The sequence below is a fragment of the Hemitrygon akajei genome, chromosome 26 (assembly GCF_048418815.1).
Source record: "Hemitrygon akajei chromosome 26, sHemAka1.3, whole genome shotgun sequence".
NCBI lineage: Eukaryota > Metazoa > Chordata > Chondrichthyes > Myliobatiformes > Dasyatidae > Hemitrygon > Hemitrygon akajei.
The window spans coordinates 41,625,713-41,684,106 of NC_133149.1; the positions used below are offsets into that span (position 1 = coordinate 41,625,713).

Genomic DNA, 58,394 nt, shown 5'->3' on the forward strand with positions numbered 1-58,394 from the left:
ACAATCTCCATCAGCAATGGTACACCACAAGGCTGTGTGTTTAGCCCCCTGCTCTACTCACTTTACACTTATGACTGTCTGGCTAAGTACATCTCCAATGCCATATTGAAGTTTGCTGATGAAACCGCTGTTCTTGGCTGAATCAAAGGTGGTGATAAATCAGCATACAGGAGGGAGAGTGAAAATCTGGCTGAGTGGTGCCATAATAACAACTTCTCACTCAATGTTAGCAAGACCAAGGACTTGACTTCAGGTGGAAGAAACTGGAGGTCCACAAGCCAGTGTTCATCAGGGGATCAGAGGCAGAGAGGGTCAACAACTTTAAATTCCTTAGTGTTATCATTTCAGAGAAACCTGTTCTGGGCCCAGCACATAAGTGCAATTATGCAAAAAAAAACATGGCGGTTCCTCTACTTCCTTAAGAGTTTGCAAAGATTTGGCATGACATCTAAAACTTTGACAAGCTTCTATAGATGGGCGGTGGAGAGTATGTTGACTGGCTGCATCATGGCCTGGTATGGAAACACCAATGCCCTTGAACAGAAAATCCTACAGAATGTAGTGTATGCGGCCTTGTGCATCACGGGTAAAGCCTTCCCAACCATTGAGCACATCAACATGGAGCCTTGTCACAGGAAAACAGCATCCATCATCAGGGATTCCCACCAACCAGGTCATTCTCTCTTCTCATTGCTGCCATCAGGAAGAAGGTACAGGAGCCTCAGGACTCACACCACGAGGTTCAGGAACAGTTATTACCCCTCACCTATCAAGCTCCTGAACCAGTATGGATAATTTCACTTGCCCCATCACTGAAATATTCCCACAACCCATGGACTCACTTTCAAGGACTCTTCATCTCACATTCTTGATATTTACTGCTTATCTATTAATTGTCATTATTTCTTTCTTTTTGTATTTGCTCTTTTTGTTGTCTTTGGCATACTGGTTGTACGCCTAGTCGGTGTGGTTTTTTATTGACTATTGTGGTTATAGGATTTATTGAGTATGCCTGCAAGAAAATGAATTTCAGGGTTGTACAGTATATAGTGACATACATCTAGTTTGATAATAAATTTACTTTGAGTTTTCAACTTTGATTGATTGTCCTTGCAGGTATCCTTCCTTCCATACATACAATTCATTATGGATTGGATAGTGACAGCTTTATCAAGAGTTCCCCAGCTTTTTACTATGCAGCTTCCACCATTAGCTTCTGGGTTGTAGCACCTCATCTTGGCTGTGACCTGATCTAGCTTTACTGCCTGTTATGTTCTCCAACAACCAGCTCTGGTGTTGGTCCTGTGTTGACCCCATCCATCTTTCTGTCAGTGGCTTCCTTTCTGCCTTCCTCACTGGGTTATATACATGTCATTGACTCCTGAAACGGTTGCTTTTTAATGAGCCACTGTGCCAACAAGACCATCCTGGGTGATGAAAATGTGTGTTTTGACTGAGCTCTTTTCCTCAGAGTGACCTGGAGTGGTTGAATCAAGTAGAAGCCAAAGCCCCATCAGTACGAAACAACACACACAAAATGCTGGAAGAACTCAGCAGGTCAGGCAGCATCTATGGAGAGGAATAAACAGTTGACGCTTCAGGCTGAGACCCTTCATCAGGACTGTAAAGGAAGGTGACAGAAGCCAGAATAGGAAGATGGGAGGAGGGGAAGGAGTAACTACAAGCTGGCAGGTGAGGGGGAAGGTGGGTGGGGGAGAGAAGATGAAGTAAGAATCTGGGAAATGATGGGTGGAAGAGCTGAAAAGTCAGTATAGAACTTGGAGATCAAAAAGCACACAGCGTGGCAAAGAATAGACAGCAGACTTCAAACTTTCCTTAGTGGTAGTATCTTTTTATATGGTTAGTTATTCATTGCTATACAATTTATCTCCTCTTGCATTCAACAAGATGTTTTAATTCATTAATTCATGTGATAGAAACATAGAAAACCTAGAGCACAATACAGGCCCTTCGGCCCACAAAGTTGTGTCGAACATGTTCCTACCTCAGAAATTACTAGGCTTACCTTTAGCCCTCTATTTTACTAAACTCCATGTACCTAACCATAAGTCTCTTAAAATACCCTATCGTATCCGCCTCCACCACCATTGCTGGCAGTCCATTCCACGCACTCACCACTCTCTGAGTAAAAAACTTATCCCTGACATCTCCTCTGTACCTACTCCCCAGCACCTTAAACCTGTGTCCTCTTGTGGCAACCATTTCAGCCCTGGGAAAAAGCATCTGACTATCCACACGATCAATGCCTCTCATCACCTCTATCATGTGGATGTCATTGACAAAACTTACATTTATTTTCTATCCCTAATTACAATAGATTAAATAGATTAGTAGATTATTCTACATGTGTTTGGGAAGAACAATTTGGAAAACATCATTAAGCTCTTACTGGTGATGTTTTATCTCTTTCATGATGTTTTACCATCCAGAGGGGACCCAGATTCAACCTCTGATCTTCTTCCCTAATTTGCCTGGAGACATTCAATTTCCCTTGTCCAGTGGAGGGGAAGGGAGTGTGTGGGAGTGAAGTGGTTAACTTCAATAGCAGTTCCTGCTTTTGATTGTTATAAAGTATTTTCTAGTAGATCGTCTGAATTTGTAAACTCTGGGTGAGGCACCTTTACGTAGCTAGTGACAAGTTATTCAGCTCTGGCATTTTAAAAATCAAGTTTTAATATTGAAGTCTGATTTTTTTAATGAATGGGACAGAAAAGGAATCGTTGTAAGATTTCCATTATTGGTTCCATTTTGCAATATGGGGAGCACATTCTTTATTCCCTGAGTCTCAAAATGTCTATTCTTTAAGCAAATGATCCTATTTGACATTATATTTAATTCCAAATCTTCAATCTCTCTTATTGTTTCAGTGCTTTCTACACCCACCCTCAGATCATGTTTTTGAGCCCTTATTTGCTATAGTGACTTTATTGCATGATAAAATACTGTACTTGTTTCTACTTGGAGTCTGTTTTCATTTTAACTCATTGCTTTCTGAGGGTTGAAAATAACACTTCACATATTTTGCCTTAATAGATTTGATTATATTTCTTGAAGTTAATTAAAATCAGCAACTGATATATTTTATGAACATTGGCTGGTTCATAAAATATCTTGAAAGTAAACAATAAGCCAGGCAACAAATCATAACCTTGAAAGAAGCAAGAGATTTTTAATGCCTTCCTGATGGGGGATAGAAGTGTATAACAAATGAACATCCTGTGCTACACTGATGCTGCTTCATGCACCCATTACATCAACTTCCACCCTGCCCTCAGATTTACTTGGACCATGTCTGATACCTCTCCTCTTTCTCAATCTCTCTTTTTCCATCTCTGGAGGCAGATTATCCACAGATATTTTTATAAACCTATTGACTCTCACACCTGTCTTGACTAGACCTCTTTCCACCCTGTCACTTGAAAAATACTATTGCCATTTCTCAGTTCCTGCATCGCTGCTGCATCTGATCTCAGGATGAGGCTTTCCAGTCCAGAATATCTGAGATATCTTCTTCTTCAAAGAATGAGGTGTCCCTTCTCTACTGTAAAGAGTAGGCAACCCATCTTCCCACCACCGCAACGGGGAGAGTCCTTAAGTCCTTAACTACAACACCACCCCACGAACCTCTGCATCCAGCACATCAGGCTCTGTTACTTCCATCATCTTCAATGGGATTTGACCATGAAACACATCTTTCCCTCCACCACCCAAACTCTCCATTTTCTCCAGGGACCGCTCTCTCAGTGCCTTCCTTCTACATTTGTCCCTTCTCACTGATCTCGCTCCTGGCACCGATCCCTGCAAGCAGGACTGTTGTTCCTCCAAGGCAAAAGTGACCTCCAAGTTGAGAAGGCCACGGGAATAGGAAGTAGAATTAAAATGGGTGGCCACTGGGAAATCATGCCTGTTGTGGCGGACAGAGTGAATGTGCTCAATTAAATAGTTCCCCAATCTGCATCAGGTTTTACTAGTATAGAGATGGCTGCATCAAGGGCACCGGACACAGTAGGTGATCCAGATAAACTTGCAGGTGAAGTGTTGCCTGACCTGGAAGGACTGTTGCTCCAAACTATCACCGATGGCACTGTTACCAACCTTATTGATTCTGGAGATCTCCCATCCACTGCCGGCAAGCTCATAGTTCCCTTACCCCACACTGCTCGTTTGTATCTCCTACCCAAGATCCATAAAACTGACTGTTCAGGTAGCCCATTGTCTCTGCTTGTTCCTGCCCCACTAAACTCATGTCCACATATCTCGACTCCATTTTATCCCCATTGGTTCAGTCCCTTCCCATCTACATTCACGACACTTTACATGCTTTTAATCTCCTCACTAACTTTCAATTCCTTGGCCATGATCATCTCATTTTCATCATGGATGTCCAGTCCCTATATACTTCTAAGTCCCATCAAGAAAGCCTAAGAGCTCAACACTTTTTTTGTTGACAACAGACCCAACCATCCTCCCCACCCCCCCATTACCCTCCTCCATCTGGGGAAGCTGCTTCTCAAACTCAACAATTTCTCATTCGGCCCCTCCCAATTTCTCCAGCTCAAGGTGTAGCCATAGGCCCCAACTATGCCTGCCTTTCCATTGGCTATGTAGTCTTCCCTAGTATTGCTCTCCATGCTTTTTGCACTTCATTGATGACTGCATTGGTGCTGCTTCATGCACCCATGCTGAGCTCGTCAATTTCATCAACTTTGTCTCCAACTTCCACCCTGACCTTAAATTCACTTGGTCCATTTCTAACACTACCCTCCCCATATTTGATCTCTCTGTCTCCATCTCTGGAGATAAACTATCTACCAATATCGTTTATAAACCTACTGATTCTCATGGCTATCTTGACTCTACCTCTTTCACCCGGTTCCCTGTAAAAAAAAAAGCCACTCCCTTTTCCTAGTTCCTTCATCTCTGCTGCATCTGTACCCAGGATGAGACTTTCCTTTCTAGGACATCAGAGATGTCCTCCTCCTTCAAAGAATGGGGCTTCCCTTCCTCCACCATTGATGCTGCTCTCACTTGCATCTCCTCCATTTCCCAGACATCTACCGTCACTCCATATTTCTGATGTCTTAACAAAAGTACCTACTACCCCATTAGCCTCTGTATCTGGCACATTGTTCACTGAAACTTCTGCCATCGTCAACTGGACTCTAGCACCAAACACATCTTTACCTTCCAGCCTTTCTCTGCTTTCCACAGGGATTGCACTCACTGTGATTCCCTTGCCCATTCATCCCTCCCCACTAATCTCCCTCTGCAAGCGGAAAAAGTGGTACACCTGCCATTCACCTCCTCCCTTAACTCCATTCAGTTAACCAAACAAGGACCCAAACAATCCTTCCAGGTGAGGCAACACTTCACTTACAAATCTGTTGTAGTCATCTGCTGCATCAAGTGTTCCCAATGCAGCCTCCTCTACATTGGCGAGACCCGACGTAGATTGGGGGACTGCATTGTTCAGTACCTTTGCTCCATCCACAAAAAGTGGAATTTCTCATTGGCCAAACATTTGAATTCTGATTGCCATTCCCGTTCTGATATGTTGGCCCATGGCGTTCTGCATAGGTATGCTCCAATGAGACAGGAAAGGATGGTAGGGTACAGGAACCGTGGTGTACAAAGGCTGTAATAAATCTAGTCAAGAAGAAAAGAAAAGCTTACAAAAGGCTCAAAAAACTAGGTAATGATAGAGATCTGGAAGATTATAAGGCTAGCAGGAAGGAGCTTTAGAATGAAATTAGGAATGGGAAAGAAGTACAGAGACTCCTCACAGAATGCTGCCAGAATTGAACTCTAAACTCTGGAACAACCCAATCTGTAATAGCGTTGTGCTAACCACAATGCAACTATGGTACCCAGTAGTATAAACCTTTAATAAAATTCTTTGAAACCAAAGCTTAAACCCTTAACTAATTAGACAGCACCTGTGGAGAAACAAAGAAAAATATAACAAGGCTATTTATATAACATTTAGGGCTAAACCTGGAAAATTTTATTTTTTCATCAGTTCTGAAGGATTAACACTAGTTTGTTTCTTCATAGGTGCTGTCTAAGCTGCTGAGGGTTTACAGCATTTAAGCTTTTATTTGAAAGTATTTTGTTGTTGTCCTTTTCTGTGCCCCCTCCCCTCTGGTTGCAGAAAGTTGTAAAATTTGTCAGCTCCATCATGAGATTATCCAGTACATCTTTAGGGAGTGGTGCCTCAGAAAGGTAGCATCCGCTATTAGGGACTTCCAGCACTCAGGACATGCCTGTTTCTCACTGTTACCATCAGGAGAGAGGTACAGAAGCCTGAAGGCACACACTCAGTGATTCAGGAACAGCTTCTTCCCCTCTGCCATCCGATTCCTAAATGGACTTTGAACCCTTGGACACTACCTCATTTAAAAAAAAATTTTTGCACTACTTATTTTAACTTAACTATTTAAATATATATGGAAATATCTGGTTCATTGGGACTTGGGGAGAGCAGGCAGCGGCCCAACACCTGGGGGTAACCAGGAGTAATAGCGTGCCCGTTGCTTAGTGACTGCATGCCCAATAGGCGCTGGAAGAACTCCGCGGTGCGCAACAACGACACGGGCTATTGGCTGACTAGCAGAAGGAGTTCGTTAGAAGCGTTGGGAAGCATGGCTGGGAAAGTGGACCCGGAGTTGGAGCAGTTTTTGCAGAAAGTGGATGAAATCAGTAAGTGAGATCTCCGAGTGGTTAACTATTGGCACAGGTTACACGTTCCCAGTTATAAAGCCGCATAAGCGGCTGACATAACCTGAAACATCGATTTTACCCCCCGTTTGTAAAGGGTGGGTACATCTAATTCAATAGAATTTAGATAGGGAAGCGTACATTGATTCTAAATTTAGACCAGGGATCACAGGATAAATTCTGTGGTTTATATTGGGGAACATATATCTAATTATGGAGCTTATATAAGAGGGTGCAGCTCTAATTTTAAGAAGTTTAAACAAGAAGCACACATTTAATTCTAAAGAGTTTATATAGGGCAGAACTCACCTGATTTTAAGGAGTTTAGAAAAGGTTAATTTTAACTTAATTTTAAGGAATTTATATAAGGGGTCACACTTAATCCTATGGTTTATATAGGGAAGTGTTTACCTAATTATCTGTATATATGGGAGTTCATGCCTAATGCAATGGAATTTGTATTGGGAAGTGCTCGCCATTCAAATTCATCACCAGTCTTCGAGACCTGGGCCTCTTTACCTCCCTCTGCAATTGGCAACCTGAGTTATTGGTAGACATCAACCATTCAGGATTAATATGAAGATCTCCTTGCTGACCATCAATACAGGTGCACCCTGGTTGTATGCTTAGCCCTCTGCTCTACATTATATTCATGCATGACTGTGTGACTAAGTGCACGCTCCACTGCTAGGTACAAATCTACCAATGATGCAACTGTTATTAGATGAATTACAGGTGGTGATGAGTTAGATACTCTGTTGCGATACCAGCCAACTCGGACACCTGGTTGATTGGTGTCGCAATGCTGTCCTCCCTCAACGTCAGTGAACTGGAGAGTAACATATCAGATGATCTGTCCTGGGCCCAGTCCATGATGCAATGGCTATGAAAGTGTACCGACATCTACTTTCTTAAGAGGTTAAAGGGGGTGCAGAGTTAAGAAGGTAACATGCACTGTCATAGATCCCCACCATCTGGGCTGTACCAGCTTCTTGCAACTGACAGTTGTCATGGTGAGAGCTAGCAATGACTGAGCCCAGGTGCGGAGGAACAGTAGACTCCCATGTAGAGATGGAAACAATAAGTTATATCTAGGGATTCCAACAGAACATCAGTCACATGACCTAGCAACACCATGAAACAAATCATTCTCAACACAAGGACCCCACAATCCACACTAATCAGGAGTCCGCATTAAATAATCATAGAAAGTGATGGAAATCATAGAAACTCTGTGACAGTCAGAGTTAACTTGACAAGATTAAACTGAAAGCACAAGGGCTTAATGACTGTAGTTAAGAAAACGATGAATAAATCCAGGTGTTCGAGAAATCTAGCAGACAATGCTCTACGGCAGGACTCATGACAACAGTGGGCAGAAGGTAGAGAAGCCTGAAGTCCCATATCCGCCGGGTTCAAGAATAGTTACTGCCCTTTAACTATTTGGTTCTTGAACCAACTAACAACACTCAAATCACCAGAGTTTAGCAACACAATGACTAGTTTGATCACTTCCACTGACTTTTTTGTTCTAATTGTGTTCATTCTTGTAAAAGTATGCTTGTGTTTATGTTTTTCCTTGTGAATACTGCTTATATGATGCTCAGTGCCTGTGATGCTCTTGAAAGTAAGTTTTTCATTACACATATGTATCCATGTACTTGTGCATATGATAATAAAATTGATTTTGATAAGAGTTTATAAAGGGAAGTGCACACTTAGTTCTATGGAATATATAAAGGGAGGCACACACTTTATTCTGAGGAGTTTATATAGGGAGCATACATTTGATTTTATAGAACTTATGGGGGAACGTAACCTAATTCTAATAAGTTTATATAGGGGAGCAAGTTGATGTTAGAGCAAATAATTTTATTTTTATAAAGGGGCTCCATACCTAATTTTATCCAGTTTATTTAGAGGTTGTGTACCTACTTTGCTGGTGATTATATTGGGGATTGGATGCCTTTGTGTATACTCTACCTTTATGTTGGGTTTTGCATGACTAATTTTATACATTTCCTTAGGAGGAATGCATGTAGCTAATTCTGTAGAGTTTAAAATATCTATTTACAGTATATAGGATTTATATATTGTGCACATACAGTATAATTCTGTGAGATTTATATTTATCATGCACATATTGATATCAAGATTTATAATTTGCTATGCAAACCCCTTTCTTTACTAGGACTTGGAAATAATGAACATTTTTAATGTAAAAAAATGTTATTTCCAATTTAATTCCATAAGAAGTGTGTCATCTTGCTCCCTTTTAGAGCCATAAAGGCATAGAACATTGTAGCACAGAAAGAAGCACTTCAGCCCACCTGCTGTGCTGAACTGTTACTCTGCCTTGTCCCATTGACCTGCATCTGAACTGTAGCTCTCCCTACCCCTCCCATCCATGTATCAAATTTCTCTTAAATGTTGCAATCAAACCACTGGCAGCTGTTTCACACTCTCACCACCCTCTGAGTGAAGAAGCTCCCCCTCAGGTTTCCCTTAAATATTTCACCTTTCACCATTAACCTTTCACAGGGAGGGAGAGCAGGCAGATGTCCTGGTACATGTTGGCACCAATGACATAGGAAGGAAAAGCAAAGAGGTCCTGAAAAGAGAATTTAACGAGCTAGGTAGAAAGCTGAGAAGCAGGACCTCCCGGGTAGTAATTTCTGGATTGCTGCCTGGGCCATGCACCAGTGAGAGTAGAAACAGGATGGTTTGGCAGATGTACACGTGGCTGAGAAGCTGGTCCAGGGGACAGTGCTCAGGCTCTTGCATCATTGGGATCTCTTCTGGGGGAGGTGTGACCTGCTCAAAAGTGACAGGTTGTATCTGAACCCGAGGGGGACCAGTAATCTCATGGGCAGGTTTGTTAGAGCTGTTGGGGAGAGTTTAAACTAATTTGGCAGGGGGGTGAGAACCGGAATGATGGGACTCAGGATAGGACGGATGGTAAAAAAGCAAAGATAGCATGCAGTCAGACTGTCAGGAAGGACAGGCAGGTGATGGGGCAAAAATGCAGCCAGCAGGGTGAGTATCAGTGCATTCGGGATGCAGAATCAAAAAGGGTAGCAAACACCTTACTCAAAGTGTTACATCCCAATGCACGGAGTTGCATTATTACAGACTGTCAGGTATGACGTTGTGGCCATCACTGAATCATGGCTGAAGGATGGTTGTTGTTGGGAGCTGAATGTCCAAGGTTATACGTTATATCAGAGGGATAGGAAGGTAGGCAGAGGGGGTGGTGTGGGTTGGCTAGTAAAGAACGGCATCAAATTACCGTTTGTAGTAGAAAGATGTGACATAGGATCGGAAGATGTTGAATCCTTGTGGGTTGAGTTAAGAAACTGCAAGGGTAAAAGGACCCTGATGGTTATATACAGGCCTCCCAACAGCAGCTGGGATGTGGACCACAACGGGAAATAGAAAAAGCATGTCAAAAGGGCAATGTTATGGTAGTCATGGGAGATTTCAACATGCAGGTCAATTGGGAAAATCAGGTTGGTAATGGATCTCAAGAGAGTGAGTTTGTTGAATGACTATGAGATGGCTTTTCAGAGCAGTTTGTCGTTGAGCCTACTAGGGGATCAGCTATACTGGATTAGGTGTGGCAAATTAAATACAATGTTGGAAAATGCATGATCATGCACTTTGGTAGAAGAAATAAATTTTCAAAATGGGGGGAAAATCCAAAGATCTGAGATGCAAAGGGACTTGGGAGTCCTTGTGCAGAATATCCTGCAGGTTAACTTGCAGATAGAGTCAGTGGTGAGGAAGGCAAATGCCATGTTAGCATTCATTTCAAGAGGTCTAGAATACAAGAGCAGGGATGTGATGCTGAGGCTTTATAAGGCACTGGTGAGGTCTTGCCTTGAGTATTGTGAACAGTTTTGGGCTCCTCATCTTAGAAGAGATGTGCTGGCATTGGAGAGGGTTCTGAGGAGGTTCACAAGGATGATTCTGGGAATGAAAGGGTTACCATATGAGGAATGTTTGATGGCTCTGGGTCTGTACTCACTGGAGTTCAGAAGGATGAGGGGGGATCTCATTAAAACCTTTCAAATGTTGAAAGGTTTAAATAGGGTAAATGTGGAAAGGATGTTTCCCATGGTGGGGGAGTCTAGGACAAGAGGGCACAGCCTCAGGATAGAGGGGTGTCCATTTAAAACAGAGATGCGGAGAAATTTCTTTAGCCAGAGGGTGGTAAATTTGTGGAATTTGTTACCACAGGCAGCTGTGGATGTCAGGTCATTGGGTGTATTTAAGGCAAAACTTGATAGGTTCTTGATTGGGCATGGCAACAAAGGTTATGGGGAGAAGGCTGGGGAGTGGGGCTGAGGAGGAAAAAAAAAGATCAGCCATGACTCAATGGGCCAAATGGCTTAACTCTACTCCTATGTCTTAGGGTCTTAACCTATTTATGCCCCTCAAGATATTCTCTACCTCTATCAAATTTTCCCTTTCTCCTACGCTCCAGAGAACAAAGTATTAACCTATTTTGCCTGTTGGAGATTGTTTGGCTGTTTCAGCGCTCTGCAGTTTCTGAGGGGATTCTGGGAGGCAGAGGCAGCGGCAGCGGCAGCGTGCGGGGACCTTGTGGAGAGAAAGCTGTGAGCCGATGTTCAGTTCCATTTTGCTGATTACAGCTTCTGTTGTTTGCCATTATGCCATTCATGTGTATGTCCTATACTGGTTTGTCCACCCAAAGTGCAACACCCCACACTTGTCTGCATCAAATTCCATCTTTCATTTTTCCAGTTGATATAGATCCCGCTTCAAGCTTTGAGAGCCTTCCTCGCTGTCACTACGTGGTACAACAAAGTTGCTCTATTACTCAGTTTCTCTACTTGCTCCTTTACATTTAGCGGATCTAGTTGAAGGAATTAGGTCTGATGATCCTGCAATAAGAGACGAGGCTTTTCAGAAAGCAGACGAGAAGTTGATGGAACAGTCTGAAGAATCTGAGATCATGGATGGGTGCAGAGTAACGACTAACCGGACACTGATTAACAAAAACCCTTCCTCCAGTGCACCACCCAGATATTCTAATCTGCCAGGAAAATATGTGAGTCTTCAGTTAGTTTTGTCATTTGAAATGTTGTTAAATGCTTGTTCTCTTGTGGCACAGTGATTCAAAGAGTATAAGTCCCTGATATTCGACTATTGGATTATATTACCGCTTGCCTCACTTTAAACATTATAGATATGAGATCAGTATCAGTGTAAAAATACAGTACATTTTGTGAAGTTTAGGGCATAAGATGTCACAAATTGTTATCTTTATGGATGCTGAACAGCATGTATTGTGTTTTGTTATTTTTGAATTTTGTAGCTCTGTTTTAAAGTAAGGGACACTTGTGAAGAATTCATTATGTAGGACATTATGTAAGTTGAATATATATATATCCATATACTGTATGTGTGTTAAGTCAAGAAGACATAGGTGCAGATATAGGTCATTAGGCCCATTGAATCTGCTCCACCATTCCATCATGGTTGATTTACTATCCCTCTCAACCCCATTCTCCCCTCTTTTCCCCATAACCTTTAACACCCTGACTGATCAGGAACCTATCAACTTCTGATTTAGATATACCCAATCACTTTGACTTCACATCCATCTGTCACAATTAATTCCACAGATTCACCATCCTCTGGTTCAATGCATTTCCCCTCATCTCTGTTTTAAATGGATATTCTTCTACTCTAAGGTTGTGCCCTCTGGTCCTAGACTCCCCCAATATAGGTAATCTTGGCCTTTCATTATTTGATAGGTATCAGTGAAATCGCCCTTCCCTTTATTCTTCTAAAGTCCAGCAAGTACAGGCTCAAAGCCGTCAAACACTCCTCATATGTAAACCTTTTCGTTCCCGGAATTTTTCTCGTGAACCTCCTTTGGACCCTCTCCAATGCCAGCATATCTTTTCTTAGACAAGGTGGCCAAAACTGCTCACAATATTCTTAAGTGCAGTCTGATCAATGCATTATAAAGCCTTAGTCCATGTTTTTGCCTGTTTTCGAGTAATCTTGGACATGTATATTGTTGGACAAAGACCTCAAACTACCCATATTGTGGAAGCTACCATGCAATAGCCATCCCACATTCAAAGAATTTTCACACAGCCTCCTGGCCTATGAAAAAACAGGTCATATTTGACTTTGAGAGACTGTCTAATAAGGGAATATATGAAATAGTTTGAGGTTTCAGGTTGCTTTAGGGAAAGGTAAACTGGACAAGTATTACATAACAGAAAGTCTGTATTCATATTAAATCTAAAAATCGCCATGAGGACAGTGGTAATACCTGGGAACATTTTCAATGTTCTATTAAAACTAAGCAAGATATTATTTTAAACCAAGTGTCGTTATGCATTCCTGGATGCTGATTTCAGCAATATCTTTGGTCCATTATGGTTGAATTGAAGCAAATGAGTGACCGGCTACAGTCTAGTTTATCTAAATAGTAGCTATGTTACTGGGTTTCAGTTATCTGGCATCTCTTAATTATTCTACTGATCCTTGTCTGTTCATGACAGCTAACTTCAAAATCTGTTTCTCATAGGGAATGCAAGGGAATGCAAGAATGAGCCAAGGTAAGATGTATTTTTGTTAAATATAGTTTCTGACAAGTTTTTGTGTAGCTCCAAGGTGGCCTTTTATTATATGCAAATAAGTAGAGTGGTCTGTACTCTATAAGGAACTAACCCTAGAATCTAGATTGTATAGCACTGTTCGTTTGTTATGTATAATGTGATTTTGGTCAAAATTTTGGTTGTAATTTGCAATTACAGTAATGTAGCATGCATTATACTGTTTCTATGTTGGCACCATATGCCTTGCATATTGAAAATGTGGTAAATCAGCATTGAGGAAACTATTGTTCACAACTATGGGCCAGCTATACCACAGCAGATACTGTTTTCTGAGTTAGGCAATTGGGGATTTATTGATCCCAGTGTAGTTGGCACTGCGCCCAAATAGAAAATGCTCATTCATTAATATTAATACTTCAGTTTGTCATAAAATCTTGATGTAACCCTGTAAAAGGAAGCTTAAAGTTTTTTTTTCATTGCTGAATATCTTTTTGTGGCATTTCAGAGAATTTCTTATCAGTTCTTGAGAGGGACGCAGAGGAGAGAGCAAAAAAAAGAAAGGAAAATCAAATGCTAGCCAATGGTAAGCAATTTATCCATAAACCCTTGTAGGAGCCATTTATTCTGTGTTGTGAGTTTATTGTGTTTATTATGGTAACTAGCGTTGGAAAAATGAAGGGAATAAGTTACGTATTCTTGCTTATTTCATGGCAGTTTATGCCTTGGGACCAGAGGAGGTCGTATCTTTTGCTGACTGTTGAGATTACGCTCAACAATGCTAAATATTGTATAGAAAATACTTGGGTATGCTTCAAGATTGTATGTTTGGTAATTGCTAATAAAGGATTGAATAAAGGATTTGACTCAATGGAATAGTTATTTCATTGGAGCTGAGGGCAGTCATGCAAATATAACAGAATGGATTCCAGAAGATAAGTCATAGCATAGATGTATTTTTCTCTCTGTTTTCACATTCATCTTTTTTTATGTTTCTATTCTCACTGTAATCTTCTGCAGCATTAAAAGAGAAGGGGAATGCAGCATTCAAAAATGAGGACTACGTTACTGCTGTACAATGCTACACAGAAGGCCTGGAAAAAATTCGAGATTTTCAAGCCCTGTACACCAATCGAGCACAGGTATGCATAACCACTTAACTATCTCCTTCCCCGATATCTCAGCCAGCTCCTCTCCAACATGCCAGCTGGCCCCTTCGACAGCTCGGCTGATTCTGCCGCCGACACCAGTCCAGCTGCTCTGATCAATGAACAGCTCACTGATGGAGTAGCCCTGTAGAATCCAAAGTTCTTGGAGTAGAATTGTCTTTGGATCGTAAAAAAACAAATTTTACAAAGAAGAAAGCTCCTTTGGGTGGCCTCCAAGAAGCCTCTGAGTTGCATCTGCCGCCATCTTACTGGAAGTTTCAGTTGGCCAGGATATGTTCACGAAATAATTTCAAGGATCTTTAAGATAGATCAAAATTGTCAAAAGAAGTAGATGGGCATTAACATCAAAGAATAATTTATGGATAGAATTTATATTGTGCAGTACTGTATATTCTAGTATTGGAATATCTGCAGACATTGCAGTAATTTAACAGTTCAAATTCCTAGTTCTGGCCTTGGCAACTGACTGAACCAAACAGACTAATGTGTACATATTGTGGTAGCTGTCAACCATGATAAAAATGCTCCCTTAGAGTCAGAGTCATACAACATGGAAGTTAGCTCTACAGTCTATTTGGTCCATGCTAATCAAGATTCCCATTTGCCTATATTTAGCTCATATTCCTCTAAATGTTTCCTATCCATGTATTGATCAGAGTAACTTTTAAATGTTGTCAATATTCCTCCTTCAACCATATCCTCTGGCAGTCATATACTGACTACTCTCTGGGTGAAAAAGTTAACCATTGGGTTCTGATTTAAATCATTCCCCTTGCACCTTAAATTCATGCTCATTAGTTCTTGATTCTCCAGCCTTGTGGAAAAAGGCAGTGTGCATTGGCTCTGCCTATGCACCACATGATTTTATACACCTATATAAACTCACCCTTTATTCTCCTACTCTCCAGTGAAAAATGTACCAACCTGCTCAAACTTCCTTCACAACTCAGTCCCTCAAGTCCTGGGAACATCCTCATAAATCTTTCTACTCTTTTCAGCATAATGACATCTTTCCTATAGCAGAGTGTTCAAAACTGAATGCAATATTTCAAATGTGGCCTCACTAGTATTTTGTACAACTGCTATGTAAGTTCCCTACTTCTATACAAATGCCTTGACTGATGAAGGCCAATGTGGCAAAGGTCTTCTTCAATTGCCACCTTTTCAACTTGTAATGCCATTTTAAGGAACCTTGTACCTGCACTCCATGGTCTCTTTAATCTACAATATCTTCTTGAAAGTTCTACCTTCACTTATCTTCCCAAATTGCAACACTTCACACTTATCCAAATTCAGCTCCATTTGCCGTTCTTTAGATCACTTACCCAGTTGATCAAGATCCTTCTATAAATCCTAAAAAACATGATTACTCTCAATGACATCACCTCTTTTAGTGTCATCTACAAAATTACTCCCCGTGCCTTATACATTCTCATCAGAATCATTGTTACAGATGACAAATAGCAATGGGTCTGGCACCAAGTCCTGGGGATACACCAGAAGTCATGGGCCTCAATCTGAGAAACAACCTTCCATGTTCACCTTCAGCTTTCTATCATTTATTTAGCTAACTCTCCCTGGATCCTACACAACCTGTCATGTGGAACCTTATCAGGGATCTTACTGAAATCCAAAAAGACTTATGTGTGCCACCCTACTCTCATTGACCTTCTTGTTTACTTCAAAAAAACAAATTTGTGAGATATGATTTCCCATGCACAAAGCCATAGCAACTATCTGCAATCAATCCCAGTCTTTCCAAATGTATGGATATCTTAACCATCATAATCCCCTCTATTAACTTAACACAAATATTAGACTTACTTGCCAATAATTCCCAGTGTTCCAAATACTCCCTTATGCAGCTGGAATTTAGGGTCAAAGCATATTTTGCAGACAGAGTAGAGAAACTGGATGCAAAAAAAATAGAAAATGTTAAAATGCCTAACAAAACTCAGGCTCAATAAACTAATTCAGGCAAAACATTAAAAAATTCAGCTTTTGTAAAGATAAAAGGTTGCAGCATGAATTACAAAGGTTAATGGTTTGAGGATTGTTTTCTCTACAGCATCACTGTTTACTGGAAATTGTGGAAGAATATATTATCCATTGTCATTAGTATGTAATGATTTTCTTCTAAAATAGCCTGAGGTGAGTGGTGGTACAGAATACAGATTATCTGGAAAGTAAGAATGTTTTCAAATGGAAAATAGAACCCACTATGTCTTTGCTTTGTTTATCTTACTTCTCTATCAAAAAAGTACTATTTAATTTGTTTCATTATCTGTTTTATTGGCTTTCCTGGTGATGTATTTCAGAGCTTTATTTATTTGAATGAAAATGTCTGTCTAGCTTTACTACTGTTGATTTGCCTAATTTCTGATTTTCTGTGGTACATTTATGGCTACCAGCATTGTGTTTTCTATTTTCAGGCTTACAATAAACTAGGAAAATATGAAGAGGCAATCACTGATTGTAAATGGGCCTTAAAGGTGAGGATAATTACATATAAGGGCATGAACATGACTGCATTTCTTCTGTCAAAGTATTGGTCAACTGTATCAATTTCAGCCTCTTCCATATCTTTTTTCCCTTAATATATTAGGTCTAAATCCAGGATCTTTTCCCCTTTAAGTCCTTTGAGTATGAAAGGTAACAATTAGAAATCCAAGAAACTGCTGATTCTGAAACTGATAAAGCAAAAAAAACTGTTGGAGGAATTCAGTGTGTTAATTAGTAGGAATGTCAACATTTCAAGTTAAGATCCTGCATGAGGACAGAGTGGAGAGGGAGGATAGCTGGTATATAGAAGAGAGGGTAAGGGATGAGATAACAGCTGCTGGGACCAAGAGGGTTGAATGATAATAGGCAGAGGGATCCAGATGGGAGAGTGGGGAAATGTGGAATTGGGAGACAGACAGCTGGGTGATAGGTGGAAGCAGACAAGGAGAACAACAGGCAAATGTAATCAGGTGGGGGGGGGGATGATGAGCTGGAACACAAGCTAACAATGCTTATGTGTAATGTAAAGAAAGTGATAATGGAAGCTGTTAGAGGAGAAAGGAAGAGCTGCTAGAAACCAGATGGGTGAGGGAATCCAGTGGGTGAAATGTGTTGATGGTAGGTGGATGAATCTAGGTGGGGAAGGGGGAGCAAATGGGTGATGGGCTGGAGGGAGTTACAGGAAAGGGAGGACTGAAGATATTGCTCAGTCTACTAAGTGCCTCCATCAGCTTGTGTTTTTCATCTGCAGGCTCTTGTGTCTCAATTACAAATGAAACATAGCATGCTGTAGGCATGAGCATAGAATGCCCATAGGAATGTACTCTTCAGTTTACAATGTCTGTGCTAAACATGACACTGAATTAAACTAAGTCTCTTATACTTGTACTTGTTCTATATCCTTGCATACCTACATATTCATGGATATCTAACAGCTTTTTATCTACAACGTTGTTGTATCTGCCTTCACTACTACCACTCGCACTCTGTAAAAAAGCATGTCTCGCAGATCTTGAAACTCTTCCCTCCTCTCACTTTAAATATATGTCCTCTAGTACTTTCCTACCCTGGGAGAAAGATTGTGATGTTTACCACATCCAGGCCTCTCAATTTTTTAAGCTTTTATCAGGTTTCCCCTCAGCCTTTGACAGTTCAGTGAAAACCACACAATTTTGTCTAACCGCTCCTCATAGCTTTAATACAGGCAGCATCCTGGTAAATCTTATCTGCACTCTTAACAAAACCACCACATCCTCCCTGTAATGGGGTGATCCGAATTGCATACAATATTCCCAAAGATTTCTACAGCTGTAAGATAACTTCCTTACACTTAAACTCAATGTTGTCTGTAAAATAAAATAATACAGACACATAAAATGAATGTACATTTTCAAGTTACATGTCAGAATTTATTAAGGCAGGACATTCATTTCAGGATTTTAATATTATTTTGAAAGTAAGTGCTAATAATTTGGAATGGGCTTGAGTCCATTAATTATCAATGGTTGGAATCATTAATATTTTGTATATTAGTCTTCCAGTCAAGATAGCGCCAAGCTGTGGTTTCCATCGAGGTTGTGGCTCAGATTTAGTTGTTTCTTTGGCTTGTAGGAATGGTTTTGACAGAGAGTGGTTAAGGTCAGGTTAGGGTTTAGGGATAGGGATATGGGGGACTTCGAGGTCAAGTTGAGGCCTCTACCTCATGTTCAAAGGCCAGCAATGTGGACTTGTGATGAAGGCCATCCATGGATGGATATTGGACTGGCAACTGCTGTGGAAGAAAACCAGTGAGGATGCAGGCTGGTAGCTTCCCAGGTCAGTGGGTACTGGGATCAGATGTCCATGTGTGCGAGGTGCACAAGGGCCAGTGACCCTCCAAGTATGCGAGTTGGCAAATACGGAGTTCAAGGTCTGGCTTTCAGGGTCCCACCATCAGCGAATCCTGGGGTCGATACCAAAGGTCAAACCCTGAAAGTCCATTGGAAGTCTGGAGGTTGAGGTCTGATGTTCAAAGCCCTGGGTCTAAGAGTCCACTGGAGGCCCGGAGGTGGCCTGTCCAGGAGTTGGAGGACTGTCTGCATTTATCTGTGTGAGTGGATGGGTAGGAGGGTGGAAAGGGGTTGTGTTGCTTTTGTTGCTGTTGTTCTGTTGTTGTTGCTTGTATTGTTCTGTTGAGCATTGTGGGCATGCAATGCTAATGCCGGAATATGGGGCAACACCTACAGGGCTGCCCAAGCACATTATCAGGTTGTGTTGGTTGTTACACAAACAACGCATTTCACTGTATGTTTTGATGTACGTGTAATGAATAAATGAATTGAATTTGAATCAAGGGTAAAAGGTTACATAATAATGTTCACTGTGTATCAGAAATATCTTGATGCGGCTTCTGCACAATAATTACTGCAAATTGTAATTGCTAATGTTTAGCTAAATGAGGCACTCAGATTTCACAGAGTCCGACAAGCAGTCAAGATGAACAATCACTACATCTGTTTTTACGTGGTGTTGTTTGAGGGTGGAATGCTGAAATCATACTTAAGTATCTAGAAATCAGATCACGTCTAGACATTAGCCTTTCATTCAGGTGCCATTTATATGGAATTGGGTTTTACCTGGAGTTGCTCACATTCACAAATTTCTAGGCAGAATCTTGCCAATTGAGAAGTTGGATTGGCCAGTTCCATACTTACGATCTTTATCCAGTAACTCATGTAGCACCTTTTTTCACCTGCACCGACAAAGAAAATTGATGCTCAGTGTTCAAATCCGCTACTCTGTTGGCATTGGCAGAGTTGCAAGGCCAGTTTCAGACTGATTGCAGGCTGCTGAGACACCTGCCAAAGGTCCCATTGTGTCCATCAAATAACAGGGAGTAGAACAAGATTTACAGTATGTGCTGACGTAGTTATTCTACAGGTTCCTCAGTGTGACACGTTTGGCAGTACTCCACTACTGGCCTTAGCTGTCAGATTGGATTGGGACACTTGGGTCAGGAAGCATAGATATGCCCATTAACAGAGAACCTATTCTTACAGTCCTCAGAGATACTGCATCCCGTCTAGAGCACTCTGATTAATGAACAATGTGTTTTCAAGCTTGTGTTTTCAAAGTCTGTTGTCATTGAGAAATGGGACTGTTATACTCGTGCCTGAACTCTCTATGAAAGTTAAAGATACGCTAATTCACAGCTTCTTTACAATAACTTTTTTTTTGCAAGCAGCCACATCAGCAGAGAAATAATTTGTCTACTTTGGTTTTAGTTAGGGACAGGTGGCACCTGGGACATGAGGAACTGCAGCTGCCTATATTGCTGCTGTCCTATGAACACTGATAGGCTTGACTGTAGTTTAGGCTATCTGTATTCATAGGAAAGCAACAATATGATTGAAATCATCTCTCATCCCTCAGTGTGAAGATCACTGTACATAAGAAAGCTACCCACTAATGAATGCCTTATTTTCAGCAATTACGCATGAATCTTCCATCTGGAGGAAGATCACACTGCTAGGTATTTTCCATGAGGAATGGATCCAGGAAGACAAAGGCCACTTTCTCTTCTTCGGATGTGAATACTCCAACATGGCAGCTGAATGTAAATGCAATGTTATAGAAACACCAGAATAGGATCGGGAAACAACTCTTGAAGTATATGCCTTTAGATTCTCAGTCTTCATAATTATATGCAACATCTTAACAGCCTAGCAAATATCAAGCTCAAAGAAACCTATACCCTGAGAACCATGAGGTGTATCCTAAAGAGCAGCAGGATCAAGCAGGTATAGAGACTGAAGTGTTATTGCAAAGATTTCAGCATCCTTAGCCTCAACAATTATTAGAATGGAGATGCATTGTTGCCATGAGCTATGATATACTCTCTGATAAAGAGGTACTTCTAGGGAACTTGAAATATCATATTTCCCAATGCAAACTAAGTGACTCACTCTACACTCCATTTGTTTATCATTTATTACATGAAGAATTGTAAAAGGCACCCAAAAATTAATTGAATGTTGTTTTGCAAGTTTAGATGCACTGATTGCTATATATGAATTCCTTTTCTCTTGCCTTGCGTGGCTAGTTAGCAACATTTTCTGACAGGTAGCACCTTACTTTAAGAACTCGTATCTTAGCATGTAATGTACTTTTCATGAGGATCTTTGCTCTGCACATAAAACATTGGTGTGAAGGTCATGGCATATTTTGTGAAGATATGAATTTTTTTTAGTATTGCTCTGATTTGCAGAGATTGTCATTCTTGGGGGAGCCTACTGTTCTCATATTGAACATGACAAGTCTTCTGTTCCTTCCTATTGCACGGGTTCTTCTTTGTATGTGTTTCATTGACCCTTTGAATATATGGTTTATGATTCTGTTTCAGTAATTGCGTCTAACTGCTGTTTCATTGCTTTTATTTAATCTGTTTTGCAAGGGAACCAGTTTGGGAATTAATGCTAAATTGAACAAAACAAAATGTGCAATGCAATTTCTAAGCAAGGCAAGGAAGAATTATTTTATCTTTTTTCTATATTACTGTGAACTTTAATATTTGCTACTATCCTGACAAGTGAATGGGACCTAATTTGATTGAACCACTGATGGTGCAGCGCATCCTTTATGCTGTACTATATATCAGTCTAATATTTGTACTTGGATCCTAAAATTTGCTGCAACCTACAATTTATTGGATAACTAGTAATCAGGCATGTTTATTTAGAGTACAGTTACATTAGTTTTGGTCATTTAATTTACTACTCTTTATTTTATGATTTCAGTGCAATGAAAATTGTGTAAAAGCTTATATTCATATGGCAAAAGCCAACATAGGTTTAAAGAAGTATGAGGAGGTAAGATTTTTTTTAGATATTTAATCTGAAGAGTCTGGTTTCAAAAGCTGATTACTTTAAACTGCTGAAATGTCATATATTACAGTTGGCTGAATAAGTTGTTGAACTAATTAAATGTAAATCATTGCAGATAATGCTAATAATTTGCTACTGCTCTTCCCATTTTCTTCACCTGGTCATGTAGAGTTTGGGTTTGGATAGATTAAAGCTAATTAGCCATTCATTCATATTCATTTCCACTTCTGGGTTCCCATGCAATCATCATACTTTGCAGAAGTTTAAATCCTGAATCAAAGAGGTAAAACACAAAAGATTCTGCTGATGCTGGATATCTTGAGCAATATATAAGATGCTGGAGGAACCCAGCAGGTCAGGTGTTATCTATAGAGGGGAATAAACAGTCAACATTTTGGGCTGAGACCTGATATGTCGACCTAGATGCTGCCTGACTTGCTGAGTTGCTCCAGCATTTTATGTCTGTTGCTCAAAGGGATGAAAGTTAGTTTTTAAACTGAGTTATAAATGAAATCAGGCTTGTAGGACAAATAAAGTTTTAATTAAAATTATAGATTATTAAAATCTTGTAAAGGTTCCAGACCTGATTGATGAATTTGGTGAATGTCTTTATCTTTTTACATCATAATGTGAGTAACCTTTAATGTCACAACTTAAAAAAAAAATGACAGGGAAGGATTTGTGATTGAAAAGCAACCGAATTCAAATGCAAGCACGAGGAAATCTGCAGATACTGGAAATTCAAGCAACACACTCAAATTGCTGGTGGAACGCAGCAGGCCAGCAGTATCTATAGGAAGAAGTACAGTCGACGTTTCAGGCCGAGACCCTTCGTCAGGACTAACTGCCTGGCCTGCTGCATTCCACCAGCATTTTGTGTGTGTTCAAACGCAAGCAGTGTTTATGTAACAACAGATAGACTTTGCAGTACTTAAGTGTAACTTCATCTTAATAGCAGAATAGTATATTGTCTACAACATGATATATTATTTCTGCTGTTATAAAGCAGAATATTATTTTGTTTGAGAAGCGCCTGTTTGTTTTGCTAATTTTCATACGTGTAAAGATGTATTCAGGGTCACGTGTGATTTTTGAGGTTTGGACAACTGCGTTATCCTTGCTATCTCAGTTGCTGATTCTCATTAAGCTCTTCCACTGGAGTGATCAATGAAGTCATCAGGATAATTAAGTCTGTTTTGCTGAAGTGGGAAAGCAGAAACTTTAAATGTTTATGTTCTCTACCAGGCTCGACGATGTTACCAGAAGATAATAACGATCGATCCAAGCCAAGCAAAGCTGGCTAAAGGTAGGAGAAATATTGGGTTTAAGAAGCACCAAACAATCCAGTGTAAAGAATTATACATGTGTGCTTAGTTGTGTTCTAATTAACCTGTTTTTATTTAAATTCTGCTTTTGAGTTTCCAGTTAGGGTTTTTCCATGAGTATGACTTCTAAAACCTGAAGTACTGAACACAGTTTTATTCCATTTAGTTAAAATAGAAATTGGGCCTGGCATTTTTTTAGTCTTTCTAAGCTGATGTTGCAATGTGGGAAATGACAGACACAACTATCATTGCAGTTATAATAAGATTCTAATAATGTTTATAATTTATTATACTTTTGTTTCTAATGCTGACAAATATGTAATTTATATTTAGAGTATATAAAATTACTGGATCTAGACCAAAAAAAGGAACAGCAAGAGAAAAGAGTCACGGAAGTACTTGAACTGGGGAATGTGACTACAAAAGCTGTCCGTGAAGCACTAAAGAAATTATCCAGTCCCGATAAGATCCCCTTTTTCTATCTTGGTGGTGTGAAGTTTCTGACTGAACTTATGAATGAGTGTAAGTAAATTTAAAAAAAAAGTGCTTTTAATCAGAGCTATCAAGAGGTATGAATTTTTGAGATGATACTTTATCACAGTTGTGCTAGTGTTAGATCAATGGTACGTCTGTGTGTCTAAGTTGAAATAGAAATTTGTTTAAGCAGGAATGCCTAATATACACAACAGACTTAACAGAACTGGACCCTCGTGTTAAAAGAAGTTTGGGGTCCAATCTCTCATTGTGCTAATAGGAATACTAGAATCAGCATCTGGTGAACGAGATGCCAAACTATTCAATTTATGAATAGTTGAAATGACCAGAACTTTATTGTATTACGTAGAGGCATACAGAAAATAGGAATAAGCTTTTTGGCCCTTTGACTTTACTCCATAATGATTCCATCTCATTAATGTATTCTCACATCTTCCACACTCCTAGATGCCATATATGTCTAAAAGTATTTCCCTCTTAAGCATATGCAGTGGCTTGGCTTCTAAACCCTTTTTCGATATTGGACTCAATAGATTCACTATTCTTATAGGCTGGACGTTAGGGTCCATCAGTATGTGGACTTTGCAACGAGAGGGGAGAACGCGTTGGACCTCGTTTACACAAACATCCCCGACGCGTACTGGGCAGAGCCCCGCCCCCACCTCGGTTACTCAGACCACATCTCTGTTATGCTAATCCCAGCATACAGACCGCTCATCAGGCGCTCCAGACCAGTTCAGAAGCAGGTGAAAACCTGGCCAGCAGGAGCCATCTCTGCTCTTCAAGACTGCTTTGAGCACACTGACTGGCACATGTTCAGGGAGGCTGCAACCGATGGCAACTCCACCAACTTCGAGGAGTACACGGCATCAATGACTGGCTACGTCAGTGACCAGCTACATCAGCAAGTGCATCAATGACGTCACTGTGTAAAAGACCATCACTACATGTGCTAACCAGAAGCCATGGATGACTGGAGGTGCGTGCACTGCTGACGACCCGTGACTCCGCCTTCAGATCAGGCAACGAGGCAGCCCTAACAACAGTGAGGGCCAAACTGTCCCGAGCCATCAGAAGGGCAAAGCGTGCATGCGCTCAGTGAATCCACAGCCATTTCCAGGACAGCGGCGACACGCAGTGCATGTGAAAGGGCATTCAGGACAACATCACCTGACTGTGTGGGTGATGCCTCCCTCCCAGATGTGCTGAACAACTTCTACACTCGTTTTGAGGCGGAAAATGAGGTGGCAGCGAGGAAGTCCACCCCTCCTGCAAATGACCAGGTGCTGTGTCTCACCGTGGCCGATGTGAGGAGAACCCTGTGCAGGGTCAACCCACAGAAGGCTGCTGGACCAGACAATATTCCTGGCAGAGTGCTTAGAGGATGTGCAGACCAGCTAACAGATGTTCTCACTGACATCTTCAACATCTCCCTGAGCAGTGCCGTTGTTCCAACGTGCTTCAAGGCCACCACCATCATCCCTGTGCCGAAGAAGTCTTCAGTGTCCTGCCTCAATGACTACTGTCCTGTTGCACTCACATCCATCATCATGAAGTGTTTCGAGAGGCTCATCATGAGGCACATCAAGACACTGCTGCCCCCCTCACTGGACCCCCTGCAGTTCGCGTACTGTCCCAACCATTCAACGGTTCAACATTGCCATCACCCTCCACCTGGACAAAAAAGACATGTACGTTCGACTGCTGTTCATAGACTTCAGTTCAGCATTCAATACAATCATCCCTCAGAAACTGATTGGAAAGCTGAGCCTACTGGGCCTGAACATCTCCCTCTGCAACTGGATCCTAGACTTCCTGACTGGGAGACCTCAGTCAGTCCGGATCAGGAGCAGCATCTCCAACACCATCACACTGAGCACAGGGGCCCCCCCAGGGCTGTGTGCTCAGTCCACTGCTGTTCACTCTGCTGACCCACGACTGTGCTGCAACACACAGCTCGAACCACATCATCAAGTTCGCCGATGACACGACTGTGGTGGGTCTCATCAGCAAGAACAACGAGTCAGCATACAGAGAGGAGGTGTAGCTGCTAACGGACTGGTGCAGAGCCAGCAACCTGTCTCTGAATGTGAACAAAACAAAAGAGATGGTTGTTGACTTCAGGAAAGCACGGAGCGACCAGTCTTCGCTGAACATCAACGGCTCCTTGGTAGAGATCATTAAGAGCACCAAATTTCTTGGTGTTCACCTGGCGGAGAATCTCACCTGGTCCCTCAATACCAGCTCCATAGCAAAGAAAGCCCAGCAGTGTCTCTACTTTCTGCGAAGGCTGAGGAAAATCCATCTCCCACCCTCCATCCTCATCACATTCTACAGGGGTTGTATTGAGAGCATCCTGAGCAGCTGCATCACTGCCTGGTTCGGAAATTGCACCATCTCGGATCGCAAGACCCTGCAGCAGATAGTGAGGTCAGCTGAGAAGATCATCATGATCTCTCTTCCCGCCATTACAGACGTTTACACTACACGCTGCATCCGCAAAGCAAACGGCATTGTGAAGTACCCCACACATCCCTCATACAAACTCTTCTTCCTGCCATCTGGGAAAAGGCATTCGGGCTCTCATGACCAGACTATGTAACAGTTTCTTCCCCCAAGCCATCAGACTCCTCAATACCCAGAGTCTGCACTGACACCAACTTACTGCCCTCCACTGTGCCTATTGTCTTGTTTATTATTTATTGTAAAGCCTGCACTGTTTTGTGCACTTTATACAGTCCTGGGTAGTTCTGTAGTGTAGTTTTTCTCTGTGTTGTTTTTATGTAGTTCAGTGTAGATTTTGTACTGTTTCATGTGGCACCATGGTCCTGAAAAACGTCTTGTTTTTACTGTGTACTGTACCAGCAGTTATGGTCGAAATGACAATAAAAAGTGACTTGATTTGACTTGACATTGGCCTGGAGAAGAATATTTGTATCTGTTTTTTTGTGTACATCTAGCATATCAGGTACAGTTTTAGGAATGTTGATATTTATGATCTTTCCTTATGAAGCCCTTTCCTACTAAATCAGGAAATTACACTGGGTAAGTACTTCTTCCCATAGTCCGTATTAATGCTAATGAATCGGAATCAAGTCTAATATCACCGACAAATGTTGTGAAACGTGTTGTTTTGCCATAGCAGTGCAGTGCAATTCATAAAATATTATAAATTACAATAAGAAATATGCTTAAAGTATAAAATTAAATAAGTACTACAAGAAGAGAGCAAAAATAGTGAGGTAGTGTTCATGGGTTGGTTTATTGTCCATTCAGAAATCTGATGGCCAAGGAAAGAAACTATTCCTAAAATGTTGTTGAGTGTGTATCTGCAGGCTCCTGTACCTCCCCTGTAATGGTAGTAATAAGAAGAGAGCATGTCCTGGGTGATGGGGGTCCTTAATGATAGTTGCTGCCTTTTTCAGGCATCGCCTTTTGAAGGTGTCCTCAATTTTGGGAAGGCTAGTGTCCATGATGAAGCTGGCTGAGTTTACAGCTTTCTGCAGCTTTTTCCGATCCTGTGCAGTAACCCTTCCATATCAGATAGTGATGCAATTAGAATGCTCTCCACAGAGGATTGGAGGGAGGCGAATGTTGTCCCCTTGTTCAAAAATGGCAGTAGGGATAATCTGGGTAATTATAGACCAGTGAGCCTTACACCTGTGGTGGGAAAGCTGTTGGAAAAGATTCTTAGAGATAAGATCTATGGGCATTTAGAGAATCATGATCTGATCAGGGACAGTCAGCATGGCTTTGTGAAGGGCACATCGTGTCTAACAAGCCTGATAGAGTTCTTTGAGGAGGTGACCAGGCATATAGATGAAGGTAGTGCAGTGGATGTGATCTACATGGATTTTAGTAAGGCATTTGACAAAGTTCCACATGGTAGGCTTATTCAGAAAGTCAGAAGGCATGGGATCCAGGGAAGTTTGGCCAGGTGGATTCAGAATTGGCTTGCCTGCAGAAGGCAGAAGGTTGTGGTGGAGGGAGTACATTCAGATTGGAGGGTTGTGACTAGTGGTGTCCCACAAGGATCAGTTCTGGGACCTCTACTTTTTGTGATTTTTATTAACGACCTGGATGTGAGGGTAGAAGGGTGGGTTGGCAAGTTTGCAGATGACACAAAGGTTGGTGGTGTTGTGGATAGTGTTGAGGATTGTCGAAGATTGCAGAGAGACATTGATAGGATTCAGAAGTGGGCTGAGAAGTGGCAGATGGAGTTCAACCCGGAGAAGAGTGAGGTGGTACACTTTGAAATGACATACTCCAAGGTAGAGTACAAAATAAATGGCAGGATCCTTGGTAGTGAGGAGTAGAGGGATCTGGGGGTACATGTCCACAGATCCCTGAAAGTTCTCTCACAGATAGATAGGGTAATTAAGAAAGCTTATGGTGTGTTAGCTTTCATAAGTCGAGGAATAGAGTTTAAGAGTCGCGAAGTAATGATGCAGCTGTATAATACTCTGGTTAGGCCACACTTGGAGTACTGTGTCCATTTCTGGTCGCCTCACTATAGGAAAGATGTGGAAGCATTGGAAATGGTACAGAGGAGATTTACCAGGATGCTGCCTGGTTTAGAGAGTATGGATTATGATCAGAGATTAAGGGAGCTAGGGCTTTACTCTTTGGAGAGAAGGAGGATGAGAGGAGACATGATCGAGGTGTACAAGATATTAAGAGGAATAGACAGAGTGGACAGCCAGCGCCGCTTCCCCAGGGCACCACTGCTCAGTACAAGAGGACAAGGTAAGGGGTGGGAAGTTCAAGGGAGATATTAGAGGAAGGTTTTTTACTCAGAGAGTAGTTGGTGCGTGGAATGCACTGCCTGAGTCAGTGGTGGAGGCAGATACGCTAGTGAAATTTAAGAGACAACTAGACGGGTATATGGAGGAATTTAAGGTGGGGGGTTATACGGGAGGCAAGGTTTGAGGGTCAGCACAACATTGTGGGCTGAAGGGCCTGGACTGTGCTGTACTATTCTGTGTTGTTCTATGTTTTATATCTGTAAAATTCACAAGAAATGCAAAATTCACAGGAAATTGCATATCTGATGACATCAACAGCGTGCATGGCACCCCCTTAACACTGAGAAAATAGATCAAAAGGTCATGACAAATGACCTTCAATATCAACACTTAGTTCAGCAAGCCATATCACATTTGAGAGTAATCAGACTTGAATGATTTAAACTGTCTGCAAGGACATGTTCTTGTGTGATAAAAACCATCCACTACAATTTGTATATATCTGGAAACTTCTTGGTGTCAGTCTTTTATGTATATTGAAGCTTCTTTGAACTGATAACAACAGTTCATCGTTGTCTCGGTCTTGACCCAGGTGCTACCGCTGACCAAGGGAATTTGGCATCACCTGCAGCTATAGGGTCATTAATGTTGGGACTCTGAGGAGTTCTACTCAAGTGAGATTATTAATTGATGTAAAAATCAAAAAATGCTGGGGAAAAAACTCAGCAAGACAGGCAGCATCTGCTGAAAATGAGATACTTAATTTTCTAAGTATGAGACCTTTCATTAGAACAGAGAAAGAGAGATTTTAGTTTAAGTTGCAGAGAAGATTCTCTGCTCCGGTGAAATTATATGGCTGTTAAAAGGCAGCTCATGTAATGTGTTACTAATGTTGTGAAGTTTGTGTAATGTTACTTACGAACAGAGAGTATGTCTCTGTCTCTTGCACGTGCTCAGATGGTGACAATTCACACAAAGGCCTCTGAAATTTCACTCTTCTTTATCCATGGCTTTCTCTTTGCACGGATGCTGCCTGACCTGTGAAGTTTTTACAGCATTTTATGTTTTTATTTCAGATTTCTAGCATTTGCAGTTTTATTTTAAATTTTATTTATTAAATAACGGTTTAATTTAGTGGATTAACAACACCCTCACTACTGAATCTGAAGATTGAGGTTTTAAGTCACCTGAGACTTTATATCTTCCTGAAAACTATTCAGAATTTTTGTTTTTTGTCAGCCTAATTGAAGTAGTTTGCTGGTCTCGTTGTTTCTGGTGGTGATAAATTTGAAACATTAATTCAACTTTCATTTATGAGCATTGTTATTTTTATATGGTATTTCTTTATTGATTTGTTATGTTATCATCTGTAGTAAAAGCTGATGAGCTGAATATATTTACAAACTTCAACATAATTGACGTTTGCTTATTGTTGCAGGTACTGAGCAGACATTATTTAGAATAAATGATGGATTCAGTGTTATCAATAACAATGAGATTATAAGAAGGTAAGGTTGTTTGATTCAGATGATTCTGATTTTGAGACCAGCTGAAGGTTTGGAAAACAAGGATAACATGTATTGATGTATTGAAATGTATCTTGTATCCTTTAACCTTTGTGGCAGATACTTGAGTAGACATAATAATACCTGGACAGCTGCTGTTTCATCCAGGAGTAAATAAATGACAGCTCAAATATACCTGGGTAGTAGTCTGTATTTTGAGTTGCACTGGCAAGGTAAGTATTTATTTGACACAGGGTCACATTCTGGAAGACATAATAGGCTATCTTGAGAGGTATCCATATGCTTCACAGCAGCCACAGTATAATTGCTACAGGAACTTTCCATCTCCAGCAGTCATTGCATCAGAGATATGGACAGATTAGATTCGGTTTCCACTAATGGATAGACTAACTATAAACTACCTGACATGGACAAAAAATATTTCATTACCTATATGTACTTTACAAGTAAATGCTTATTGACTATCTACAAAAGTTTATTTATAATGTGGAACTGTTGATATAGATTTTGTAAATACAAGAGGTTCTGCAGATGCAGGAAATCATGAGCGATGCACACAAAATGATAGAGAAGTCAGCAGATTGGGCAGCACCTCTGGAGTGGAATAAACAGTCACTATTTTGAGTTGAGACCTTTCATCAGGACTGTTAATATACATTTCAAGCATCTATTTCTTTAATTAAAAGAGTACATTGTTGGATCCTTCATGGAACTATTCTTTTCTGTTTGGATAACCACACTTTTCACAAGGGTGTTTATAATAATTTGTATAATTTTGTAAGAACCAACAATATTTTATTGACGGGCATATCTTTAACAGGAGTCTTGTCAGTTCAGTGAAGGAACCGTGTGAGGTGGAACTTTGTGTCTCTGTCCTTGCGCTATGGAAGGCCGCCTGCCAGGAAAACGGTAGATAGATATATTCCACTTTTTGGTCATTCTTTTAGTACTGTTCATTTTAGTTCTTTAATTTGTCTAGTGTGCATGGCAGAGAAGAGAAAATGAAGAAAAACTTTTTCAGTTGCAACTATTGGGTAATGTTCTGTGGATGGGCAACCAATTAGTACGAATAAAGTAGGGCTAGAGAATTAAATTAAAAAGTAGGAATAAATTTAAACCTAATGAAACAAATAAATAGGTTTGTGGACAATGCTTTAAATTAATTAGTATGGAGAGGGGGATAGTACTCTAGTGACAAAATATCAAAAATAAATGAGGATGGTGGGGGAGGGAGGAATAAGACTGAAAGTAGTAGAAAATATAAGCAGAAGTATGGTGCAGAAATTGAATCCGCAGTAAGAATTGCAAATAATAATTCAAAGCTTAAGACTTTGAATACATATTAGCATTTGTAATAAGTAGGTGATTTGAGAAGTTGACGGCACAAGTAGTAATAACGAGTATAGTCTAATAGTTCTTCTGGTGACATGGTTGCAGAATGCCCAGGACCACATGCTCAGTGTTGTAGGTTGTACAATGTTCCAAAAGGATTAGCAGGTGGGACAATGTTGTTTATCAAGGAGGATTCAGAACATTGAGTCTATGATGTCCAATATTAACCTGAACTGTTAACTCTGTTTTTCTGTCCACAGGTCCTGCCTTACCTGCTGAATATCTTTAGCGTTTTCCATTTTATTTCATATTTTGATTTTTTGCAGGGTTTGTTTTGCTTTTCAGTTCCTTCCCATGGAAGCTGTTTAATATTTGGAATGATGTGCTTGATGATGATATAGAAGTTAATGTATTTAGCAAGTAATTGGATACATGACCAGCTGAGTTACGATATGAAATAAATGTTAATAACATTTCAACTCCTTCGTTGGTTTCATATTATGTAATAAACAGCATATTTAAATTGCAGGCCTCTCTGAGGACAAGGTATGATTAGAAATTGATTATTCCAGTAAACAGTGTATGAAAATAAAACCTAGTGCCAATCCTTTATGCAAAAAGGGATCTTGAGTAATTCATCTCAGAAATTTCTATTTGGATCAATAAAATGTCTAATTAATTTGTTTATTTCTTTAAACTTTTCTGTTTATAGAGGAAAATCAGCGAACTCTTATCACTTCTTCTGATACAAGTGAACTATTACTGAATCTGTTGTCAAGCAAGCAGAGTGAGATCTATAAGGGGTGTCTAGCTCTACTGTCTGTTTTCCTTTTGACTGAATATGGGAGTGATCTTGTGCTACGTAATCTCAATTTAACCAGGTAATCTCTCTATCACACATATAATAATGTAAATAGGAGTCTTACTTTGTGCTAACATTTGAAATAGAGTTCAAAATATCTATATGCAAGCCCAGTTCAGATAAAACTTAGTGAGAAAACATTGCACTGGAATTAATCAGAAGAATATAATTTACATAAACATCTATTGTATGGCAAAGCAGATAGATTGGTGTTTTCATTTGTCCTCGAATCTTCAGAGCATCACAATTAAAGTATTGTGTTGATAAAGTTAGCTGAGCTGCTTTCATTCTGATTGAAGTCAAGTCAAGTCTATTGTCATTTTGACCATAAACTGCTGATACAGTACACAGTAAAAATGAAACAACGTTCCTCCAGGACCCTGGTGCTACATGAAACAACACAAAACTACACTAGACTATGTGAGACAGCACAAGGCTACACTAGACTACGTAAAACAACATAAAAACTGCACTAGATTACAGACCTGCACAAGACTACATAAAGTGCACAAAACAGTGCAGGGCAGTACAATAATTAATAAACAAGACAATAGGCACAGTAGAGGACAAATTTCAATATAATAATAAATGATGTAGATGTCAGTCTAGACTCTGGGTATTGAGGAGTCTGATGGCTTGGGGGAAGAAACTGTTGCACAGTCTGGTCGTGAGAGCCCGAATGCTTTGGTGCCTTTTTCCAGATGACAGGAGGGAGAAGAGTTTGTATGAGGGGTGCGTGGGGTCTTTCATAATGCTGTTTGCTTTGCGGATGCAGCGTGTAGTGTAAATGTCTGTAATGGCGGGAAGAGAGACCCCGATGATCTTCTCAGCTGACCTCACTGTCCGCTGCAGGGTCTTGCGATCCGAGATGGTGCAATTCCCGAACCAGGCAGTGATGCAGCTGCTCAGGATGTTCTCGATACATCCTCTGTAGAATGTGGTGAGGATGGTGGGTGGGAGATAGACTTTTCTCAGCCTTCACAGAAAGTAGAGACGCTGCTGGGCTTTCTTGGCTATGGAGCTGGTGTTAAGGGACCGGATGAGATTCTCCACCAGGTGAACACCAAGGAACTTGGTGCTCTTAACGATCTCAAAGGAGGAGCCGTCAGTGTTCAGCGGAGAGTGGTCGCACCGTGCTCTCCTGAAGTCAACAACCATCTCTTTTTGTTCACATTCAGAGACAGGTTGTTGGCTGCACCAGTCCGTTAGCCACTGCACCTCCTCTCTGTATGCTGACTCGTCGTTCTTGCTGATGAGACCCACCGTGGTCATGTCATCGGCAAACTTGATGATGTAATTCGAGCTGTGTATTGCTGCACAGTCGTGGGTCAGCAGAGTGAACAGCAGTGGACTGAGCACACAGCCCTGGCAGGCCCCCGTGCTCAGTGTGATGGTGTTGGAGCTGCTGCTCCCGATCCGGACTGACTGAGGTCTCCCAGTCAGGAAGTCTAGGATCCAGTTGCAGAGGGAGGTGTTCAGGCCCAGTAGGCTCAGCTTTCCAATCAGTTTCTGAGGGATGATTGTATTGAATGCTGAACTGAAGTCTATGAACAGCAGTCGAATGTATGTGTCATTGAAGATTTTTATGGAACTTATTGATATAATTCTTTTTACTACTACTGAAAAGAATTATTAATTTAGCATGCCTTGCAGCAGATATCAAAAATGTTGAATGTGGGGATGTGGCCATAGCACATTAATTTGCCAGATGCTCTTATGAGATAATTTTGTTGACTTAGAGGGCGTAGAAAGCACAGGAGATAATTTGCCTCATCAGCTTCTTATTTGCTTTATAATAACAGATTCTCTGTCAGTTGTCTTTCCTGTCAAGGCTTTTAGATGCTGCAATTATATTTTACCTGGTATCCAGTACTGCACTGCGATCTGACCAGTGTTTTAAAAAGATTCATTAGGATTTCTCTGGGACTTTACTCCCGTTGTCAAGCTCATGGATCTTTATGATTTTCTTAACTATGTACAGTCACTTCTATAAGCAATAAATAACATTTTAAAATTGCCTGTAGATCCTGAGATCTCCATCTTGTACATTTTATTTAGAATCAGGTCCTCTTGTTGATACTTTACTCATTTCCCTTGCAAAGTGGAAATCTTAACATTTCTTTAAATCTGCCATCTAATTATCTATCCTACCTTCACCACCTCATATCGATGTCAACTGCTGCCTTCCTCATGGTTCATCTTTAGTGTCATTGGTAACTTTGGAAATCATGCCCAGTCTATTAAGAAAAGCAATAGTTATGCATCAATTCCTGTAAGATCTCCACTGTGTCGTGCCTTTCAGGCCAAGAATATTCTCCGTTCATGAGTATTCTTCGTTCCTATTACTTAACCAATTTTATATCCTTGTCACTATAGTCTCTTATTCTATGGCCTTTAATCCTGATGACATACCTATCATTTGACACTTTATCAGAACTATTTTGGAAGTTTTATAGACACAACACCGATTGCATTTTCATCATTAATTTACTCTATTATCAGTTAGATGTAATTTGCCTTTATCATTTCTATGCATGCTTTCTAATCTACAGTTAATTCTTAAGTAACTGCTAATTCTGCCTTTGACTATTAACTTAGAATTTTTCCTACCACCAAGGTTAGACTGATTGGCCTAAAGTACAGGTGGCCCCCGTTTTTCGAACGTTCGCTTTACGACAGTACCTGTTTTTGCTAACCAAAGAGGATTTTCGCTTTTATGAAAAAAAGATGCCCGCTTTATACGTGTGTTTACCCCAAGAAAAACTACAATGACCGTGAAGCCTTATGCGGGCAGTTGTTTGCGCATGCGTGTACGTGCCGATTTTTTTCTCCAAATTGATTTTGGCTTACTGTCTTCCCGAGTTTGATAAGTGAAACTACACCGTACATACAATATTTCTACTTTAATAGGGTGTATATTCATCATATCATTCCTGCTTTTACTATATGTTTGTGTTATTTTAGGTTTTATGTGTTATTTGGTATGAGTTGGTAGGTTATTTTTTGGGTCTCAAAAATCTTTCCCATATAAATTAATGGTAATTGCTTCTTTGCTTTACAACATTTCGGCTAACAAACGGTTTCAAAGGAGCGCTGTACCTTCGAAAAGCGGGGGAAACCTGTACTGGATTTATTTCCACAGCCTGTTTTGAACAAGGTTATAATTTCATTTTTCCAGTTCTCTGCTACCATCTCTGAATATGTTTGATATTAAGAAGATGGTGGCCATTCCTTTTGCTCTTTCCTCCTTCAATTATCTCCGAAATCCATGATGAATCCCACCTGGACCAGGTGATTTAATAACGTTATCCGCAAGTGGCCTTATTAGTCCCTCTACTATTTTTTATCTGGCGCTAAACTCAAGTTACATTTATTGAGACTCCAACAACAATATGTCCTTAGTGAAGGCTGATGTAAAGTCCTTATTTTGTACATCTGTCTTCATAAGCACTTTTCCTCTTTGATCTCTATTTGGCACCATCTCTCATCTTATCATTCTCTTTCTGATCACACACCTAAATAATATTTTTGGGTTTCATTTGGTATTTCCTATCAATCTTTGTACATGCACTCTCTTTGCTTCCCTCATTTTTTAAAATACTTTCAGTATTTTGTAATCGACCAGTTTTTCATGTGTATTAACAACCTGGCATCTGCCTTATGCCTTTGTGTTTCTGCTCCATTTTATTCTCCATCTTTTTAATCAGCCAGGGAATTGTATGCCTTTATTCTCCTAGCCTTCTCCCTCAAGGGAATATACTTCAATCTATAGCTGAAACAGTATATCCTAGGTGCTTCCCTTTATTCAACTTAAATTTTTTCTGCAAGGCTTTGCTTCTGAGATACACATTCTCATTGAAATTTAGCTCTTCTCCAAATGACTTTTTTTAATCTTAGAGAGGTTCACATATCTTTCCATTGCTGTTTTAAACTTCATGATATGATCTCTATTTTCTGAATGTTAATCCATTAATATTTGTTTCACTTAGTATGTTTCAAAGAACCAAGTCCAGCCATCCCCATTTAATGGGAAATGTACTGGTCACAACATCTTGAACACATTTTCCCTTTTGGTATTTGCTTTTTTGATCCCCCATTACCATTGCTCTTTAATTTCTGCACATTTCTGCAACTTCCCTATAAATTTTCTCCACAATATACCACTCACTAGTTGATAACCTATAGTATAATCCTAATCAGATAATTGGACATTTATCATTTCTTAACTCTAAAGAAATTAATTCTGTCTTCAATTTTGTTTTTCAGGAAATCACTTTTCAGCACTACAGTATTCTCCTTAATTAATTCAGCCAGTCCACTTTTCTTTCCTTTCCCATGTTTCCTGAATGCATTGAATGCAATGATGTTTAGAGCCTGTTTAACCCCTTTTCTTTAAAGTTAGTTTTCTCATATTGCTAAAGCATCATACTTCCATGTGATTCATTGCACCTGCATTTCACTAACCTTAATACAATTCCTTGCTTACATACATGTATTGGAGGTGTGGGACTAGTTGAGAGTTTTGTATGTATTCTAGTGACACATGGATTGCAAATAAGTGTGGTTAGGTAATTAAAGTAGGATGTACTGTACTGTTTTGTATTTTCAGAACCAAGCTAGGACCTGCTCAGGGAGAAGGCCTTTAACTCATGCTGCTACAGAGAAAGCAATGCTATCAAAATCTTGCTACTCCAAGACTACCAACAACAGGGGTGCAGTAACTAAGTAAAAAAAAAATCACAAGAATAGAATAATTATGTTGATATCTAGTCTAGAAATGAGTTGGTGGTGCAAGTACAATTTGTGATCAGATACATCCAATCAAATTTCTGGAGTGTCATGATATGACAAAGAAATTACAGTAATCAGATTCCACTTAGAACAAATGTCGACTTCCCTACACTGCACATCTGAATTTTTTGGCCACAGTGTCATTAATTATGCTTGTATCAGTTACAAGTGAGGTGACAGCAACTTAAAAATTATTCCCTGTTTTTGAAGCACATAAGGTTTCTGAGTTGTTTCTTGAAAATTAACATAGCTTTTCTTTGTACAGATTTGTGAAGATTCTGATAGGATTCGCTAATTACTCTGATGAAGCCAGTGATAGTGCCATGAAAATGCTCACCAACCTAATTCCAGAGAAAAAGTAATCTATTTTATCACTTAAAGCTTTATGTGATGTATTCCAAGCTTTGTATTTGCACTATTCAGTATTACCATGCTGTTGTTGTAAATCAGATCAAAAGAGGATACCATTCGTCTTCCATCAGCTATCAACAGAATGTTCATCCCTTGTCTCAAGTTAACATGAGGCTTATCTTCAAGCATATGGCCAGACTCGATATGAGTAATGCAGTGAAAAATCCACTACTAACATTAAATGATACAGAATGAAAATTAGCTCTTCATTGGATCAGATCAAGTAATTACTCCATACAAGCATCCTCCCACCAGACTTAATTTAATATTACCAGCATATCCCTTTTTCTTCTTCCTTCACTTAGATATCTAATCTTCCATACTTGCTACAACCACTTCAAGCAGTAAAAAAAGAAGTGTCTTCTAAATTCTTTAGTAGATTTATTATTATTTTCTTTAGTCCCTGGTTTGTACTCCATACTTGCAGAAATAGCTTTGCAGCAATCACCTTATTAAATCCTTTCAAAATCTTTTTTATCAAGTCCCTTCTCATTTTGTTGAGAGAAAAGGCCAAATCTTGTCAATTAATTTGTAATCATTATAATTTTTCAGACCTGTATTATACTGCAATTTATTTTAGGCTTTCTTATGTCTATTCTATTTATTAATATGGAGGTCTGAACTGTGCAGATATTCCATATCATGGACTTCAATGGCAATGCTGGCTGACAATCTTTCAATTATTAACACACACAAAATGCTGGAAGAACTCAGCAGCTCTGGCAGTATTTATGGAGAGGAATGAGCAGTTGGCATTTTGAGCCAAGACCCTTCAACAGGACTAGAAAGGAATGGGACAGAAGCTAGAATTTAAAAAAGAAAGGGGGCTGGGAGAGGAACATGAGCTAGCAGGTGATAGGTGAGGGGGAAGGGAATGATGTGAAATGCTAGGAAGTGATAGGTAGAAGAAATAAAGGGTGGAAGAAGGAATCTGATAGGAAAGGATACTAGACCATGGAATAAATGGAAGGAGGTGGGAAACTAGAGGAAGGTGTTAGGTAGATCATGAGGAAATTTCAATTCCATTTCCACTTTCCACGTCGATATTTCTGTCCATGACCTCTATGCCACAATAAGGCCAAATGGAGGTTGGAGGATAACACTTCATTCCTTCTTGATAGTCTCAAACCTGATGGCATGGACATTGATTTTTCCAACTTTGAGTAGTCACTCCCCTCTGTTTTCCCCCTTCCTCCTTTATTTTTCTCAAATGCTGTTAAATTGGGATCATTAAAAATAAATCTGATGTACTGTCCAGATTTGAAAAACATATATAGGCATAGATATTCAAATTTGTTCACTAAAATTGTGCACATTTTTAGGATTTTTATGATTTTAACATCTTTATTTTCTTCCCCATTAGGTTTATTAAACATATTCAGAAAGATTTTGCAACTCATGTAATACCATCATTTGAAATTCTCCTGGTAAGGAACTGATTCGTACCTAAGTGTTCTCTGAATCTGTGGAAGTGGGTGGTTTGAAAGGATTGTATGACCTATGCGTGCTGCTTTATCTTATCTTCTTACATTGTATGTTATTATTAAAGCTTGGCATAACAACATTTTCTATTTTTATATTTCAAATATTTAGTTTGACATTTCTAATGCATATTTTAACTTTGCTGCTTGAAATATTGCAGAAAAACTTGAAGTTGACAAATAAGCAGATCCTTCCACAGTGCATTTCAATCATAGGAAACATAGCGTCTGATAAGATCATATCAGGGGGAGTAGCAGGAAGAGAAGAGTTTTGGGAGTCTTGTCTAATTTGCATTGTAAGTTGCCTAAGAATATACTTCCTTTCTTTTGCACTCACCATTGTACTTATTACCATCATGTATACCATTTACTTTGTGAGTTTCATTGCACACTGTGTATATGACAATAAATTAATTTAACCCAATATAATTTACTTGCAATATACAATTTCCAGTGTTTAGTAAGTACCTCTTTTCAGGAACAACTTTTCTCATCATCAGACATAAACAGTGAGCTGTTTTCAGTGACTTTGTATTTTTATTTATTTTACATGTGGAAATCAGTCAGTGGAATATTTCATATGATCTTTATTTGCACCTGTTTGTAAGGATTTGCTCATACACTTATCCCTCCTTATTCACGAGGGATAATGGGGTAGTGTTCTCATGGATGATTTTTAAAAAAGCACAAGCTCCCTCTCATTAGGTACACTTAGGAAGTGTGTTTTGAGAACATGGTGGTTGTCCGTCATGTCCGATGATGACAGGAGAGTTTTTAAAGTGGAAAAGCCATTGCACTGGGTAGTTCCACTCTCTTGACCTCAGAAGTCCAGATCCAGAGTCTCAACTGAGATCTTCCTTGGTTGCAGTGGATGACCATGACATCTGTGCCTCATAACGGCCTTCGCTTCTAATGAAGTGTTGCAGAACAGCCTTCCTTGCTGTTGGATCTCACTGTAGATCTCATCCGCTCAGTCTGCTGGGGCTGACTTTGCATGCTAGGACAGGCATGTCCCTATCTCTCTGGGATATGAGGCTCTCCAGCTACCCTCACCTGGTTTAGCCCGCCTGTCGGAGTGGTGTGCTAGGGTCTGGTTACTGTTACATGCAACAGCTACTTGGAACCACAGATGAGAACCGAGTGTCCAGTGGGGACTAAAAGTGAGTGAGCTGCCCCAGAATGGACACAACATGTCCTTTCATCAGAGGTGCTACCCCTCTGTGGACACCCCATGCAACCCATTAAGTGCTGATAAACATTTTAAAACTTTTATGCATTGGAAAGAAAATACTTGTTGATTCATTTTCAGCATTATTATTGGTGTATTAACACTTTACGATGCTGAACTTGGAATGTGAAGGACCACACAATGTTTACTGAGGCAGATTGCACAAGGCAATGGAAAGTGGATACTCACCATGTCTGCACACCTCCATCAAATTGTGTGATATATCTGAATCTAGGAATGCACCTATATGTATACCATTCTTTTAGGCGGTTCTGCCCCCCCAGTGGAGCTCAGTGCCTTTGGAAAATATCTTGGATGGGGTCTGGGGATGACCCAGATAGTTAATCAATGTATAACAGGGTCTGAATGTAGAAACAGTATTAAATGGATCACAGGCAGCTGATTAGTTTATAGGAATTATGTAGTGAGCGTCAGCCTTGCAGTCTTTTAATATGGTGCTAGTGAAAATATAGCAGAGCCTAAAGTGCCACAGTGGATCTATGGCTGATGTAAGTGATTGTTCGGATGCACTGTAGTTGTTCGGGTGGGCTAGCCACCTGAAATCAGAAACAACATTGAAGGTTTAGGAGAATTTTATGAAATGTGTTGCAAGGAAGTTCAGAAATCTTAGGTATTATTGCATAAAGTTGGTGATTGGTCCAGTTAAAGGAATGGTTTTGAGATCCAGGGATCCTTATTCCATCATGATAATTTCTTCAAGTTATATGGTTGTACAAGGACACATGGGATTTCATATTGCTCTGACATTATACTGCATTGACTTCTAAACCTATATTTTATGTATTGATTTCAGTTGCATCTCGAGAATTTAATGATCACCCATATTTAGTAAGAATGTCTTTCAATTCATGTAGGATGAGGCTATAATACTAATTACCGTGGCCGAGTACAGAGAAATCATATATACTCTTCTGGGCCTGATGGTAAACTTATCCATTGAACAATGCACCACCATTCAGGTAGGAAATTAATGGCATTAATTGCAAGAGTTCTTCTTTGAAGTCTTTAATTTTTCCCTTTGATTTAGAAGGTCTTTCAGCCCATCGAGTCCACATTGTTTGTTGGAGCAATCCCATGAGTCCCATTATCTTATTTATTATAACCTATTATCTCACATTAACAACGCTTGAACCTCTTGCCACACATCAATACAAGGGGCAATTCACAGTAGTCAGTTAACTTGGGAAGAGCCCAGAGTCCCCAAAGGTAATTGGTGTTCACAGGAAGAAAGTGCATATTCGACCTAGAGAGCACCTGAGGTCAGAACTGACTCTGGGTTGATGGAACTGTGAGATAGCAGCTCTTCTGGCTGTGCCAACATGCAGCACCACTGTGTTCTGCCGCACCAGATTTTCTCTGAAGGCAGTAGTAGTATGTTCCTACTCTATGCCTCTGCACTTATAGTCTTGGCAAACCCTTCGGCCCAAAAGAGTCAAGAGTGGCCATATCTATCAACATCTAATAGTCACTTGTGTAATTTCTTGCAAGAATTATTATACAGCGGTGCATAATGAGAATAAACTGAGAATCGCACATTCACCGTTTATTAGAAATTGAATGAATGGTTACTTTGATGATTATTGGAGTCTTTAAATTCTACTTACAGCAAAACTAGCAGCTATGTACTGCTTATAGCACAGTGATTATTTAGTAAACAAGCCTTAATTTGAACATAATTACCAGAATGAAAAATCTGTAGACATAAAAGAAAATCTGCAAAATTTACTATGGAAAACCTTTAATTCATTACCATATATTGACGAAAGCACTAATTGCGAAGCTACAGTCTGACTAAATTAATACATTAAGAAGCAATGTTGGAAATATGAAAACATTTCCACATTTCATCTAAGTATCACATTGCTTCTTAATATTCTGTGACTATAAAAAGTATTCACCCCACCTTGGAAGTTATGTTTTATTGTTTTAAAACATTGAATCACAGTGGATTTAATTTGGCTTTTTTGACACTGATCAACAGGAAAAGACTCTTTTGTGTCAGAGTGCAAACAGATCTCTACAAAGTGATCTAAATTAATTACAAATATAAAACACAAAATAACTGATTGCATAAGTGTTCACCCCCTTTAATATGACACACCAAATCATCACTAGTGCAGGCAATTGATTTGAGAAGTCACATAATTAGTTAAATGGAGTTCACCGTGGACTTTGAACCAGGTGACTGTGATATGTAAGCCAGGACAGTTCCCCCCCACCCCCGTGGCAGGCTTCCCCTCTCCATGCAGTTGATGAATCCAAAGGAACAGCATCGATAAACTTTTGGTACCAGCGGCATCACAAGAGTTACCAGTCAGTGTTGAACTCAACGTAGGACTGCCTTAGGGACTCCAGCTCCGGAGTTTTTCCTTGGGATTTACTCCCGAAGCCTTCCCCTTGAGTGGGTATAGCCACATGGCAGCAGAGGTACTGTATTAATAAGATCTAACAGCATCCATGGAGAGAGAAACAGAGTTAACATTTTGAGTTGATAAATTCCTTCAATTTAATATTTTAAATTATGGAAAGTAGGAAGTAGTTGTTTATATTTGTGATGTTATTCTATGATCACAGCTCAACTGGTTGGAGGGAAATCTGAAAATTGGGGCAAAGCTGTTTAGTTTATCATGTCTTGTTTTTCCAACTTTGTTTTCTGTCTGTGTATCATAAGGTAAAAGCTCCAGCTATTACAGAAAGATGTATCTCCCTACTTGCCAGCACGGATGGAGGGATTCTAACAGTAAGTGCATCACCAAGTAACTGCTTAAACAAATTTATGTCTGTCAGGTCCGGGTGACTCAAGATTTGGTCTAATGTATAATTTGTTTCGTGCTATGATGCTTTGCAATTCAATCACTTTTGTATTTTTCAGAGAGCATCAGGGCTTCTGAGTCATGTGCTCCCTCAGTCTGATGAACTCGTAGAAACAGCAGTGAAAGCAGGAGTGGTGAAGAAAATGCTGAAATTTATAAAAGTAAGAAGCATGGATATTAGTGTACTGCATAACTCTTTAATAATACTGTATAAAGATGTTGGGGTAGGAATATAAATGAGGCCACTTGTACTAATTGTGCAACATAGTACCTACTGCAGATTTTAATTGAGCAGAATGAGGAGTTGCTATTATAATGCACATTTACCACATGTAATTGAGCACCAGTTCCTGCTTCATTAACTCCTGGTCTGTATCAGTGCCTTAATTCTTCTTCAGCTGAGCATGTGCTTTTCTTGGTAATGGGAGACAAATTAAAATAAAGTAACCACCACATAGGAGAACTCATGGGAACTCAGCAGGTCAGGCAGCACCTTTGGAAGGAAATGGATGGTGGAAGTTTCAAGTTGAGTCCCTTGAACAAGGCTAGAAAGAGAAAGGGGGAAATAGCCAGTATGAAAAGGTGTGGGGCAAGGGGTGGAGCAAGAGCTGGTGAGTGATAGGTGGATCTAGGTGTAGGGTGTGATAGGCAGGTGAGGGAGGGAGGAGAGTGGAGATGATATAAGAAGCTGCGAAGTGGTAAGTGGAAGTGACAAAGGGTGGAAAAATTGGAATCCGATTGGAAAGGACGATGAGCTATGGAATAAAGGGAAGCAGATGAGGAGGGGTAATGTGTGGGTGATGGACAAATTGAAAAGGTGGGGAAAGAAAGTGATGGGGTAAAAGGCGCTGGAGATATTAATGAAAAAGGAGCAGAGGGGAGTGATTACTTGAAGTCAAATAAATTCATGTTTTTTGCCAGTAGGATGGAGATTACCAAGATGGAATATGAGGTATTATTCCTCTAATTTGCATCTTGCCTCAGCTTGGCAGTAGAAGAGGCCGTGTCAGTGTGGGAATGGGAAATAGAATAAAAATGGCTGACCAATTTTATTCTATTTACTGTACCAGCTAGGATCTCCTTGGGATTACTGCCTGTGCCAACCAACACTGAGTATAGGAATAGAGTGAGCTGGAGGATAAATGCGTGGCTGGGGGTATTGGAGCAGGGTGCAGGGATTCAGAATTCTGAATCATTGGGACCTCTTTTGGGGCAAGCGTGACCTGTACAAAAAGGACAGATTGCACTTGAACCCAAGGGTGACCAATATCCCGGCAGGGAGGTTTGCTAAGGCTATTGGGGAGACTTTAAACTAGAATTGCTGGGGGGTGGGAACCAAACTGAAGAGATGGAGGAAGGGGCTGTTGGCTCACAAATAGAGAAAGTTTGGAGACAGTGCGAGAGGGAGGATAGACAAGTGATAGAGAAGGGATGCGCTCAGACCGATGGTCTGATGGAATGTTGAGGGTAAGGCAGTGGATGTAGTCTATATGGACTTCAGCAAGGCCTTTGACAAAGTTCCACATGGAAGGTTAGTTAAGAAGGTTCAGTCGTTAGGTATTAATGCTGGAGTAATAAAATGGATTCAACAGTGGCTAGATGGGAGATGCCAGAGAGTAGAGGTGGATAATTGTTTATCGGGATGGAGGCTGGTGACTAGCGGGGTGCCTCAGGGATCTGTTTTGGGCCCAATGTTGTTTGTAATATACATAAATGATCTGGATGATGGGGTGGTAAATTGGATTAGTAAGTATGCTGATGATACTAAGGTAGGAGGTGTTGTAAATAATGAGGTGGGTTTTCAAAGCTTGCAGGGAGATTTATGCCGGTTAGAAGAATAGGCTGAACGTTGGCAGATGGAGTTTAATGCTGAGAAGTGTGAGGTTCTACATTTTGGCAGGAATAATCCAAATAGAACATACAGGGTAAATGGTAGGGCATTGAGGAATGCAGTGGAACAGAGAGATCTAGGAATAACAGTGCATAGTTCCCTGCAGGTGGAGTCTCATGTAGATAGGGTGGTGAAGAAGGCTTTTGGAACGCTGGCCTTTATAAATCAGAGCATTGAGTACAGAAGTTGGGATGTAATGTTAAAATTGTACAAGGCATTGGTAAGGCCAAATTTGGAATATTGTGTACAGTTCTGGTCACCGAATTATAGGAAAGATATCAATAAATTAGAGAGAGTGCAGAGACGATTTACTAGGATGTTACCTGGGTTTCAGCACTTAAGTTACAGAGAAAGGTTGAACAAGTTAGGTCTCTATTCATTGGAGCGTAGAAGGTTGAGGGGGGGATTTGATCGAGGTATTTAAAATTTTGAGAGGGATAGATAGAGTTGACGTGAATAGGCTGTTTCCATTGAGAGTAGGGGAGATTCAAACAAGAGGACATGATTTGAGAATTAGGGGGCAAAAGTTTAAGGGAAACACGAGGGGGTATTTCTTTACTCAGAGAGTGATAGCTGTGTGGAATGAGCTTCCTGTAGAAGTAGTAGAGGCCAGTTCAGTTGTGTCATTTAAGGTAAAATTGGATAGGTATATGGACAGGAAAGGAGTGGAGGGTTATGGGCTGAGTGCGGGTAAGTGGGACTAGGTGAGATTAAGAGTTCGGCACGGACTAGCAGGGCCAGAATGGCCTGTTTCTGTGCTGTGATTGTTATATGGTTATATGGTTTGAGATGTGTCTATTTTAATGCAAGAAGCATCATGAACAAAGTGGATGAGCTTAGGGCGTGGATCAGTACTTGGAGCTATGATGTTGTGACCTTTACAGAGACTCAGGAGCAAGAATGGTTACTTAGAGTGCCAGGCTTTAGATGTTTCAGATAGGACAGGGGGGGAGGCAAAAGGGTGGAGGTGTGTCATGGCTGCAGAAAAGGAGGAAGTCATGGAGAGATTGTCTACTGAATCTCTGTGGGTGTAAGTTAGAAACAGAAAGGGGTCAATAACTCTACTGGGTGATTTTTTTATAGACCACCCAATAATACAGGGACATAGAGGAGCAGATAGGGAGACAGATTCTGGAAAGGTGTAATAATAACAGGGTTGTCGTGGTGGGAGATTTTAATTTCCCAAATATTGATTGATATCTCCCTAGAGCAAGGGGTTTAGATGGGGTGAAGTTCATTAGGTGTGTTCAGGAAGGTTTCCTGACACAATATGCAGATAATCCTGCAAGAGGAGAGGCTGTACTTGATCTGGTATTGGGAAATGAACCTGGTCAGGTGTCAGGCCTCTCAGTGGAAGAGCATTTTAGAGATAGTGATCACAATTCTATCTCCTTTACCACAGCATTGGAGAAGGGTAGGAACAGACAAGTTAGGAAAGCTTTTAATTGGAGTAAGGGGAAATATGAAGCTATCAGACAGGAACTTGGAAGCGTAAATTGGAAACAGATGTTCTCAGGGAAATGTACGGCAGAAATGTGGCAAATATTCATGGGATATTTGCGTGGCCTTCTGCATAGGTACGTTCCAAAGGAAAGGATGGTAGGGTACAGGAACCGTGGTTTACAAAGGCTGTTGAAAATCTAGATAAGAAGAAAAGAAAAACTTAAGAAAATTCAAAAAACTAGGTAATGATAGAGATCTAGAAGATTATAAGGCTAGCAAGAAGGAGCTTAAGAATGAAATTATGAGAGCCAGAAGGGGCCATGAGAGGGCCTTGGTGGACAATATTAAGGAAAACCCCAAGGCATTCTACAAGCATGTGAAGAGCAAGAGGATAAGATGTGAGAGAATAGGACCAATCAAGTGTGACAGTGGAAAAGTGTGTATGGAATCAGAGCAGATAGCAGAGGTACTTAATGAATGCTTTGCTTCAGTATTCACTACAGAAAAGGATCTTGGCAATTATAGGGATGACTTACAGAGGATTGAAAAGATTGAGCATATAGGCATTAAGAAAGAGGATGTGCTGGAGCTTTTGGAAAACATCAAGTTGGATAAGTCTCTGGGACCAGATGAGATGTACCCCAGGCTACTGTAGGATGTGAGAGAGAAGATTGCTGAGCTTCTGGCAATCATCTTTGCATCATCAATGGGGACAAGAGAGGTTCTGGAGGATTGGAGGGTTGCGGATATTGTTCCCTTATTCAAGAAAGGGAATAGAGATAGCCTAGGAAATTATAGACCAGTGAGTCTTACTTCAGTGGTTGGTAAGTTGATGGAAAAGATCCTGAGAGGCAGGATTTATGAACATTTGGAGAGGTATAATATGATTAGGAATAGTCAGCATGGCTTTGTCAAAGGCAGGTTGTGCCTTACAAGGCTGACTGAATTTTTTGAGGATGTGACTGAACACATTGATGAAGGTAGAGCAGTAGATGTAGTGTATATGAATTTCAGCAAGGCATTTGATAAGGTACCCCATGCAAGGCTTAATTGCGAAAGTAACAAGGCATGGGATCCAAGGGGACCTTGCTTTGTGGATCCAGAATTGGCTTGCCTACAGAAGGCAAAGAGTGGTTGTCAATGGGTCATATTCTGCATGGAGTTCGATCACCAGTGGAGTGCCTCAGGGATCTCTTCTGGGACCCTTTCTCTTGATTTTTACCAATGACCTGGATGAGGAAGTGGAGGGATGGGTTAGTAAGTTTACTGATGACACAAAGGTTAGGGGTGTTATGGATAGTATGGAGGGCTGTCAGAGGTTATTGCGGGACATTGATAGGATGCAAAACCAGGCTGAGGAGTGGCAGATGGAGTTCAACCCAGATAAGTGTGAGATGGTTCATTTTGGTAGGTCAAATATGATGGCAGAATATAGTATTAATGGTAAGACTCTTGGCAGTGTGGAGGATCAGAGAGAACTTGGGGTCTGAGTCCATAGGTCACTCAAAGCTGCTGTGCAGATGGACTCTGGCGAAGAAGGCATACGATGCATTGGCCTTCATCAACTGTGGGATTGAGTTTAAGAGCTGAGAGGTAATGTTACAGCTATATAGGACCCAGTGCTCAGTTCTAGTCACCTCACTACAGGAAGGATGTGGAAACTATAGAAAGGCTGCAGAGTAGATTTACAAGGATGTTGCCTGGATCGGGGAGCATGCCTTATGAGAATAGGTTGAGTGAATTCAGCCTTTTCTCCTTGGAGTGGCGGAGGATGAGAGGTGACCTGATAGAGGTGTATAAGATGATGAGAAGCATTGATCGTGTGGATAGTCAGAGGGTTTTTCCCAGGGCTGAAATAGCTAACACAAGAGGGCATAGTTTTAAGGTGCTAGAGAGTAGGTACAGAGGAGATGTCAGGGGTAAGTTTTTTTATGCAGAGAGTGGTGAGTGCGTGGAATGGGCTGCCGGCAGCGGTGGTGGAGGTGGATACGATAGGGTCTTTTGAGAGACTCCTGGATAGGTATATGGAGCTTAGAAAAATAGAGGGCTATGGATAACCTTAGGTAATTTCTAAAGTAAGGACATGTTTGGCACAGCATCGTGGGCCGAAGGGCCTGTATTGTGCTGTAGGTTTTCTGTGTTTCTATGTTTTTATGTCTCATCTTTATCAATAGACAATAGGTGCAGGAGTAGGCCATTCGGCCCTCCTAGCCAGCACCGCCATTCACTCTGATCATGGCAGATCATACACAATCAGTACCCCGTTCCTGCCCTCTCCCCATATCCCTTGACCCCGCTATCTATAAGAGCTCTATCTAATGCCCCTGACTTCACAGACACTGACACTTAGGGGAGATGACAGAGAACTGGTATCACGATGAAAGATATTTTCAATAGGAAATGGAAATAAGACACAAATTTTTGGTCATCTTATTTAATTTCCATTGTAGATATATTTACATTTGATTTTTGTTTCAGGCAGAGGGGAAGACAACCATACGATATGCCGCAAAGATCTTGGCAATCTCCAGTACTAGAAGTGAAGAAGCTCGAGAAGAGATTGTCAAAAGTGATAAAAGATTTGATAATTAACTTCTTGTTTCATCAATCATTTGGAATTAATTTGTCTAGATAGTTGCTGAGTAGAATGATGACATAGGACTGAAATGTAGTGGACTCTATTTAAATTCATTAATAATTATGCACTATATCTGATATTTTTCATCATTATTAACAATTCATGATAATTGATGATAAGCAGTTACTATTCATAAATTATTGCCTGACTTTGTTTTTAATAACTTCCTCTGTCTCTCAAGAAAACTGAAATAAAAACAATGTGCAGGGCAGAGAAAATTAACACCTAAAAGATAAGTACGGCTCAGTATTCAGAATAATATTATTTGTTGTCTAGTAACATTTGGTGATAACAAAATTTATATTTAAGGCCCGTCCCTTGTGCCCTTGAAAACCATCAATGTCCTTGCTAGCATTGCCACTATGGCAGTGTGCTGTGTAGTAACGATGCTTCCACGATCTTGAATCTGAAAGCAGTTGATCTGTAGTTCCCCTACACAGAGCAACTATAATGTTTTGAGTCAAGACTTGTCTGTTGCAGCTGATTTAAAATATGTTAGCTTTGGAATGGAGCTGATGATTTTGTTTTATCCTACTGATTTGTTGATAGTTTTTTTAAAAAACATTTTCTGATTTCACTCTTCTTCCATTATTCCTTGCCCAGAGTTAAATGTTCTGACGAAGCTGCTATCTTCAGATGATGAGCAAGTAGTGGGCAATACTGCTCTTTGCCTTTCGCACTGTTTCGAGATCCCAGGAGCTGCTGCATCTCTGCTCAAAACCAACATTGTCAGAATGTTGTTAAAATATGCTGGTGGTGATGCAAAGGGATCCACCGTCCAACGGAATGCTGCGATTGCCCTAGGTAAACTCTGCTTGGCAGAACCCAGGTGAGGTATAACCTTAATGCTCAACAGAAAGATATCAATGGGTTTTGTAGTTTAATGCAGTCTGTAAAATAAATGAAATCAGTAGGAGGTGGCTTCAGAAAACTCTCAGGCTTAGTAACTATTTAAACCTTTCATATTATTAGAGAATGTATTATGCTTTATTAGTGTCAACTATCCTTTGAATCCAGTAAATGGAACTTTGCAATTCCATCACGGAAAGTTTACTTTGTGTTAGCAACCAAAGGAAGAGGCCATTTACTAAAATGGTTTATTATTGACAGGTATTTCCTCCTCTTTTTCTTTAAACTACAGTACACGCTTTAACAATGCCTCACAGAGCACTAATCTATTATATTGCTACCCTCCAGTGCAAACACTTGTACTTTAACAAAGATAGCCATTCAACCTGCCCCACATTCGAGCTCGCACAACAATGAATTGCCTGTGGCTCAGTGTGGAAAGGGTTCTGTGAAGGTTGGTGCTGGAGGAGGTATGCAGCCGCTCTGTGCTGAAGTGTGGGGTTCAGGCCTGTACCTTGACTGACACAATGAGTGTGGACAGCACACCCTCCTTGTGTTACCCACTCTCCTTATCCTTCAGTCTCTCTCAACACCTCCCTTTGGCATGTTTTTAGTTGCTGTCTCCCTTTCTCTTTGTCAGGCCACATAGCTCCCCAAGTTCAAAGAGTTAATTATGATGACTCAGCGGTGCTCCATTTGCTGAAATTCCTCCACTAGGAAGAATTTTGCAGCCAAAGAAGGAGAGGTGGCGGCAGCAGTTTCTATCACCTCTTTTAGCTCTGATAGCTATTGTTTCTGATAATGTAATCTCACTACTAAATAAGGCACCAGTGTACGGAGAGAGTACTGAAGGTTAGAGGTATATGTGTCTGTGTTGCTTGAGATGAGCGTCATCTTAAAACCTTTGCTTTTAATCTAACTTTACTAAAAGAATATAAAAATCCCAGACTTGCTGTTTTTGTTGTGAGAAATGCCTGTGATTGAAAATTGGAAAATGAGATTTCTTTCCACATGTGTGACTGAAAATTTTCTTATTATATTAGGCATAAGATTCAACTCCGCGAACTACATGGATTGGGAATTCTGATGTCCTGCATGAAGTACATAAAATGAGATAAGAAGCTGTAGAAGCTGGAATCCAGGGCAAAAATTAACTGCTACAAGAAGTCATTGGGTCAAACATCTACTACGGAGGCAAAATAATGGTCAGCGCTTCGGGTTGAGAGCCTGCATCAGGACAGAGTGGAAAGGGAAGACAGCCAGTATATAGAAGTGAGAGAGAGAGAGAGATGATAAAGGTTATATACTGGCTCTTTTCCCTCTACTCTTAGTTCTAATGTAATATCTCAACGTGAAATGCTGATCATCCCCATGAAACGCTACCAGCCATAGCTTGGAGAAAATAAGTAATCAGTAGTCATTCCTCATGTGAATTACCTGAAGAGACTTGTATTTTTTTGTGTAAAAGTTTTAGACAATATTTCAATGCAACAAGTTCTAGGAAGAACTTTAAACCTAATTTATTTCTGATATATTTTATCCCATTTATTATATTCAAGCTCTATGCTTAATTCTCTTTCCCTACAGATGGCTTTAATTTGTGCTGTTCATTTCAATCTTTCCTGATAATTTAATTCCACAAATCTAGCTAAATGTTTAATGCTATTTTACCACTTAAGTTAATCCATTTAAAATAAGATTTACAGTTCCATCAGAAAGAAGGATTATACATTTAGAATCAGCATGTTAGGATTTAAAATACTGTTGAAACCAAGTGCCAAAGTCCAGATTTATATAGATTAATGGACTCCTACTGGTACTAAGTTCTCTACTCTCAGGATTTTTTAAGGTTATAAAGGTTGTGCATGTGAAGTTGAATCTTTGTAGTTCTTAGCGTTTACATATTTGAAGACAGTTTGCTAGTTATTTGTCATTTCTTTTGGTTTTCATCTCAATTCAAAAGTTGACTTTTTTCCCTCAGGGCTAACTGTTCAGACAAAAACAATTCTTTGTGTAACTGGTTATTTCAATAAATGTTCTAAAACTAATTTTATTTTTTTTTGCTATTTGAGATAGTTTGTATGTGCACAAGTATATGGTCTATAGTTCATGTTCAAAAATATCGCAGGTGTTAAAGTGTTACTCTGCTATGATTACTTTAAAAAAAACCCTTCACAGTTGTTATGTAGGCAAACAAGGCCATTCTTTTTCCTCAGAAAAATCCCAAAAAAACAAGCAAGCATTAAATGACCATTTAGTTTTGGTGATGATACTCAAAGGAGTATAGGTAGCTAGGACTACAAAAGCACTTACTACAATTTTCAAATAATGGCTTTTATGAGCTTTATTTCACCTCTCTGAATTGGCTTGAATGCATTGGTTTGACGTTGGATGTGAAGGGTAGCTCCCCCAGTACCATCCTGCCCCCAGAAGTAACTTGGCACAGAGCTTCATTCAAGCAGCTCAGAATAGATCAGGAATGTTCTTGCTTTATTTCCTGCTTGTATAACCAAGTATGCTAGTGAGGATGGTGTGTTTGTAACAAGATACAGAATTGAAAATCAGAATTTTAAAGATCGGATCGTCCTTGATAGTAAATAATGATCTGCCAAATTAAATCAAACCATTTGTTGATTGTCTGTAGTCTGCCTTGCTGCTGTTGAATATGAGCCCAATGCTGATTGCTGCAATCATCATATCAGTTCATTCTCAGCAAAACACAAGGGCCTTGAATATGCAATTATAGAATTATGTGTTTGCTTGTTATATAAAAATGAGGAAAATCTTCAAAATGACCTTTGAAGCTAATAATATATAATAATTGTAATGCATCAAGCTGATTAGCTGCAGTTTATGCTGGTAGGAAACATACTAGAATTTGCCTCAGCGACTACATTTTACCCATGGCACCTCAAACCCAGACAGACAAGTTAGTCATTTCTGTGACTGGTGAATTAGGTTGAGACAGTTTCATCCAAGTAGTTCAGCACCAAGAAACTCATTACTATTGCCGGCATGTAAATTTGCACCTCCAACTGAGAGTTAATTGCTCTTAACTTGGAAGTAAAGGCTACACCAAAAATTGGCTCTGTTTCTTTAAAAGGTTTTAACTTTCACTCGATTTCTTTGTGACTCTTTCAGCTCCGCTTCTGCCTCCTATCTGCCCATTTATGCACAAACTGGTGGTGACTTGAACATTTAAAGTAGCCCCCAGGAACAAAGGTCCTAGAGTCATAAATTCACAATTATACAGCACAGAAGTGGATCCTCCTTGCTCACTGTCTGCGAGATGACTGTCAAGTAGCTATCCATACTAGTACTGCTTACCAGCATTTGGTCCGGAGTAATCTAGTGATTCAAGTACTCCTTGTGAGGTTACTATGAATCTCACAATGAGTTCCAAATTCTAACCACTTCTGAACGGAAACAAAAAAAAAATCATCCACAGATTTTCTTCTAAACTCGCAAATTTCTACAGATGTACCGTGGAAAGCATTGTAATTGGCTGCATCGCTGTCTGGTATGGGTGGGGGGGGGGGGGGCTACTGCATAGGATCAAAGTAAGGTGCAGAGAGTTCTAAACTTAGTTAGCTCCATTATGGGCACTAGTCTCCATGGTATCCAGGACACTTCCAGTTAACATGGCACCTGTGTACAACACTTCTTCGGTTGACATCTGTATAAACTACAAAACTGTTTTTCATCTTGAATGTGTTTTTGGAACTGTTAGGGCCTGCGTTTTACACTTTGGAGGTTGATTGAGTGATCCAGCACTTTGCTGTCTCCAAGAAAATTCTGGGAAGCAGCAAGCATGAACCTTGAGGCAAACAAAACCAATGTTTTGACTCCATTTCATTGATCAAAGCTTCCATTATCAACTAATTAAAGTGACGAGGAAGACTGAAACATTGAGGTAAATGCAGAGCGTGAGCGCTGATGGTCTTCTGTTCGCCGGTGGGATCACTCTGCTGCCGAAGAGGAAGCCTGTGTGGCCTGTAGCTGTGCCTGAAGTTTCTTTTTTTTGACAATGCTTGTGAATAAGACCATAAGACATAGGAGTAGAATTAGGCTGTTCAGCCCATCAAGTCTGCTCTGCCATTCCATCATGGCTGATCCTGGATCCCACTCAACCCATACACCTGTCTTCTCGCCATAACCTTTGATGCCCTGACTGATCAAAAAATATTCAACTTCCACCTTAAATATATGCATGGACTTGGCCTCCACCGCAGTCTGTTGCAGAACTTTGTACAGATTTACTACTCTGGCTAAAAAAATTTCTCCATACCTCTGTTCTAAAGGGTCACCCCCTCAATGTTGAGGCTGTGCCCTCTAGTTCTGGACACCCCCACCATAGGAAACATCCTCTCCACATCCACCCTATCTAGTCCTTTCAACAATTGGTAGGTTTCAATGAGATCCCCCGCTTTCTTCTAAATTCCAGTGAGTACAGGCCCAAAGCTGCCAAACGCTCCTCATATGTTAACCCCTTCATTCCCAGAATCATCCTCGTGAACTTCCTCTGGACTCTCTCCAATGACAACACATCCTTTCCAAGATATGGGGACCAAAACTGTTGACAATATTCCAATTGCGGCCTGACTAGTGTCTTATAAAGGCTCAGCATTATCTCCTTGCTTTTATATTCTACTCCCCTTGAAATAAATGCCAACATTGTATTTGCCTTCTTTACCACAGACTCAAACTGTAAATGAACCTTCTGGGAGTCTTGCATGTGGACTCCTATGTCCCTCTCCACCTCTGATGTTTGAAACTTCTCCCCATTTAGATAATAGTCTACACTATTGTTTCTTTTACTAAAATGTATTATCATACATTTCCCAACACTGTATTCCATCTGCCACTTTTTTGCCCATTCTTCCCATTTGTCTAAGTCTTGCTGCAATCACATTGCTTCCTCAACACTACCTACCCTCCAGATATCTTTGTATCATCTGCAAACTTTGCCACAAAGCCATCAATAACATTATCCAAATCATTGACAAACAATGTGAAAAGTAATGGTCCCAATACTGACCCCTGAGGAACAGCACTAGTCACCGGCAGCCAACCAGAAAAGGCCCCTTTTATTCCCACTCACTGCCTCCTGCCTGTCAGCCATTCCGCTATCCATGCCAGTTTCTTTCCTGTAACGCCATAGGATTTTATCTTGTTAAGCACCCTCATGTGTGGCACCTTATCAAATGCCTTCTGAAGATCCAAGTAAATGACAACCACCGCCTCTCCTTTGACCACCCTGCTTGTTATTTCCTCGAAGAACTAACCAATTTGTTAGGGTAGATTTCCTTTTACAAAAACCATACTGACTTTATCTTTGGTCTCCAAATACCTTGAAACCTCATCCTTAATAATGGACTCCAACACTTTACCAACCACTGAGGTTAGACTAACTGGCTTAGAATTTCCTTTCTTTTGCCTTCCTCCCTTCTAAAGAGTGGAGTGACATTTGCAATCTTTCAGTCCTCCAGAACCATGCCAGAATCAAGTGGTTCATGAAAGATCATGACCAATGCATCTGTTATCTCTTCAGTAACCTTTCTCAGGACTTTGAGATGTAGTCCATCTGGCCCAGATGACATCCACCTTAAGACCATTGAGTTTGCCTAGCACTTTTTCCTTTGTAATAGCAATGGCACTCACTCCTGCTCCCTGACACTCACGGACCTCTGGCACACTGCTAGTGTCTTCCACAGTGAAGATTGATGAAAGTACCCATTAGGTTTATCTGCCATTTCTTTGTCCCCCATTACTACCTCAACGGCATCATTTTCCAGTGGTCCAATATCAACTTCCATCCTTTTAACTGAAAAAATCTTATGGTACCCTGCTTTATATTATTGGCTAGTCTGCCCTCATATTTCATTTTTTCCCCTTATAGCTTTTTTAGTTGCTTTTTGTTGGATTTTAAAAGCTTCCCAATCTTCCAACTTCTTACTCACTTTTGCTACCTTATATGCCCTTTCCTTGGCTTTTATGCAGTCCTTAACTTCCTTTGTCAGCCATGGTTGCCTACCCCTATCATTTGAGAAGTTCTTCTGTAGGACATATCTATCCTGCGCCTTGTGAACTATTCCCAGAAACTTCAGCCATCTCTGCTCTGCTGTCATCTCTGCCAGTATCCTCCTCCAATCCACCCTGGCAAGCTCCTCTCTCATGCCTCTGTAATTCCCTTTATTCCATTGCTATACAGATATATGTGACTTATACTTCTTCCTCTCAAATTGCAGTAAGAATTTAATCATATTATGATCACTGTCTCCTAAAGGTTCCTTTACGTTAAGCTCCTTAATAAGATCTGGGTATTACACAACACCCAATCTAAGATAGTCTTTCCCCGAGTAGGCTCAAGCACAAACTACTCTAAAAAGCCATCTTGTAGGCATTCAGCAAATTCCCTCTCGCGATCTGACACCAAACTAATTTTCCCAAATCCCTTGCATATTGAATTCCCCCATTACAATTGTGTCACTACCCTTACTACATGGCTTTTTCAGCTCCCTTTGGAATCTCAGCCCCACATCTTGGCTACTATTTGGAGGCCTATATATGATTCCCAAAATGGCTTGTTTACCCTTGCAGTTTCTTAACTTCACCCACAAAGATTCAACAGTCTCTGACCCTATGTCACCTCTTTCTAAAGATGTAATTCCATCTCTTACCAACAGAGCCACACCAACTTGATGTTAAGCTCCCAACTACAGCCTTCTTTCAGCCACGACTCAGTGATGCCCACAATGTCATACTGACCAATCTCTAATTATACCATGAGTTTGTCCACCTTATTCCAAATGCTGCATGCATTTTAATAACAGCTCTTTCAGTCCGACATTCATTCCCCTTTAGAATGTTGTCTCTGTGGTACAATTTAACTCATTGTTCTGTCTGCATTTGTACCGCATCATCGGTTTGTCCTTCCTTACATTCATGTTACATCAATCATCCACTTGTAAGCCTGCTGGCTCATTCTCAGCTCTATCATCCTGGTTCCCACCCCCCTGCCATATTAGTTTAAACCACTCCCAACAGCTCGAGTAACTCTGCCCACAGCAATATTGGTGCCACTCAAATTCAGTGCAACCCATCTCTTTTGTACAGGTCCCACCTGCCCCAGCGAAGGTCACAATGATCCAGAAATTTGAATCCCTGTCCCCTGCTCCAATTCTTCAGGCACACAGTTATCTGCCGCCTCATTCTATTCCTATCCTCACTGTTGTGTGGCACAGGCAGCAATCCTGAGATTACTACCCTTGAGGTCCTGCTTCTCAGCTTCCTTCCTAACTCCCTGTATTCTGTTTTCAGGACCTCCTCCCTTTTTCTTCCTATGTTGTTAGTACCAATATGTACCACGACTTCTGGCTGCTCACCCTTCCTTTTCAGGATAGTGTGGACGCATCCAGAAACATCTTGGACCTTGGCACCTGGGAGACAGACTACCATCCGTGTTTCCTTTTTGCAACCACAGAATTGTCTATCTTTCCCCCGGCTATAGAGTCCCGTATAACAGCTGCCGCCCTCTTTAGTTCCCTACCCTTCTGAGCCACAGGGCCAGACTCAGTGCCAGGCACGGCTGCTGTTGCTTCCCCCAGGTAGGTCATTTCCCCAGCCCCCCAACAGTTCTCACGATGGCGTACTTCTTGTTGAGGTGGACAGCCACAGGGGTGCTCTCCACTCTTTGACATTCCCCCTTCCCTCTCCTGACAGTCACCCAATTATCGGTTTCCTGTAGCCTTGGGATGACTACCTTCCTGTAGCTCCTGTCTGTCACCTCCTCACTCTCCCTAACAAGCCAAAGGTCATCAACCTGCAGCTCCAGTTGCCTAATACGGTCTCTAAGGAGCTGCATCTCGACGCACCTGGAGCAGATGAGGCCAACGTGGAGTCTGGGAGTCTCCTGGAAATCCTACATCTGACACCCAGAACGGAACCCTGGCTCTGTAGACATTCCCCCTATTCTCTCTAGAGTTAAATAAGAAATAAGGTATGAACTTACCTAGTCTCTGCCTGTTCTCGTTGAAGCCTGTTTGAGCCAAAGCGTTCCTACTCTGACTCAGACTACTTCAACGACGACTACTCCCACGATGATGGCTCTGCTCTGCTTGGTGGTACTTCTCTTTTATAGAGACGGTTTCTGAGGTTCAACGTATGATTTTTGGACTATGGTGTGGACTTTTTTCAGTCTTACAGTTTCTATATTTTGTGTTTTCACCATTTTTACTGTGTGGGGAAGGGTGTTTGGAGATCGATATTCTTGTTGCGTTTCGTATGGAGGAGGGAGTTTGGTGGTCGATGTTCTTCTTGCATTTCGTGCAGGGGAGGGTGATTTGGGGGGATGTTGATCATGTTGGTGGGTTTGCTGTTTCTGTCTGAGCTGATGTCCATGGTTTATCTTTGTTTCATTGCTATCTGGAGAAGAAAAATCTCAGAATTGTATATTGAATACATACTTTGATAACAAGGAACCTTTGAACCTTTGATCAAAAAGGCAGCATCCATCATTAAGGACCCCATCACCCAGGACGTGCCTGGTTCTCATTGCTACCATCAGAGAGGAGGTACAGGAGCCCGAAGGCACACACTCAACGCCCCTTTGCCATCTGATTCCTGAATGTACATTGAAGCCATGAACACTACCTCACTAATTTTTGAAACATT

The 58,394-nt window shown here is 40.5% G+C and overlaps 1 protein-coding gene across 1 annotated transcript; it reads left to right on the forward strand.

Annotated features, from left to right (window-relative positions):
- The first annotated feature begins 6,629 nt into the window (after positions 1-6,629).
- Positions 6,630-51,769, forward strand: ttc12 (tetratricopeptide repeat domain 12). The gene is made up of 21 exons (XM_073030031.1): positions 6,630-6,720; positions 11,613-11,812; positions 13,310-13,340; positions 13,846-13,923; positions 14,358-14,479; positions 16,939-16,998; positions 21,784-21,855; positions 23,116-23,176; positions 23,529-23,717; positions 29,874-29,943; positions 30,782-30,870; positions 32,006-32,174; positions 37,212-37,304; positions 38,721-38,784; positions 39,000-39,134; positions 40,942-41,046; positions 42,759-42,827; positions 42,960-43,061; positions 48,713-48,803; positions 49,476-49,701; positions 50,765-51,769. The coding sequence occupies exons 1-21, from the start codon at positions 6,663-6,665 to the stop codon at positions 50,832-50,834; spliced, it is 2,154 nt and encodes a 717-aa protein (XP_072886132.1). The 5' UTR covers positions 6,630-6,662; the 3' UTR covers positions 50,835-51,769.
- Positions 51,770-58,394: the final 6,625 nt, after the last annotated feature.

Bases quoted from the DNA above. Each gene is read 5' to 3' on its own strand.
- ttc12 (XM_073030031.1), top strand. From the start codon at position 6,663: ATGGCTGGGAAAGTGGACCCGGAGTTGGAGCAGTTTTTGCAGAAAGTG. The intron at 23,718-29,873 runs GTAAGTAAATTT...TTATTGTTGCAG, and splicing joins GACTGAACTTATGAATGAGT to GTACTGAGCAGACATTATTT. The intron at 38,785-38,999 runs GTAAGGAACTGA...GAAATATTGCAG, and splicing joins CATCATTTGAAATTCTCCTG to AAAAACTTGAAGTTGACAAA.